Here is a 60,948-nt window from a genome sequence, read left to right as displayed (position 1 = left end):
GACTGAAAAAATTTACAAGGAGCAAATTACCTCACTGTGAACGATTTTGAAACAACATTATCAGTAGAATAGAGTAAACTTACTTTCACAAATTGAATAAAAAACTCCGAGGATTGACCGGCGGTTATTTTTCGCCTTTTTTTGCTGCCTTTAGTATACGCAGATTTTGATAACAAGTACGGAAGAACAATTAATGAGCCGATATTTATTTGTTCTGTGAATATAAAAAATCGTACAAATTATTTATAAAACTGAAGAGCAAATTTTAACAAAATTAAATCATTGTATAAATGCAAATAATTTCATAATAATTACCTTCAGACCAGTCACTAATGTTATGGATAATTCCAATTTCCCGGGGAACGTCCAGTATTGCATTTTTTGCAAACTTCCAAATTTGCTTAGAAATTGACGCCCACTTATGAAGCATAGTTTCACTTACGCCCGGGTGTCGTGCCGAGAAATCTTGGTCAATCTATTAAACAATACATGTAGCAAATAGTTAAATTTTGCATTAAATTGAACTGAACTGATGGAAATTAAAATATCACCATCCCCGGAGTATCAATTAGCCGGGGCCACTGGCTTAGTGTTTCCGACAAGTCAACGGTTTTCAGCAACTCTTCTCACCTCAATCGGAAGGTCTGCGCCATATATTCGGCAACTTGATCAAAGGGAGTAGATGAGTAGCAAAGCCACGACTTTTTTTCCTGTTCATTCTCCCAGGGACCTTTAATTATAAAAAATAGATTTTAGCGTCTTTTTATCACAATTAGTAACAAAAGAAAATACATACTTTCCGACATTAAACTGCTAACAACCTTGGGAATACTTGCCCTCCCACATTGGTGCTTCCTCCTTAAATATTTCAATCGATCTTCAATTAATCCTGACGCAGGAGTTCGTTTATGAAGATCTGATTTATAATTAATTATCCGGGACTCGCGGTAAAAAAGATTCTGTAAAAGAACAAATCAAAATAATTAAAAACGGCTAGGAAATTAGTTAGTTTTTATATTTAAGTACCACAATGTCTCTCTGTTGCTCAAGCCTTAAGTTTTGAAAAAGTTGTGCAGCTACAAATTCTGCCAAGTTTTGCTTTACGTTTTTGGGCGGACTATACAAATGTTCAAAAAAACTTAATCACAATGTAGATTATTAATTCATTAATTATTTTATAAATTTAGCTTACAAATAAGTATATTGCTTCACAAGATAATTAACAATTCGTCGTTTAATCAGACTTTTTACTTCAAATGTGATGGCGTTGGATTCCAAACATTCTTGCAAGATTTTCTCTCCCTTTTTTGTCCCCTTTTCCTGGTCAGAACTTAAGATGATTTGCTTAATATCCTAATTTACAGAAACTTATAATTAAATACCTATTATCACAATTAAAATTGTATTACAATCCTATCTACTTACGAATAGGGGATCGAAAGATAAAAACGAAATTTCAACTTCCGGTCCACTCTCGTTAGGAAGACGGTGTCGACTTCCGGAATCAATATCGCTGGAATTGCCCTGTAAAAAAACATATGTAGATTTAAGACGATTTTACAGAATTGCATAATTCGCAAGAGTTTAACATAAAATTGGTAATAGTTTTACCAAAATAACGTCCGGCATATCTCCTAGTGCTCGCTGGTCAGTTTCAAAAGTCTGCTTATCTAACTAAATATATGCGTAAAAAATCTACTTATTTTAAGATTAAACACTATTTTAGCCTACATACGTACATAGAGTCAAAACTTTGTTCAGATTAACTCAATGGGACAACAAATGAACCCATGACCTTGCGGGTCTTCAATATTATTCACAATTACTAATGGATACTCCAAATCTATGGCGTCCAAGTCCACTAATAACGCATTATCAAAGTCAATTATTTTAAACACGTACGAATAACTAAAATGTTCCTCACATTTTACCGGCCTGACAACTAAATGAACTTTGCTATTGTGAACTAGACACATGATAATTTGACAAAATTGTGAACTAAGTGATGGGACCTTCAAAATGAAATAATTATTGGGTTTGATTTTGGTACCCTTGGCGGTCACCGAGTCAACACAAAGCACCTCGTCCAACTCATTTTTGGAAAGTTTGGAAAAGTCAAAAGATATTTTCATATCCTTAAATGCAATTAGTGAGCCAGATTTGTAAGTTATATCCCCCTCTATTTCGCATCCAACTAAAAATGCCAAGTTAAGTGACATTCTCTTTGAAACTGTTTTTGCAATGTTGCTAAAATTATAACAATTTTTTCCAATTGTTTTAGCAAGACGATGTTTTCCCTCAAATCGCATACACCAGTATTGTTTCAACGGGCCTAACTGCTCTATGGCGTGAGCATAATGTAGTAAATGATGAAACTTTGGCGTTAAATTATTATTTGTCAAACTAATGAAGGCCTGATGATGCTCAGCTATTAAATAACTTAACAAATGCACACCTGACCTACTAATTTGTGGTGCCAATAAAATTCGTAATATTCGACGAAGTTTTAAAACTAAATCCCAGTGCTTATTCGACATGCTGAACTTATCTCCAAATATTGCAGGAAAAATTAGGAAAAAATGGCTTGTCTCTGATGCAGAAAAACAAGATTTTCTCTCCCCATTAATAAAAGCAATATCTATTTCTGGAAACTGATATTGCATGACCATTCTTGTTGAAAGAAGACGATAGCCTGTGGTTAATCTCACTAACTGATAAAATACGATTTTGAGTAACATGTTTCAGAAACAACTTCAATTCAGTGACACAAATTCCTTCCAAAATATCATGCATAATATCAGGGGCAAAATTATTTGTAACATTAAATCCTTTAATATCATTTAAAATTGACCTTTCTCTAATTCCCGTCAAACTAACGTTTCCAACTTCTAAATCCCTTTCATAATTTTCTAAATTTCGCCTTCTATTTACCGACTCCTCAATAGCTGTGAAAGTTTGTTCCCTATCTAGTTTACAAAAACGACATCTGAAATTCGCATTAAAACTTTCAGCAAAGCCAAAAATTGTATGCATCCCTAAATTATCGCCACAGAACTGGAGAACTTGAATATGACTAAAAGGAGTGTTTTCTAAAAAGCTTAGTCTTTGAGAATTTTCATGCAGCGAGTTTAATTCATAAACCAATGGTTGTAAAATTAAATTCATTCCGTATTCTTTTACAAATTTGGATTTAACAACTATAAGTGGAAAAATATTTTCAAGTTTGCGATTTGAATGGTTAGGAAAATTGGCTATAATAAAATAAAACATCGCGAGTTTGTGTATTTTAGCTTTCGATCCCAACGGGTTACAAATTTCAACATCATCGTAATAAATCTGCAAGCAAAGAGGATTGTTTTTGAAATTATTGTAATGTGAACCTGACTTAAAGTTCTCAAAATATTCTGAACTTGAATTTACTTGTATACTATCTGCCACTTTGTAATATTTCGATAGAATTGTCGGTAGAGTTTCAGATAATTGAAAATGGTAAGCGTTGTCAATTTTTTCTTGCATCATTCCTTTAATTTTGTCGAATTTAAAGTGAGACCCTAATTTTATTTCCTTTGCTTCGACTAATAAAGATCGTTCTTTTAAAAGTTTTTCCAGTTTATATTGGGATGAACTATTTTTTGGAAATGGATTTTTTAAACTATTAAGGTGGGTTAAAAGTTGATCCTGACTTGTATTATTGACAGAAAAGTTTGTGGCAACTGCAATTATACTATTTACTAATGAATTAGCAGCCATTAAAATTTCATTTGATTTTGATAATGAAATTCCACCTGACATTTGTAATGATTTTATAAAAGCCAACTTGTAATCCTCATGGATTTCACGAATGACCTCAGGTGAAAATAATTCTTGCTCAATATTTCTTCCCATTTCATTCTCTTCATTAGGGGAAATCTGGGGAAACTTAATTGAAATTTTTTGAAATACTGGACAAACTTTTCTGTTGACATGTTTTTGAAGATTTTCCGAGTCTGTGAAAATCATTGTACACAAAGGACAATTTAATCTAGCTTTTCCTTTCGTTATTTCGTGAAATTCTCTAATGTGATTCCAATATACTTGAAAGGAATTAAAAGTACTTCCGCAAATACTACAGGCAAAGTCTAGTGAGATAACCTGACCTAATTCTAACCTTGACCTGCTTACCTCTCTACCAGCTGAAATTAATTTAAATCGGTGACCAACGGACGGAATTATTTCTGCCAACAAACGTTCTTCCACTGACCCAGCGGCACTATCCAACAACTTGAAGAAGATTGTGTCGTCGACATCGTTCTCTATAAAAAATAATTGCAAAAAAAATATTAAAGGTAGTAATATTTAACTTAGGTAAATAAAATCAATCAATCAAAGTTATCAACAATTAACCAAAGCTACTTTACCTTGGAACTTGTCCTTATATTGGATTAATCCGGTATTTTTTAAAGCTTTTTCCAAATTTTCGGTCATTTTGGTGGAAAATTACAGGAAAAGAGAAAGGATTTAATTTCCTGACAATCCTTTCGTCAACCGTCAGTATATAAGTGGCGCCATCCACGCTGCTTTTGAGACGCGACGTCGCGAGAGTAAACTTTACACAACTATTGTGTAAAAAGTAAACTGAAAGTTGGCTGAATTTTACACTACCTTCAAAAAGCCAATTCTTTTACAAGTGTTGAGTAAAAATTATTCAACTTTTGGGAACTAATTGCCCAATAATGATGAAAATTAGATTTAGTCAACAAAAATATCAAGTTTTGCGCAAGGTTGACCAAAGCAAACATTACACAACGTTGTTGTGTAAATTTCAAGTCTGTGGAGTAAAAATTTTGTCCAACGTTGTAGAAAATTTTATCAACTTTTTTTTAATCAACTAGTGGTGCACAATTTTTTCGAGAGTGTGAGAATTTTTAATAAAATGAGGTTTTAAAATCGACATCCGAGGCAATTCACGCAGTCATTGATAACTTTACAAAATATGTGCGTTTTGTAAAATAATTTTACAAATTTTTTATTGTGGATTGGAATTGGAGTATGTTTATAACCCTTTGGAAGCTAATTTACTCAGTTTTTACTTAGGAAACATGATAGTGGATTTTCAAAATTTTACATATTCACTTTTCCCCAAACAAGTTATACTTACCTAAATTAATTCTAAGGCTAATCCAATATATGTAAAATATTCACTTGTGACGTTTTCCATTGTAAATTTCTGCTAGTTAAAACCTTTTCCGGGTGGAAATTAATAATTTTACGAAGTTACAAAGGGCTGCGTGAATTTCTTTATCTTCTATGTACACAAATTTTACTAAATTTACTCAGTTGTTAGTGAAGAAACATGTGGTTGAATTACCGTCAAAACGCTATCCCGTTGATTTACCTAAATTTAGTCTAAAATACATCCAAAATACGTAACATATTCACTTGCGACTTCTTTCCATTGCACATTTAAAAATTTCTGTTAGTTTAAACGGATGGAAATCAATAATAAATACTTTTACAAAGTTGTCAAGCTCTGCGTAAATTGCATTGCATCATTTTCTATGCACACGAATTGTAAGAAATTTATTCAGATTTTACAGAAACATGCCAACGAATTTCCAAAATTTCAAGTACAAATGAATTCCTAGAGTAAGTACCTAATTTAATTATACAACGAATCCAAAATATGTAAAATATTCACTTTCGACGCTTTCCATCGCACATTTACAAATTTATCCTGGAAATTTCTTATTTCTATGTACAAAAATTGTATGACATTTACTTTTACTTTTATGAATTTTACTCAATTTGTATTGAACCATGCCAGTGAATTTGCAAAATTTGAAATCCATTTAAATCTATTAGTTAGTACAACACCTAAAATCTAAATTCAATCCAAAATATGTAAAATATACACTTTCGACTTCTTTCCATCGCATATTTACAAATTTCCCTTGGTTAAATAAAACGGGTGAAAATCAATAATCAATAACATGACCCAAAAAAACGTGTTGTTTCCGAAAATCTCATTATGTTCGGGGCCAAGGAAGGTGAAAGGCTGGTTGAGAATGCAAATGAGACTGGGAACACGTGTCCCGGTTTGTTCTCCTGTAATTTAATCCGTCTCGGCTTTTTTTTCTCCTCAATTCTTCTTTATTTTCCACGCAACGGAACGAAACAGAGGCCTTTTGTCCTTTACGTAAAATAGGAAACAGACCACTTTTGTCCTCTTTTCTCGAGGGAAGAAGTGTGTCCACTCGGGGAACAAGGAAGGAAAATAATAAGCTTTGTTTTATTCACGTCAAGTTTTGTAAAATTCGTAAAATTATTTTTAACAGAATTTTTGTAGCAAAATTATGAAAAAGCTGTAGTTTTTTAAATGTAAATTTTGTAAATTGTAAAATTCAACAGAATGAAAATCAAGTTCACGTCAAGCTTTATAAGGGTGTAAAGCTCCTAAAATTATTTTCGAGAGTTTAAAAAAATAAAAAAACTGGAATTTTGTATGTAAATTTTGAAATTCGTGATCAATTTATTCAAATTTTATAACCTTAATTTACAAACTTTACAAAATATTCTGTAACAATTTTTGTAATGGTGTAAGTTTGTAAAATTTTAACAAGTGTAGAGAATTTTTGCATCGTGAAATTATTCATTGTTGAAATTTTGTAAATTTACTAACTTTACAAAAACTAATAAGAATTTTGTATAACAAATTTCTTAGAAAAATAAAAATTCATACACATTCCATAAATTTTCGTTCAGAAACATTTGCCAAATTTTATTAACTTTTACAAAACTTGCACAATTACAAAACTCTTCGTTAATCCTGTCATGCAAAGTTTCTCACGAAAAGTCTGAAATGTACTTAAAAGGGTTCAGCTTTTGTTTGTAGACATAATTTTACCCATTTTTCTTGATGATTGAGTCGTCATATTTAACACGTAGAAAGATAAATCTACCCCCTTAACTGAGTGATGGGAGGTCCGGTGCATTATTTGTATTGACATGTGCCCACTCACTCGTCAATTGTTCCCTGACTGACAAATGGGCTCACTTTCCCAGTGTCAGAAAGTCACTCAAAACAAAAAAAATCTGAGACATTTTAATATCCCAAATGTCCAAACAAAATGAGAACATCGTAAAAATTACGGTTTCTTCAAAATCCCAAATTTACAACCAAGTCACTCACGAAACCGTTATTTAAATATTTCCATTAATTAAAAAGTAAAAGTATTTCAAAGCCTGATAAAATAAGTGCCTAAAATTAAAAAAAATTGTATGTCTCATAAATTTCAAAATTTCCAAACCTAAATTTACATGGCAGATTCATTGTAAACCCGAATCCGGACCGGGTTTCAGAAATTAAGGTTCACGTCAATTTTTGACAAACCTTAACAATCAAATGGTTTTGGGTCGGTTTTAGCTTTACAAAGATTTTATTCGGCTTTAGGTTCTAAAACCCGAAATTTTTCCCTCGTGAATTTACCTTTTTCCAATTTACATTCAAATTTTAAAATGTACTTAATTATTTATTTACTAATTAGCTTAATATCATTAATAGAAAAACCTTATTAATTCTAAATCTGAAAATAATATTATAAAATCAGATACAAAAATTCTACAAATTTAAAATGACGCGAAAAGTATCCATTTCTCCAAAAATACAAATTCTTGTCATTCCCAAATCACACCGACTTATTGTGCCTCACTTTACCACCACCATCACAAAGTCACTCACTAAATACAAAACTGTCCCTTAAAAAAATTAAAACTATTTTAAAAACCTCGCCAAAAAACTATTTACAAAAATCCCACAAAATTCCCATCTATCTAAATCAAAATTTCAAAATTAATATCCAACTGTTCAAAATTTCCAAACCCCAAATTCACCCTACCCCCACAATCACTACACCATCCCATAAAAAAAGTGTAAAAATGTTTTAAAACCCCCCCAAAAAACCTACCACCTACCTAAACCGATTATCAATATTCCTTCGAGGTGCTGCTCTTTTAACGCCGCCAACACCACTACAACTCTGGCACATTATTTATCTCACTTTTGATGATAATAATGTGACAGACTTATTGAATTGATTGATAATCAAAGACGAAGCAGCAGCCCGCAGCACCAAATAAGACCAGACCAGACCAGAGCAAAATTTGGACGCTGTATCATCACACCACTATTTGGTTGAGGGGGTCAGTTGGTAATATAGCATGGTACATACTCTGGTACGTTCGTTCATGGTGGTGCTTTCTCCCTGTCACTCTTCTCTCTCTCTCTCTGAGAATATGATTCATGGCTGGTTTGACTGAACGAATAGTATGAAACTCCTCCTGCGCTGCTACACAATCAGCCCAAAGAGAGCCCAGAAGAAAACTCATCCATCATTCTTCGGGCTCCCTTCACCTCGGCCACAGCCAAAAAGTAGGCAAGCACGACGCCACTAAAATCCAAGACCAACGCTTTCTCCGCGTCCCCGTCCTTTAAGGATGAGCTCATTCCTTTCTATGAATCCCAACACGTCGAACCCGCCACACCATCAGCACCACCACCACCACAACAACTTGCCCCCCCAGTACCTCCCACCCGAGCCCAAGTTTCCCCCACCGCTGGGGGACGATTATTTCGTGGGGACCCCGACAAGCGGTGGTCCTGGGACCGGGGCCGACTATTATTACCCAGTCCCACACCACCACCACCACCTAAATCACCACTTAAACCACCCCCAAAGTCAGTACGCACCCTTGAATCATCACCATCATCATTACTATTCGGCGGGGGGAGGGGTTCCACCACCGCCATCGGCACAGTTTTACAATTATAATGGGGGCGGCGGGAGTTACAATAATTCGACGAGTTCGGCGGGGGCGTCGGCGGCAAGTTCGGGAACGACGCCCTACTACGCGGCGGATGACCACCTTTCTAGTCCCCCTCAGTACCACCTGAATAATAATTTACCCCCTTCGACAACCTCCACGATACCGACCAGTACGTCATCTCCGATCAGTTTACAACAGCTCAATTTAGCCAACAAGTCACCTCTTACTCCGGTCGTTTTGGGGGGGCTGTTACCACCCCGGGAAAATAATGGTAGTCCGCATGGGGGCGGGAATTTTGTGACGTTTGTGAGTGATGTGAGTGAGGGGGGGCAGGGGTGTGGGGGAGGGGGGGAAAGTGATCCGTTGGATGGAGGGGACTCGTCGAGCCTGTCGAATCACTGCATTTCCTCGCAGCAGACGGAAGGACTGCATGATTTGGAGGGGGATGAGACGCTGGATGAGGATTCGGAGGAGGAGGACGAGGAGGATGGGGGGGACGATATTGTGGGCGATGAAGATGGGCAACCCGTTATCTTTCCGTGGATGAAGAAGGCACATATCGCGGGTAAAATGCCGAGAGGAGGTGAGCGCATGTGATGAATGGAAATTTTGAGGGGGGTTTTCTGGAAATTTTTGGGAAATAAGGACATTAAAATGAGGAAATATCGATAAAAATTCGAGGCTTTTTTGGAAATTTTGAGCAAAAAATACCATAAACTTAGATGAGACGATTTCGATAAAAATTCGAGACTTTTTTGGAAATTTTGAGCAGAAAATACCATAAACTTAGATAAGACTTGATATCGATAAAAATTCGAGCCTTTTCGGAAATTTTGGGCAAAAATTGACACTAAAGTGACAATGAGACACATGGATAAAAATTTGGGGACTTTTTTTGGAAATTTTGGCAAAAAAACTAAGGTGACAATGTGAGACGAGACATGACGTGATGACATTGATGAGAATGTTGGGAGCTAATTTACACGGTTTTTTCTTTGTTTGGGAAAAAATTTCGACAGAGTTTTTACACTCATTTATCTTTTCGTGGTGAGATTTTATGTAACAGAGCAGACCAAATTCAATTAGAAGGATGTTTTGCAGTTTATGTAAATGGGATTATGTAGTTTGGGAAAAACAATAATTTTGAGGACAGATTTTTATTTTTGACGAGTTTCGGTGGCGTTGTGAGAAAATTTTGAATTTTTATGAGCTGAAACAAAATCTTTCATAGATTTTTAGAAGCCTTTGGGTGAGAGATTTGTTTGTGGAAATTATATTTCAAAGTTTGAAAATCTCAAATTTTGTATGTATGCATGCAAAGGATAATTTCTACTTTGATGGGATAAGATTTCCAAAAAATGGAGGAATTTTGAGGACAGATTTTTGTGCTTTGGGAGAAATTGATGACGTTATGAGAAAATTTTGAATTTTCTCATACTTTGACTAATTTTAAAGATATTGATAAATTTTCTACTTGGATCAACCATATTTAATTGGAATCTTCATAGTATAAATTTTCGAAATTTGTCATTTTCGAACTACGTTAGTTTATTTTTAGGATACATTTTTACCTAGAAATTGGTCACGTTGTGAGAAAATTTTGAATTTTATGCAAGTCAGGTCAACAAATTTTATAGATTTGTTCAAGATTTTTCATAGGTTTTTCCAAGTTTATTTAAATGGGTGTTAAACGAAATGGAGATACTTATGGTTCAAATTTTTGAAAATTGAAATTTTTAGTCCATTCAAGGCACAATTACTTATTTATCTAAATACATAGTTTCAAAAAATGGTGAAATGTAAAACCTTTGCAACATTTTGAGAAAATTGACTTTGTATGTAGCATGTTAAACATAACCATAGGTCTTGTGGAGGTCTTTCAAGTGGTTTAATTTTTGATGGGAACATATGGCAAAAAAAATTTCAAATTAACAAAAAAAATTATTTTTGTTGAGAAAATTATGAGTTTTACGCAATTTAACAAATTTTTATAAATTTTAGATGCCAAAATGTCACTTGTCTTACAATTGAATCTTAATGAGAATTCTACATTTCAAAATTTCCAAATCTCAATTTTCTTCCGTATTTACATATTCACAAAATTTCCAAAAAATTCCTTCACCTCGTGTTCCATTCTCAAACAAAAATCTGAGACAATTTCTCACACGCAATTACAATACCAATTTATTTTCTGATTTGCATAGAAATCTGCTTTTTAAAATCCCCATTTCAAAATCCTGACTTTTAAATGAGGTTGTGGACCGAGTTATATAAAAAATTGTGGAAATAAATATTCATACCTTTCTCGCATAAATTTGTTCGGAGGAGACCATCGTGGACCAGATTGGTCCGGTTGTGGTCCAGTTTTTTTGTATTTTAAACGGTGCAAAATAAGGCTAGTTGTTCGTCTGACCTTACGAATTGTAATTTTCGAAGTGTAATTGCTACTGCAATATCACTCTTAAAAATATGGTAGCAAAATTGGTAACGATTTGGTAGTATTATTTTTCACGAAATTGTAAATATATTTTTTTTTGCATAAGTCGCAATGGTAAGGAATTTGAATTTTTGTAATAATTATTACTACCAAAATTGTTACCAAGATTAATTAATTGTGACCAAATTGGTACACTTTGGTAGTATAATTTACCACGAAATTCAAATTTGATACCAAATTTGGATCGATTTCTAATTGTTTAGATAAGTCGAGATGATAAAGAATTTGAATTTTGGTAATAATTACTGCTACCAAAATTGTTACCAACGTTAATTACGACCAAATTGGTAAATTTGCTTTGGTAGCCTAATTTTCCACCAAATTCAAATTTATTACCAAAACTGAACTCAGTTTCTCACGTCTCACAAGTAATACATAAACTTGAACTTAATTATCTGTATTCCTACCAAATCGTTACCAAACTCGGTCACAATTTTATTACCACATTATTTCCAGTGTAAACAGAACAAGAAGCCCATAAATTACGAGGCTCTGTGTTTCGGTCGTAAATTACACCGACATAAATCTTGTCGCCACCCTTGTGTTTTTTTAAAGTGCAGTTAATCACGTCCCAATTAGCCACCATTAACGACACGATTTTCACACCCCATTCTGCTCATCCGCACTCCTCAACCAGCCAGTTAATCACTAATTTACCCAATTTCCGTACCTCATCATCATGAGATGAAATGCAACCATTTTTTTCTATCATCCATATTAATTACCATCATTTTCGTAGGGTTTGTCAACTTAATTACGTATTCATTTAGCAGACAGGATACAGTTTCAATGAGGAAGATTTAGTGTGAGATGTGTTTGTGAACAGTAAAAAATTCTGGCAGAAAATAAGGTTGATGTGGTTCAAATTTTTGAAATTTTTAATTCGTTCGAGGCATAATTTTTATGTAAATGGCGTTAGTATCCTAAATTAAACGAAAAAAATTAGATTTTCAAGGCAATTTTTATATTCTTTTGTGAAAAGTTAGCGACATTTGGAGAAAATAGAATTTTTATGCACCTTATTAAAATTCAGGTAAATGGTTACTCCAAGTGGGTCTTCGTTTAATTTGGTGAATTTTTAATGGTAACAATATTTCAGAATATTACGGAATTTTTTTCAAATGAAATTTTTAACACATTTTGACTGGTTTATTGTAAACTTGTAAATTTGCATTCTACAAACGTGAATTCCCTTCTAATTTTATAAATTATTGAGAAAGAAATACTTTAATTAGAGCTGATTGTATGATATCAAAACTCGATCAGTGAAGAAAACTTGAAAATGATTTTAGCAAAATGCTTTCAAGAAAATTGAATTGAAAATTTTACAAATTTACAAAGTTTACAATATTGCAATCATTTTATGAAGGCATTTTTATGAAGATAAAAAAATGTGGATGGTGATGAAAGCGTGTAGATGGTGACCAGTTACGCACTTTATATTTCATAAAAAAATTTGTAATAACTAAGAAAATTTTACAATCTTGCCGAAATCACTAATCGACGGAAACACTTGATCTTTTAATTTTAGTGGTCACTCTGTGCTTGTTAATATTTTTGTAAATGGCGTGTAAATGTGATCAATAAATAAAAATACAAAATTGGTATTCTAAAAAATGATAACACGTCAATGTAGAATTTTGCGATTTCTTAAATTTAAAACAGCTCATTCGTTATGATTCGAAAATTACGAGAATTTCATTTAGCTTGTCGCAATTTTGTTTAGTCGTTTGGGCAAAATTTTGCCAATTAACAGAATGAAATACGACTCATTTAGGCAATTCATGCAAAACTGTAAAATCCGAAAATTCTGTAAAGGCATTTCGAAGGAAAATTAGCTCACAAACTTTTGTAAACTTGCTCAGATCAAAGGCGTCTCTTTATTTTGTACAAGTTTGTAAAATTATGCTACAAAACGCACGAATTTTACAAAGTTGCCAAGCTCTCCCTCATTTTCTATATACAAAGATTTTACGGAGTTTAATAGGTTCTTATTGACCAATGCGAGTGAATTTTATTTTCAAATAAATATTACCTCGTGTACGAACCTAAATTAATTACTAGGATAGTCGAAAACATAAAATATTCACTTGCGATGCTTTCGATCAATAATTTTACAAAGTTATCAAGGACTGCGTGAATTGCCGTATTGTCAATGTACAAATATTTTACGAAATTTACCCAGTTTTTACTGACCCATGCGAGTGAATTTTCAAAATTTCAAATCAGTCAACCCAAGCAATTTACCTAAATTAAGTCTAAAGTATGTCCAAAATATGTAAAATATTCATTTAATATATATAAAATTTCTAAAGTTTATGGATTTTATAAAGTTACCAAGGACTGCGTGAATTGCCTCATTATATTTCTTCAAGTCGGATTTAATTCCTAAATTTTTTCGGGCACGATCAATTGAATTAATTTTTTTCAATAAAAATGCATAACCACTTCCCGTCAGTTCGTCATATGTTCGTCATACGCATACTTTCTGTTTCTTGTTATCATCCCGACATTGACGTGGTCACAAAGTAAACAAAAATAGAAACATTATCTCCTCTTTCTCGTGCAGAACAGAAGGAGCGAATAATCAAGAGCCATCACTCTAAATAATTGGATGCTCGGGCTATAAAAAGCAGATTATTTATTTCCATCCAAATTTCAGATATGTTTTTACCACGAAATTAGGAAAACTACTTTTGTTGACCGATTTTTGGAAACAATCTTACTAACTCTGGTTAAACAGTGATTTAAATTTATACCACCCTTGGTAAAAATTGCGTACCATGAATTTCAACCAACTATGTACGACCAAAGTTTGTAGAATTTTTTACACAGTTATTGGCAGCACAAATTTTGTATTCTATGACCTGGTTTTACAAAACTTTATCTCTAATTTCAAATTTTGTTAATATGTAATTAATATATACATACTGATAAATTTGAATGATGCCGATCAGTTAAAAATTTGGAGATTCGTGATTGCATGACAATTTATATAGATGAATTAGACCTCCGTTGGAAAATTTAGTCCACGTGGTTCATCAAAACTCGTTTTACCATCATCTCTTGTAATTTTGTTACCAAACCAAACCTACAGAGTATTTACCAAAAACCATTTTACCACCGTCTCCGGTGAAAATTTGTCCAAACCAGACCTATCTTCTGTCTCTCAGTCAGATAAATTCCATTTCTACTTCTTCAACTACATAAATTTGTATAAATATTTTTTTTTACCAAAAACCATTTTACCACTGGTAAAAAAAATTGTTACCAAACCAAACCCCCCATTTCTTTTAGAGTGTCCTTCCCTTCCTTCCCGTCCCAGTAAAAGAATAGTGATTCATAATGCGATAAAAATAAGACCGTGTAGACAGAGAGCACACGGTGTGTCATGTTTCCGTACTGCGATCATTATTCAAAACCAGCATATACACATTTCTTCCTCTCTCTGCTAAAATAAAAAAATGAAATAAAATAAAATCCATCTCTCTCGCTGAACGACGAGACGAGAAGAAACTTCTCCTTCTCGAGTTTGAAATAATAATAAAATTAAAATAAAAGTCAACTTGTGAATAATTTGGTCACGTAATAACAACAAAAAGAACTCGTTACTTGACCAGTTTAAACTAAACGAGTCGCCTTAACTCAAGGATGGAGAAGAAACATTTTAACATGCTGGACGGACAGGATTTACATTTACACGTCGTTTCATATTATGTTTTCTGCTGTTCTCTGTTCATACATAAATATTTTGAATTTCAATTTTGTATGGGTTAGAACTTGCTTGCATAAAGGTGAAATTATTTTTGTAGTTATTTCTTGTTACGTATGGATGGATTTGGATTTGGTATATGTTGTACTTTTTTAAGTGGATAGATAGGTGAACATTTTTATGGTATAAGTATTAGGAATTGAGTAATGAAATTTTCAAAATTTTGCTCAAAATCGAGAATTATTTACGATACGTAGGGAAATTTCGTTAGGGTGAAATAATTTTTATACGTAGTCTTGTTACATATGGATTTGGCATTTGGCACATGTTTTACTTTTTTAAGAGGAGAGATAGATGAAAAGATTTTTGATACAAGCATTGGAAATCGAGTCATGAAATTTTCAAAATTTCGTTCAAAATCGAGAAATTAAAAGAGAAATTTCTGTGTAACTAGAAACTTGGAAATTTCCAATTCTGTATCAACTAGAAACATTTTAAATATGCTGGACAGACAGGATTTACATTTACATGTCGTTTCGTATTATGTTTTCCTCTGTTCTGTTCATTCATACGTAAATATTTTGAATTTCAATTTTGTATGAGGTACAAGTTAAGGTGAAATTATTTTTATGGTTATTTGTTGTTACGTATGGATTGGATTTTTACACATGGTTTAGTTTTTCGCAAGGAGAGATGAATATGTTTTGAAGTACAAGTATTGGAGATCATGAAGAAATTTTCAAAATAGAGAAATTAAAATGGAAATGTATGTATGCAACCACTAAAAAACTGGAAAGAAAGTTGAAAATTTCCACATCTGTTTCAAGAGGAGAAAATAATGAACGAACCCAAAATAAAATGGCAAATTTTATCCAAAATTTCCAAATTAATCACAATATTTTTAAAGATTAATTTAAAATGGCGTTTATCTACAAGCAAATATTCATTTAAAATAGGAAATTCGTCATATTCTTACATATTACGTAATTTATCCCGTGTAAAAATCTTGCTAATTTCTATGCATATATAATCTCCATGAAATAAGTTTCCTAAATTTTACATTTTTTCTTAAAATTTAAACAGTGCATGATTCTTCCACAATTATTGATGGAATTCCCAAAAATCTATTCCATTTTACCTCTCGCAACTACCCATATTTGTTTTTGCGGCGTCACTTCGACGCAAAATAATGCGTAAACAAATTCGCGGAATGGATGGATGGAAAAATACGACAATTATTATTATTCATATTAATTTTACGACTTATTTACTTGTTGGCAAGTCACTTTATTTCTCCAGGAAGAGATTTACATCGGTAAATAATCCGGTCGCATAAATATTTTTGTCCGACCACGACCAACGACGTAATTAACTTCTTATTCTTCTTCTTCATGGGTAAAGATGAGTTATTGCAGTGCCGCACATAATACGTAATAAATGAATGAAAAGCTAATGGATAACAGTGGCTGGCTCAACAGTTAGTTGTTGTTCGTCGGTAATAAAAAAAGAGCTGGGAGAAGAGAGAAGAAAGTGAGAAGAAGAGTTAGGTTGTTCGTTGGGTGACATGATTTAGGGACTCGACCAGCCACAAATCAACGTCACCTCGAAAACCAAACCACCAACTTTCACCACTTTCTCCAATGTACGAGTCATGATAATAATAACTTGTCGGAGATGTGTTATGGATCGATGCAAACATCATCTGATTAAATATGCAGTAATTGGTTAAATTAAATATTTTCCAATGAGGTGTCAAAAGTATGCAAATTTTTTAAAATGCGTGATTTTTGGGAAAAAGTGCGATTTTTGGGAAAAAGTACAATTTTTGTTTAAAAGTGGTCATAGTAGAGAGTCACAATAACATCTGATTAATTATTTAAGGATTAGCTAAATTCAAAATGTTCAATTTTGGTGCTAAATCGGCACAAATTTTTTAAAACGCATAATTTTAGTTAAAAAATTAAATTTTTCTTAAGTGTCATGATTTGAATCAAAATCACAATTAAATATGAGGTGATTAGTTAAATGAAATATTTTAAATTTAGGTGTTAAAATGTGCACTTTTTTTGGTAAAAGCGTTATTTTCGTAAAAAAGATGTAATATGATTCTGATAACTTGTCGCAATCAGAGATACGTATATTTATGAAAAAATGGCTTTATTTATAATGCCTCGACTATAATTATGATCTGATTAAATATGAAACGATTAGTTGCAATAGTGAAAATTTTGGTGTTGACAATGTTCAATTTTCTTTAAATGTGCGATTTTTTTGCGAAAATAAATAAAATTTTGCTTTAAAAGTGTCATTATGACTGCTGTCCGAAATGAGGATGGAAATACAAATTCCGATTAAATATGCAGACATTTTGTTGAATATTTAAATTGCCAATTCACGACAAATCATATGACAACAGCACATCTTTAAAATTAAATGTTTTCTAATTCTATTTAAATAAATTGGATTTTGGCATCAAAGTTACACCTATAAATACATTTTTTTTATATAAAAATTGTTTCCAAATACAATTTTGATCTCAAAATGCAACTAACTTTCAAAAATGTAAAATTTTCCGTAAAATAAATTGCTATTTTTCTTTAAAAATGCAATTGCAACTTTAGCCAAAAAAATTGAATTTTGCCTTTGCAAAAAATGCAATTTTCACGCAGAAATTAGTTTTCCATAATAATAAGTTTCTCTTAATCAAAATTTCTCTCTAAAAGCGTACATTTCCTTTAAAAATACCACATAAGTTAAAAAATCCAAAAATATGTCCAACCACGTGTCCCATCTAAAATGCCCCCATTTCAAAATTATTTTCCCACAAAACAACTCAAAATTCTAAAAAACTATTTCTTTTCCCCCTCCACGTTTCAGGTCGGGACAGCAATTTCGTCATTTCCGGCTCATCCCTGGACACCAAACGGCAACGCACCGCTTACACGCGCCACCAGATACTCGAGCTGGAAAAGGAATTTCATTACAATCGCTACCTCACGCGCAGGCGCAGGATCGAAATCGCGCACTCGCTCGTCCTCTCGGAGCGCCAGATTAAAATATGGTTTCAAAATAGGCGCATGAAATACAAAAAGGATAACAAGTTACCAAATACGAAAAACGTGAGGAGAAAGAATAAACAAGCGCCAGTTTCAAATCATCCCGCGTCCGAAACCACTCCCCCGCCAAATACGAATACGACGATAAAAGGTCACCAGGTCAAGCAGCAGCAGATCGGCGCCATGTCAAATATCTCAATAAGCTCAAATAATGGATTTCTAGATTTGCAACAAATGCTTAAATCGTCCGGGTCGCCGCCGCCGCCGCCGTCTTCTGGTCCACCCCAAGGTCCGTATGGGCTTACCAATTTGTAGTAAAGAAGTTTCATTTTTCATCCACGGCAGTCTATAATCCGGCTCACTCGGATTTTTGTAACTTTTCAAAGGTTTTTAGGAAGCAAAATTGCTTAAGTTTCGAGCCAAAACCAGGTTTTTTTACTTATGATATTATTTGAAAGTTGTAAAGATCAAACAGAAACTGGAACTTTTTATGAAAATTGCGAAAACTTCCTACCGAAATAACCATCTCTTTCTTGCATATTTATCGCAAATTACAAAAATTTGAGCCTAAATCAGGTTTTTTATCATATTTTTGCGAAAATAAGTTCCTCTTATGAATTTTGCAAAAATTTCAGAGCAAAATCAGATTACAAATCTTGCTCGTGTTCCGAATTTTGTGAAAATTGCAAAACTGCAAAGCAAAATAAACATCTCTTGCACATTTACTGAAAATTTAGAGACAAAATCAGAATACTGTAGAAATTTTGCACCATACTTTCCATCCCTCAAGTTTTTTCTTTTGTTTTTACCGAATTTACAAATATCCGAGTGAATCGCATTTTTTTAGACTTGGCACAAATTTCAGAAACGTGTATACGATCAAAAATACGTATTTCAAAATAAGTACATGCGTGTAGTAGTCTTCTAGTGAGTGATATTCTGTATACGATTTATCCACCTAAGTAATAAAATAGGTAATTAATTAATAATTAATTAATTATTCTACACCACAAATTAGTTACTTAAGTAAATAAATGGACAGTAAATAAATAATTAATTAATTAAACAAATAAACAAACGAGCAACAAAACAATAATAAAAACGTGGCGAGAAAAGAAATATGTAAAAGTTCCAGGAAAAAAACGAATCTCCAAATTCCAGTCCAGATTTTGAAAAATATCCAATAAATATTTTATTGCGACGACAAAATGTACGTAATTTTAGTTACGAGTCGATTTTAAAATCTCCATGAAAAAATAAAAGTCATATAAACTTAAGTAAGAATTTCTTATTTAATTAAAATAAATATTTAATAAAAATCCTGGGGAGAAAATGTCATTAAATATTTACAATTATTTAAAATATTTACTTAATGTCAGTTCAGTATGGTAAATAAAAAAGGTTTAAAGTTCCTTATTTTCAGTATGAATAAGATAACGGTTTGAATAAAGGAAAATGATTCTCAGTTAAAACATACAAACAAAATCGGGTGGATAATTCTTGTAGAAAATTCTTGTAGAAAGTTCATTCTAGAACATTGGTACACCTAATTTGTGGAGAAAATGCATGCAAAAATGCACGTAGAAATTCATACATGCATAAAATTTGTGCATGATTCATACAGAAAATTCATTTAGAAGTTCATACAAAAAAATGCATATAGAAAATTCATTTGTAAAAACCATGTAGAAAATTCGTACAGGAAATTTGTGGAGAAAAATATGCATAAATAAAATTCGTGCAAAAATTCGCGTAGAAATTCGTACATAAAATTCGTGCAAAAAATTCATCTATAAAATTCATACAGAAAATGCATACAAAAATTCATCTATAAAATTCATACAGAAAATGCATACAAAAATTCATCTATAAAATTCATACAGAAAATGCTAACAAAAATTCATGCCGAAAATTCACATAGAATAAAATCAACGTAGAAAATTCATAAAAATCTCAATTTGCCTCTTAACAAACAAAGTACCCACATGTCCACATACCTATTCACGTTTCTGTGTAACAGATGCATTATGTACGAGTACGTGCTATGTCATTTTTCCACTCCTCTCATTTACTACTAATTTATCAGTTTCATGATGATACCTGGCAAAAAACGGGCAAAAATAACATAGCACATAATGCATTTGCCTAATAAACAACTGCATAAGCTCCTCTGAACGGAAGACCATCATTACAAATTTATTAAGTGAATCGCATTTAGCGCAAATAATTAATATTAAATATATATGAATGAAGGAGTACTTTTTCAAAAATAATTACAAATTCTGTGCGCAGTCAGGAGTGCGAGTGCATCCAATTTTTGTCAGATTATAAATTACATCCGACGTTACAACAAGCTTGATTCTTATTTCACTTCACATTTATGTATTTACTGGACTGCATGTACGTACAAATTTACTAAAAATATTGATATCATTCTCACAAATCTCTACTCTTTTCCGCAACGTCTAGTCAGTTTTTTTATGTGAATTGATTTACCAAGCAGGCAAAATTTCATGTTTATCCGGACGTCGGTCGGGTATTATAAGGTGGACCGTGCAGAAAGGAAGTCATTATTTGAGGGGAAATTTTGCCTGGGTTATGTTCAAAATTATTGATCTATGACCTGGATTTTGTGTTACCCTTGATGATTGACCAATCAGCGTTCTTAGCCTTAATTTCCATCTAATAACCGCAAAATGGGCCAATTTCTACGTAAAAATATGTAAAACTGGGGATGAAAACTACCCGCAAATCCACCCATCACACCATCCTTTTCGCGTATTATTGACCTACGACCGGAACATGATTCACTTATCAGGGTAATTTTTAAGCCTTAATTTCCATCTAATAGCCACAAAATGAGTCAATTTCTACCTAAAAAATACGTAAAACTGGGGACGAAAACTACCCAAAATCCACCCATCACGCCATCCTTTCAGTATATCATTGACCTTTGACCGGAACGTGTTACCCTTGATGATTCATCCATTACGGGCATTTCATACCCTTGATGACCTCTTAAATTTCATCTATAATCACCAGAAAATGCGTAAATTTCCTAAAAATACGCCAAAAATGGTATGAAATCCACCCAAAAATCCCCCATCCATTCCGCATATCCCTCTCTCTCTCTCTCTCTCCCAGCTAAAAACCGTGCCTCGAGAGAAAACAATATTCTTTCTTATTCCTTCGTGTTTGTGGTTTCTCTTGCCATGTATTTTCGAAACAACAGTCACATCACAACCTGCTTTTTCCTCCGCAGTAGCCTCGCCGCCTCGGATAGATTACTTGGTTTTGTTTAGTTATTATAACGCAGAGAAAAAAAATTGATCCACTCCACTCGCTCGTTTCCCATCAAACAAAAGAAGAAGGTACTTCTTTTATTGAAAATGTATAATATGCAAGCACGTAGGAACAACGGAGTAACTTTTGTTTCTCTCAACAACACCGTGATAAGAATCATCTCCTCCTCCTACGTAGGTGAATTGGATGGATGGATCGCTCACCCAACCAAGGAACGAAGGAACAAACCGAGATTATAATTATTTTCTTTATCCGACAACATGAACAACTTTTCCTGTGTGAAGTGAGTGCAGAAATTGTGCAGGAAATCTACTCTAAGGACGCTGCAGAAATTTTGGCGAAAATTTTTACCCTCATAACACGACCCGATGATGAAATGTATGCACATTCTGCAGGAAATTTATTTTAAGGACGCTCAAGTTGGAAATTTTCAACTGGTTCGGGAATTTTCGGTTAATTTTGACCCCGATAACATGACCCCTTATTAACTGTATGCAAATTCTGTAGGAAATCTACTTACTTTGAGGAGCGTGGGTTCAAAATTTCAGAACAATCTCAAAATATTCAGCTAATTTTGATACCTTAAATTGACCACGTGCTGTTTGCATGCTCTTTTCAAATGTAGGTAGGTGCGTGGGTGGCTCAGCGTATTATTAGCGTCTCACCTTGCGCATAACTAAATACAGTAATTATGCCGGATCGAATTGCACTTATGCGCAATAAATCTGCCGATAATACTTGTTGATTGGGGCGATTATCCACTTAATTCTTCCCGTAAATAATTGCATCGACGAGCTCCATTTAAGTGTAGCGAGACAGTAGGATTATTAATAAAATGTGTAATAAATAGAATAATCTGGCTTCTTAATAGCGATTTACTTACTACTTTACGTTACTTGTGGCGGGACATTAGTTCCGCTTACGTAACGATGTATTGTACTGTTGTGTTAAGTGGTGGTTGGTTTTATTTTACGGTGGTGATGCTGCTGATGATGATCCATCAATCAATCAGTGAATCTAATCGAGAGACAAGGTTAAATATAAATATAAATTGAGTCGAGTTTATGTAGTCATTGGATTTCATTCTGTTTAAGATTTGAGTTTTCATTCAGGTTGGATTTTATGTATGTAGGAGAATTTATGGATGATGGTTTTCTGCCCTTTGGGGACTTATTAAGGCACGTTTTTCTATTCACTCAAGTGAAGATAGTGAGACTCTGGAGGATTTCGTGTGAAGGGAAAAATGGTCAAAATATTTGGGCAAGTTTTTCCCAGGACGAGGATGGATGCATATTTACGAACGGGATTTGTAAATATGTCCCTGCTGTATTTTTACGTGATGGATTAAGACGAAGTATTAATGTATGTATTTTAGCTGGTATGGGGCAGTGTTAGAAATTTATGAAATTTTGAAATAAATTATGAAATGAGAGATTACCAATTTGGTAAGGTTTTGTCACATATTTTATTTGGTATGGGGCACTGTTAGAAATTTATATATAAATTTGTGATGTGATTATGAGAGAGATTACCGATTTGGTAATGTTTTTCTCCTGGTTTAAATGATGCCCAAACAGAAATGTGTGTATTTTTTTACCAATTCGGCCAATTTTGCAATATTTTGTTCCCGTTTAAATGGTAAAGTTTTACCAATTCGGTATTGTCCTATTACCGGTTTTGGATTGTTGCTTCTTATCCATTTTAATTAAGAGAAGGATCAATCTTCCTTAATCATCTTAACAAAATTGAATTCCCCTAGGATTTAAGAATTTTCTAATATTTGTCGCATTTTGATGCCGATTAGAAAATAATTTTTACCTTCACATCATAATAGCCCAATCGTCAGGTCTTTTTTTCCCTGCTTTCTGGAGTCGATGTTTTAAACAATCTTTACCAATATTTAATATGAGACTGGTTATAAATACCTACATTTTAAGTGGGTGGAGTCCTCCTCCCCTTCACTGGACAGATTGCCATCTCATACATATAGTAAAACACCCACTCAAAAACTTGAATTCCCAAATTTTTCAGAATTTTACAATTTCCTAAAATTTGTCACATTTTGACGCCGATTAAAAAATAATGTTCAGTTTTATATAAACAATTTCCTAAAATTTGTCACATTTTGACGCCGATTAAAAAATAATGTTCAGTTTTATATAAACAATTTCCTAAAATTTGTCACATTTTGACGCCGATTAAAAAATAATGTTCAGTTTAATATAAATTCGTAATCATTAGGTAAGTGGTGAGTAATTTAATCGTAAAGCGACTAGCAAACAATTTAATTCTCAGATTTTTCAGAATTGAACAATTTTATAAAAATTTCCCAAAATCTGACGCATATAAAAATAATTTGTGCATATATCTATCTACCTCTTAAACATGTATTCTTTGCGACGTATAAAAAAATTCATGTAAATATGCACGTAAAAATTCGTACCTAAAATTTATGTAGAAAATTCACGAAGGAAAATTGTTTAAAAAATCGCACAGGAAATTTGTTTGTATTTACATACATACATACAATTGCATCCTAATAAAATTCATAAAAACATGCACGTGGAAATTTAAATCCAATTAGAAATTCAATTATATAATTTGTGCAGAAAATTCTTGTAGAAAATTCATTGAAAAAAATTCGTACAGGAAATTTGTTTGCATTTAAATACATACAAAAACATCCAAACCTGCCTTAGTTCCCGTAATAATAACAATTTAGAGACTATTTATACCCACATTTTCAAATAGTTGGTGGGTGTGGTCCTTCTACTTCTCTCTTTTATTACGGGTATTTAATCACTGCTGAGAAAAAGACAACCCCATGCCGACCATGAAGAAGAAGACACGCTACGTATTGTGCACTATCCTCCCTCCTAAATACCAATATCTTCCATCTATTTATTATCAATGTCTGATCATGTCCATCTCTCCAAAATTAAGCGAGCCGACCACCCACCCATCATCCCGACCGATGGAAAATATCTCCTCTCAAAATGCAATCAGATCCCTTAAACGCTTGACCAGCCCAACGTATCACGAGTACAAATTATTATTTACAACCCTTCAACTCGAAGAAAATTGAGGGATTAGTAAATAAATAAAGGGATGGATGGATATCACTTTACAAATACCGGACTAAGAAAAGAAAAGAAAAATGGTACTAATTCTGGTAATAGGTGGGACGTGGGAATCGGGTTAAGTGTCAAAATTATACAAAAGTGACAAGGGTTGGACACAGAGGTGGAGGTGGACCGGATTTGTGTCACCAAGCACGAGACAATTTTTCACACTTTTTGGGAACCGTTTTTGACAAGAAAAATTAGAAATGTATACTTTTTTATTAACACGAAAAAATTACAGATTTATGAATACACACATTTAGCCAATTCACGCAGGCCTTGGAAACATTGGAAAATCTGTAAACTTATATACAAACTTTTACAAAATTCTACAATAATTTAGGAGGAAAATTAGATCACAAATTTTTGTAAACTTACTCTGAGCAAGGGCGTCTGCCCTTTACTTATTTTGTAAATGTTTGCAAAGCTAATTTACAAACTGCACAGACTTTACAAAGTTACAAAAGATTGCGTGAATTGTCTCAGTGTTAAATCCATACAATGCAATTTTACAATTTTTTACAAGATTTACAAACATTTTAGCGCAGTATTTGAGAAAGTTGGATGTCTATTTGTGTTTTTGTGAGTTGTATAAACTTATTAAAACAATTATTAGATCAATTATTGCATGATTACCAGGTTACAGGAAGAGTATCTTCCAAATTTTTGTAACCTTGCTCCGATCAAGGGCATCTTTTTAGATTGTAAAAGTTTGTAAAATTATTCTCCTAAACGCACGGATTTCACAAAGTTTTTCCTCATTATATAAAATTCCTCTCAAAATTTTGAATTTTTAAGCCAAACTTATCCTAATGCCAGATTTAAAGCCACACTTAATTTGCACATTTATATACAGACGAGAAAAAAAACAAGGCAAAAGTTAACACAGTTAGTCTCCACGTCCACGAAAAGGTAAACAAACAAGGTGGACAAGGTCGAAATTGTCACATTTCGAAAATAGAGACTCACATAATTATTTATGTAAAGTTAACAGCAGATTTTAAACGTGATAAATTTAAAGAAATGAAAAATTAAATAGATTTTCCGTATTGGAAAAGTACATGATAACAGAACATGAAAATAAATCTCTTGGGAATTTACATAATTTACATAGCATTGGTCTTATAGAGGCATATATTTAAATCGTTAAGGCCTTCCTTGTAAAATCCATAAACTTAAAAAAATAATATAAAATTCCAGCAATCAAGTCAGGTATCTACTTATTAAACTGCATCGATATATGTTTAACAATTTATAATGACGTACAAATCTAACAAAATTATTTAAAAGATTGAAAATTAAAAAATCTGCTTTCAAACTATGAGGGTATTCACGCACCCTTGGTAACTACGTAAACAGCGTAAAATCCGTAAACTTACAAACGTTTACAAACAGCTTCCCGTGAATTCACTTTCGTAATTATTTTTGTAAAAATTTATCTGATAATTGAAACAAAATGAAGATCATTTTCAGAAAAAGGAAATTAATGGAAGAAATTTGTGGAGCTGCATTTATTGATATAATAAATACCACGAACAGTGGAGGCTGTTAACCCTCCTAAATTCTAATCCTAAGTTATTTTTCGACTCCACACTAAATCTTAGCTGAATATATAAATTCTTTTAAATCGGTATGGGTACCCCTTCCTTATTGCCCATCTGGTTATTTTGTGTTCATCTTTGACTTCATATTCTTTCATGAGAAGCTATTAAGTATCACCGTTCCGAATTTCAGCTTTTTGAGACAAGTTATGAAAATCGGTATGGGTGACCCCCTCGGGTCCCGGATGCGAAAATTTTACCAATTTCACGTCATACAAAAGGCGAATTATGACGCTTTAAACGAATTCGCGCTTGAATATCTCTGGTGCAAATTCTAATTTTGAGCTGATTTTCGTAGGCAAGCAAGATAATATCATCAAAAAGATATATCCAAAATTTTAGGGTGATAGCTTCAGAAATGTCCCCTCCAGGGCCCTCAGAGTTGGAGGGTGCCGTAAAAACACTTTCTAAACTTAATTATTCATGTGGCATGATTACCAAGGAGGTCAGAGGTGAAAAATTGTTTTTATTATAACCCCAGATAATTATTGTATCTAATAATGAAAGAATCCGTAATGAATCAAATAATGTGGGCTCTCCAATATCGATGATATTTTGCCCCAAAATGCGATCAATCCGAGCCTGCACGGGAAAATTGACCTGCTGACCTTGAAAGTGGACCCACTGGGTCAAATGACGATTGAGGGTAAAGCTGGAAGTGTGCTAAGTAATATTAAACCAAACAGTCAGGATTTTGGGTAAACTGTTTTGGAGAAGGACCCGAGCTAATCAGCTGACGCCGAATCTTAAAAAACTCGTGAACTAATTTGGATGATTACAGCTCGATTGGATGATTTTGAAAAATCGGTATGGGTCACCCCCTCGGGTACCTCCGGTTGATAAATTTTCCAATTTCACTTCATATTCTTTGATTAGGAGTCACTAGCAACATATATTGCCAAATTTCTGTATCGAGCAATTTTTTTCCTTCCCCAAATTGAGTTTACAAAATACTTTACAAAATTAAAAGACGCCTGTGAGCTGCGTAAGTTTACAAAAGTTTGTAAACTGGTTTTCCTTGGCAATTTTTGTAAAAGTTTGTAAACGTTTGTAAGTTTACGGATTTTACGCTGTTTACGTAGTTACGAAGGAGGGCGTGAATTGCCTCTATTATATCTTTTTATTTCGAAAAATAACTTTCAAAATTGTTTTATAATGAAGAAAGATAAGTGTAAAAGCTTTTGATCTACTTAATTAATGATAACAAAATTGGAAATAAAAAAATATACTTACAAACTTTGTCTTTTTCTTTCGAAAAATAATTTTTAAATTTGTTTTCAAGCCTAAGAAAGCGAAAAGGACCTATTTGCTAATAACTTTGACGATATTTTCAACATTTTATGATGGCGTATAAATCCAACAAAATTTTTTTAAATCCCGTTAAGAAAAGTATATATACTAAATACAACATTTTTTTACATCTCTTCAAATCTTAAATTTTGCTTTCCACCATATTTTTATTTATTTATTTATTAAGAAATCTCTTCATTTCATTCCAAGATTGGTGACTCCCATTCTCTCCATTTTGATATTCATCCCAATTTATTTCCTGAAATTCACGGTAAATAAAGCAGAAATAAAAGTTACAACCACCGCGGTAACAATAATAATTTTATAATTTTATACTGAGCAACATTTTTTTATTAGTAAACTTATGTCTCTCTTCTCCATATTTTTAAATGTATTTATTAAGAAATCTCTTCATTTCATTCCAAGATTGGTGTCTCTCATTCTCTCCATTTTGATATTCATTTCTTCAAATTCACTCCCTTCTCAGTTACAACTTCTTTTTTTTCGTGGCGTCGTCCTCGTCGTCTCTTCTTTCTTGAAGAATGGCGTAATAATTGCTCCTAATTAAGGATGAGTGTGCAAAATCATAAAGGCGACGAATGAGCGGCGTGGTTTGGTGATGACATCTTTATACGGATTCCTAGTCCCATAATTATCCCCTCATTTTCATTCCCCTCTCTTCTCTTCGCTAGTCCAAAATAAACCGCGGCAAGCGAAACGTAGCAATGGGGTGAAACCCCAAATAATTCCATAGAGACAAAGACAGACGAACAGACGGACAAAGTATTTGCTTCTCTCTTCTTTAGTCCAAAATAAACCGTCGCAAACGCGCATACGGAAGTTGTTTCAGTCTAACTTCACCACGCCTACGATAGCGCAAGAACACTTAATTTCAATATATTCCACTTCAATTTTTGTAAAAATCTCATTTTTCCCCGACCACACCCCCTGGCACCAAGGGGAGTGGTACAATTGGCGCCAAAAGTTGATAAGATCCTCCCCCTGGGGCCATATGTATGATGTCCCAAATATATTTCGATTATCTCGATCCGTTCTCCCGTTATCCTGCTGACGGACAGACAGACGGACGGACAACTTCAACGCATAAAGTAGCTGAAGCTACGTAATAAATACTCTGCCCGTCACATTTTTAGTCGTTGTGAAGAAATACCTAATTCAACATCACACCACCAAATATAACGTTTTAATTTGTACTTTTGTATAAAAAAACAGTAAAGAAATTGATACTTGTAAAAGATTTTGAAATGAATGAATAAGAGACAAATTTTGAGACGTTTGTATGTAATTCTTTTCATTTTTTGTCAAGTGGTAAATTTAATTTGGGGAGAACAGAAAATAACAAATTTGTGGAATTTTACGGTCACTTCTTTTATTTGGAGGGGTTTCATAAGTGAACAAGATTTTAGATTGTTTGTTTGTCCGAGAGCTTATTAGGCACAGTAATTAATGTGGCAACAAAATTTGGTTTGTCACTAATTCTAAGTATTACTACTGAAATGGTAATAATAATTTTTTGCAAAATTTTGGAAATGGGTAGATCATAATATGTAACAAATGTAGGATTTCAAGTGCATAGCAAATTGTGATGATTAAAAAACTACATCTAATCGGTCGAATGTTGCGTCCAATTTTCCAACAAATTTTACATATTTGCAAGAAAAAAGAGGGAATCTGTTACAAATTGTAAAATTGCAAATTTTCTCACAAATTTTAATTATCTGCAAGAAAAGAGGAGAAACCTGTTACATATTGTGCGAATGCTATTTTCTCAAAGTTTTTATTTACGGCGTAAGCAAATTCAAAATTTGTTAAAAATTCTGTAAAATGCGATCGGATCTGAATTTATCATCCATGTTTGAACAATTTCAAAAAATTTAAGTATGAATATAATTTTAAAAAATTCGAGCCCTCAAATCCTTATTTATTTAAACAGATTCAAAATTGCATGTTTCAGTTTAATTAATAAATTTTAGAAGTAAAACCAAAATTTCAAATAAATTTGGAATGAAAAAGTAACTGTGGGTTATAAGCTCCAATAACAAAAAATGGCAAATGTTGTCAAATATTACATCGGTATAGATCAATAAATTTTTTTTTTACTTTTTATTTTATTTTCGATCATAAGTTAGAAATTAGATAAAGCATAATAACAAATTTATCATAAACTTATTTTTCATGAAATTCGTAATCAAATAAATCAAATTTTGTAGCACGCTATAAATTTTGTTATGTTATGAACTTTGCAAAAAAAATATCACAATTATTATCATCGTTGGGTAACAAATCGTGGTAATACTTTATTCTACAAGCGGGGGCAAATGTCATCAAGCATTGGTAACAAATTTTCAGTCCATTTTTCAGAAAAAAATTTATTATCACATTATTTAGTGTGTCTATATGATTTTTTTCAAAATGAGACAAAATCCTTGCACCAGAAATTTGAAATGGCATAATTCTAATTTTCGTAATTTTGTCAGCAAAATCCTTTCACCAGAAATTTGAAATAGAATCTCCGTATTTATTTAGTAATTTATATGTATGTGTTTTTTTTACTTATGTATTTTGTTTGTTCGATGTGTTTTTTTTTAAGTTTGAAATTCTTTGCATTTTTTGCATCCTAAGAACCTCTTTTACATCGAAATTATGGGTGCAATCTCAATCTTTGTGGAATTAGCTTTTCTGAAAATTTTCTGAAAATATCTGTGATCGGTCACAACATCTTTCCAATTGGCTGAGTTTAGTATTTTTTTTCAAAGTATAAAATTGGAGTCAAACTTGTACATTTCGTGTAACAAACTATTTCTAAATTTTTCAGTTTTTCAGTGTATAAAAATTCTACGCGAACTCCAAATTACTTGGTGACCAAATTTTATTACCATATTATTTAACGTGTCTACATGTTCCCAAATTTCTTAATTTTGTCACAAAATGAGGCAAAGGCTCCTTTCACCAGAAGTTTAGAATAGAATCCATATTTATTTTGTAGTTTGTATGTATTTCTTTACTTATTTTGTTTGTTGGAGGTGTTTTTCCTTAAGAAATTTGAAATTCTTTCTTCCTTTTTTGCATCCCAAGAATCTCCTTTACATCGAAATTATACGTACAATCTCAATCTTTGTGAAATTACTATTAATTATTACCATACTCGAGGTAACAGTATTGTAACGATTTTTCAGTGAAATATTGCCCATCAATTCAAATTTTTCGGTAATAATTTTATTACCACATTATTTAGCGTGTTTACATGTTTTTTTTAATTTCATAATTTTGTCTATCACAAAATTAGACAAAAATCTTTCACCAGAAATTTGAAAGAGAATGATGTTATTTTTCTGTCGCAAAATCTTTTCACAAGAAATTTGAAATAGAATCTCCGTATTTATTTAGTAATTTATATGTATGTATGTATTTCTTTACTTATTTTGTTTGTTGGAGGTGCATTTTTTCTTAAGAAATTTGAAATTCTTTCTTCCTTTTTTTGCATCCTAAGAATCTCTTTTACATCGAAATTATACGTGCAATCTCAATCTTTGTGGGATTATTATTACCATGCTGGCCGTATTGTTGGTGGTGGACTTGGTTTGGTGGGTGTCGGAGGGAGGCAAGGTTTCAAAGAGACGCCGCACTGTTTGCTTTAGCAAAAGAGAGGCGCCAATAAACAATAGCATTAATTATCTTTTGATATCAAACCATCTCTCTCGCACTCAACAGAATGCTGCATTTATTGGCTCCCATCGAAGGAGGGGCGGTGCAGGAGGGATGTCAGGAAATTTTTGGAATTTTTGATACACTCAAAATAAGGTAGTAATGAATCATTACCATGCGGAATCACTATGTGACTCTACCACGTCGGTAACGATTTGTCGTAGAAATGGTAATAATAAGTTCAAGGAATTCAAATTAAATACATAATGGTCACTTCCTTAATATTTGGTAATGAATTTGAATTTCCCTGAATTTATTATCACCATTTTTACGACAAATCGTTACCGACGTGGTAGAGACACATAGTGATTCCGCATGGTAATGATTCATTGCTACCTTATCTTGAGTGTAGAAAAAGGAAACTAAAAATTTAATTTATCCGGTAAAAAACGCAGCTATTCTTTTTCGGTGAAAGCAGTTTATTGTTTCATGGTAAAATTCGAGCTTTCAAGATAAAATTTTGATAAGTTGCACAAATTGTGAAAATTTTACTGGAAACTTATGAATTTTTAATTATGGCGTAACCTACCGCAAGATCTATTAAATTGGTATATTAATATTTTTATAAAAAAATCTATACAATTGGATTCAAACTTTTACAGTTCAAGTAAAATAAATTATTTCTGAATTTCCAAAACTCAGTTTCTTCCAATTCCAAATTATTCGTGTGTGATTTACGGAAATATGTAACTGTCGATTTGGGAACCATTTTATTACCGAACGGTAACAATTAATTCAAATAGGTGAAATTAATCACTCTACAAAAAATTGATTCTAACAAAATTTTGAATCTCGTGAACAATTATTTCGGTAAAACTGATTTGGTAACAATTTTATTACCGAATGGTACCAATCAATTCATAAAAGTTCAAATTGATCATCCTAAATATACCCTGGAAAGAAAATGATTTCAAATTTTTAGAATCTTATAGACATTTAAATATTTTGGTAAAAAAATGTTACCAGTGCGTAGTTACCAGTTTTACCACATCCTTTCTGGGGGACCCCGCGACCACGAAAAGACGAACCAGAAGACCAAAACCAAACCAATTTTGATCTCATTTCTCGTATCACATCACATCTCATCAGCTCCTCAGTGCAAACGGACCGATACTAAATCCCACGAACCACACCTTCACTCATTCCGCTTTGTATTTACGATTTCTTTAATCAATGTCGACATTGCGACTAAACTCTGATATTTAGCCACCTCCAATGAAAATGGACAGGGTTGCGATTAAGGCTGCGATTTCTCAGTCGAATGAATATATATAATTTCGCCGTAGAAAGTGCAATTGGGGAAGAAGGGAAAATCGTCAAGGGCATTTTTCGGGAGAAATTTGCAAACCGAATTTTTAAAAAATTTCGAAAATTAAAAATTTTGGACTCATTTTTCTACTCATTTTGTTACCGACACGATTTTCACTTGTACCCTTAATATTCGAGATTCGACTTATAGCCATTTTCCGCTTTTAATAGCGATTATTATGACTTAAAATCGGGAATAAATCGAGAGAAACTTTGTAAAACTAATTTTCAAATTGTTTTTTAAAATACAAATTTTGGGTTATTATTTTTTCTGTTTTTCTACCCATTTTGATACTGGCACGATTTTCATTGACATTAAAATTTTTCAATCAATTTTCGGTGATGACAAGAATTCATAGGCTTCATCATCACCATACAACATCATTGGGTTCATCCCATCTATTCAAGTTCCGTAATTGTTTGTCACCCTTAAATTTTTAATATTGACGTATATAATCCCCAATTTTTTAAATTGTTTAAATATACGTGGATTAGAAACCAAAATTTACACAACTTTACAAAATTTTTAAGACTTATTTGTTAGTTTTTACGACAAAAATAAAATTTTACGAAAATTACCCAGCTTATTTTTATAAATAGATCTATCTTCGTCGTAAATATTTTACTTATTTTCCAGTGTTCATTTAACTTTGTGAGAAAACTATCTATTCAAATATTTTGTTATTTGTGGACTTGAAATTTTTATTATTAATGTAAATAACCTCCTATTTTTAAAATTGTTTAGACTTTAAATACAAATTCAAATTGACACGCATTTTACACAGATTTGCCTGTTTATAAAGCTTGACAGTATAAAGTTTTCAAGTTTGTAAAGTTTTCACGACATAAATAACATTTTACGAAAAATTACGGATCATAATTTAATTACAGATTTTAATTTCCATCAAGGCAATTTATTCAAACTTTTCGTTACTTGTGGAGCTGAAATTTTAATTATTGACGCAAATAAATTGTTTATAAACATTACTCGCATTTGATCCAATTTTAAACAGAGTTACTGAATTTCTAAGCCACAACTAAAATCTTACGAAAAATTGCCGATCCTATTTTAATAAATAGATCACTGGATGTTATGTACATATCTAGGTTTTGCCCAAATTTTATTCTAGACTCATATTTTTTTCTAAGTCATGATTCACCCATTTTTTGCACATTTTTTTTATACAACTCTGGTTTCCAATTCATTCCATAACATACATAAATTGGTTTGGATAAAATATTTGCAATTGATTCCTTCCCACGAATCAATTTTACTAGCCCGGCAGGAAAGGCCGGCAGGAAATTGCTGAATCCTTTCCACAATTTTTAACAGATTTTTGTCCAGTTTTCACGGCAAAATAATTTTTACAAAAAAATTCTTGTAAAATTTTAATAAATAGATCAATTATTGCCTGTTTTCTTTATATTTTATTTTACCTCATACATTCTTTCCATATTGTGAGCTACCCATTTTTTGCACAACCCTGGCTTCCAATTCATTCGATTGCATACATAAATTCGTTCTAAATAAAATATTTGCAATTGATTCCTTCCCACGAATCAATTTTATAAGCCCAGCAGGAAATTATTTAGTCCCTCCTCCTCCTCCCATAGCAAAAATTCTTCGTCGTATTATCTCCCACAATAACGAGCTAGTAAAAGGAATCATGGTAAAAAGTGCACCAACCAGTCAAACTCGACCACTTCTCTCTTTTCACTCCTTTTATCAGATGCCGACCAATAATACAATTTCAATTATGATCACAAATCGCAGATCGCAAGGGAGATTGATCTTGTCTCAGGATCAGTGACGTGAAACTATAAACCCACCAAAGTCGTCGAAGAGAAGAAGGAGGAACGCAGTTTTTTTGATGTTTTGACAATTTCGCCGGGAGGAGAGGATGGGCAAATTTGGTAAATTTAAACTTTGGACTGCAAGAAATTGGATGGGAGAAAGTGAGATTTTTGATAAATCTATCATATTTTTTTCATGTCGTTTAAATTTACAATAAAATTTTGACGAGAGCTACACTACATCTAATTTTAGTGTTTTTTATATTTTATGAAATTAATTTTTATGATCAACATTTAAATATGACATTTAAAAAATATATAAATTATAAATTATTACAGTCACTGCTTTGAACTCGGCATTTATAAAACCACCCCCACCCCCACCCTCATCCACCCCCACCAATCCAATTATCTAGCCTAGCTACCTAGGTTCTATCTAGCCTAGCTATCTAGGTTCTAGCTACCCTAGCTACCTAGGTTCTATCTAGCCTAGCTAGCTAGGTTTGCTAGCTCAGCCTTCCAGGCTTTCCGCGTACCTAGTTGATCTAACCTAACCTGCTCGCTTCGCTCGCTAATTACGAACGATACCCCAATATGAAATAGAATCTGACTTTGCCCCAAGGTATCTCACGTTGCCCCATAAAAATTGTGGTGGTGGATGGGGGTGGGGGTGGGGGTGGACGAGGGTGGGGGTGGATGGGGGTGGGGGTGGGGGTGGATTTGATGGGGGTGGGGGTGGATTTGATGGGGGTGGGGGTGGATTTGGGTGGGGGTGGGGGTGGTTTTATAAATGCCGTTTGAACTTCAGTTACAAAAGGGTTGTATTTTTGTGACTATAAACTCACGTAAGGCGTCGTCAAGAAAGAAGGGGGTCCTCAAATTTTTTGCTGTTTTGACAATCTCTAAAATTTCGCTGGGAGGAGAGGACGAGCAAATTTGGTAAATTAGGACTGCAAGAAATTGGATGGCGAAAGTGGGAGTTTTGTCATGTTTTTCAATTTTTAATGGGGTTCAAAAATTACGGTTAAATATTTTCGCCAGCTGTACCTCATCTAATTTTAGTGTGTTTACCTATATTTTATGAGGTGTCATCTTTGGTTATGTTTTATCTAATTTTTTTAACGGGATCTAAGATTACGATCAAATTTGAGGAAAGTTCTTCATCTAATTTTAACGTTTTTATCTTTTATAACATTACTAAATTTTCATGATCGACATTCAAGCATAGCATTTTGTTTAAAATATATTACAAAATTTTACTGTCCATAGCTTGAACTTCAGTTACAAAACGGTTGAATTTTTATGTGCGTATAAACCCAGAAAGGTCGTCGCTGGGAAAAGAAGATGGGCAAATTTGGTCAGTTTAAAATTGGGCTGTAATAAATTCAATGGGAGAAAGTGGGAGTTTTGATGAATCCATCGTGTCCGGGTTTAAGAATTTTTCGAGAAGAACTGTCCGGTATCTAATTTTAGTGTTTTTATTATCAATTTCTTCAATTTTTATAATCGACATTTAAGTATGACATGAAAAAAATATAAATTTAAACAATTACGGCCACTAGTTTCAACTTCAATTTAGTACAAAGGTGTTGCACTTTTATGTGTGTATAAACCTACTAAAATCGTCAGGAAAAAGATTTTTTGCTGTTTGACAATCTCGTCGGGAGGTGAGGATGAGCAAATTTAGTAAATTTAAACTGCAAGAAATTGGATGGGAGAAAGTGGGGGTTTTGATGAATCCATCGTATTTTTTAGCAAATTTTTTATTAATGCGGTCTCAAAATACGAAGGCCTTGGAAGGATTATCTAATTTTACTGATTTGTTTTATAAATTCCAAAATTGATCGACATTCAAGCATAGCATTTCTTAAATATATTACAAAATTGTTGTGTCCATGGCTTGAATTTCAGTAACAAAACGGCTGCATTTTTATGTGCGTAAGTCATAGTTGAGGAAGAGGGACGCATTTTTTTGCTGGTTTGACAATTCTCCGAGGATGGGCAAATTTGGTAAATTTAAACTTGCACTGCAAGAAATTGGATTTGAGGAAGTGGAAGTTTTTGAAAAAAGATGGGATATGATCTATCGTGTCGGGTTATTTTTTATCTATTTTTCAATGGGGTTGAAAACTACGATAAAATTTGTTAGAGAACGTTATCGAATCTAATTTCACTTTTAAGTTTTATGAATCCCTGACTTTTTATGATCGACATTCAAGTGTGACATTTATAAAAATATTAATTATAAAATACCGTCACACTGCTTTGATTGAACATCAGTTACAAAACGGTTGCATTTTTGAAACTATAAACTCACCAAAGTCGTCGTCGAGAAAAAGGGGGGAGGTACGCATTTTTTGTTTTTTTGATAATCTCTAAATTTCGCCGGGAAAAGAGGATGGGCAAACCTGGTAAATTTAAACTTGGACTGCATGAAATTTAATGGGAGAAAGTGGGAGTTTTGATTGTTTTTTAAGGTAATATTTTTAATGGGGTTTAAAATCACGTATAATTTTAGTGAACCGGTCTTCATTAAATGTTACTGTATTTTGTGGTTTCATGAAATTCCAAAATTTAGTAAATTTGGTAAACTTTAATTCGAACTACGAGAAAATTAATGAGAGAAAAAGGGAGTTTTGGAGAAATAATGAGGTGGCATCTATTATGGTGTCGAGTTATGTTTTATCTAATTTTTTTAACGGGATCTAAAAATACGATAAAATTTGAACAAGGTACGTCGTCATCTAAATTTAGTATTTTTATCTTTTATAAAATTCCTTAATTTTTATGATTGCCATTTAAGTATGACATTTTTTTTAATTTAAATTACCTTCACTGGCTTAAAGTTCAGTTGTAAAAGTGTTGCATTTTTATGTGCGTATAAATGAACCCACCAAAGTCGTCATTGAGAAAGTAGGGGGTATGCAGATTTCTTTGCTGTTTTCACAATTTCGCCGGGAGGAGAGGATATGCAAATTCGGTAAATTTAAATTTGGACTGAAAGAAATTGGTTGTAGAAAGTGGGAGTTTTGATGAATCCATCGTATTTTTTAACTATTTTTTAAATTACGGTTTAAAATTACGGTCGAATTTTAGTCTTCATTAAATTAAAGTTTTTTGCTGTTTTATGAAATTTACCAAAATTTGGTAAATTTAAATTTGCACGGCATGAAATTGAATGGGAGAAAGTGGGAGTTTTGGCGAAATGATAAGGGTGTCATCCATCGTGTCGGGTTAATTTTTAGCTAATTTTTTGGAGGGAGCTTAAATTTACAATAAAACTTCACCAACGAGGCACCGGATCTAATTTCATTGTTTTTAATTATATGAAATTTCCAATTTTTTATCATCGACATTTAAGTATGACATGTTTTTTAAAATGTAAATTATAAAATATTACCCTCACTAGTTTGAATTAAGATACAAAAGAGTTGCATTTTTATGTGCGTAGAAACCCACCATCGCCTTCGAGAAAGTTGAAAGTAGGAGGTCCGCATTTTTTGCTGTTTTGACAATCCCTAAATTTCACCGGGAGGGGAGGATGGGCAAATTTGGTAAATTTAAATTTGCACTGCAAGAAACTGAATGGGAGAAAGTGGGAATTTTGGTGAAATGAATAAAGGTGTCATCCATCGTGTCGGGTTATTTCTTAGATATTTTTTTCAATGGAGTTTAAAATTGTGTTGAAATTTTGCAAACAATTGTACTACATCTAATTTTAGCATTTTTATATTTTGTAAATTCCTAAATTTTTATGATCGACATTTATATATGACATATTTTTTTATCCCAAAAATTTGAAAATCGTCAAATTTAATGCTACTGCTAAGAGTATTCGGTCATAGCAAAATTTTTTGTACACCGTTTTCATGACATATTTACTGAATATTTTAAAAATTTATTTCCCAAAACGTCATTCTGAAACGGCGATAATAAAAATTTAGGTTTTAAGGGTTTTGGACCCTTCAAAAAGGGTCCAAATCTGGAGTGTATAAGTATTTCTAAAAACTTGACAACTCGCTGCTCTACAGTCGGGCATAATTTTAAAATAAATTCCCAGACCGGAAAAATGATTTAAAATGTAAGACTTCGAAGTCGAAATAAATTTCGGGAAGAAATTTATTACTTAACAATTGTGTACATAGGTCCACTTTTCTTGTCGTCCTAAAGCACAATTAATTGCTTAATTGAGAATAATACTAAAATAAAACAAGAAGGAAAAATTTTAAAAACTTAAAACGCAATACAGTTGATAACATAATATAATTGTATAAAATTCCCAAATAAAAATCGCCAAAGTTGATGGAACTCCTACGAGTATCAAAAATTCATGAGATTCACATCAAAATTTTGTTTCCTTCGTTTTCAGGGAATATTTACTAAATATTTTCAAAATTTATTGAACAAAATGTCATTCTTAAATGGCATTAATAAAAATTGGGAATTATTAAAATACAATATATGTATTTTAGATAGAATTGATGACAACATAATTGTACAAAATTCCCAAATAAAAATCGCTAAAGTTGATGGAACTCCTACGAGTATCCAAAATTCATGAGATTCATATCAAAATTTTGTTTCCGTCGTTTTCAGGAAATAATTACTAAATATTTTCAAAATTTATTTAACAAAATGCCATTCTTAAATCGCGTTAATAAAAATTAGGAATTATTAAAATACGATTTACATATTTAAGATTTTTTTCAGTTTCTTAACAAAGTAAAACAAATGTACAAAATTTCCAAATAATCCCGCCTTGCTTTCTCTTTCTTTTTTTAAAAAAATTAATCAGTTAGGTAAACATCTGAAGGAAGAAAGTCAACTTTCTTCCTCCAAGAAAGCCGACAATCTCAATAATTCTCATGCATACGGGACCCTCTAAAAATGCAAATGAGAGGCTTCCTCCGTGGCTAAGATGACGGGGGGAGGATCACTCGTCGTGGGGTAATTATAATGGAAATAAATGAGGCAACAGTTCGTGGAGGAGGTGCAAAAATGATGTGGTCCCTCTTTTTTAAGGGATTATCTATTCGAATCGTACCGTAGTTTGTTAAAAATTTCGTTAAAATTCCTGTTTTTCTTTTTAAAATCCTGACCTTTTGTGTGGAAATTTCTCGAGATAACATTTAATCCCCTAAGAAAACATTCGTCTAGAGTATAAAATTCCAGTTTTTATTTTGTAAATATTCAGTGTATTAGAAAATATCTTAAAAAAATTAATACTTAAAAAAATATTTATCTAGAGTTCCACAAAATTCAATTTTTTTCTTCTAAAATCTTTACTTTTTTTGTGGGAAATTTTCTAAAAACAATCTATCGAATGAGTCGCTCCTAGTTTCACAAAATTCTAGTTTCTCTTTTAATATCCATACTTTTTTGTGCAAAATTTCCCCCAAAAAATGCAATACGCCCAAAAATTCGACAAAACTCTCTTCTCCTTTTTTCAATTTTCTGACCCAATTTAAACCCACTCCTAAAAACCATCTCGTCTTTTTTTGCTGATTTTCCAAAAAAAATCCACCCCATCCTTCCCGCACGTACACCCATCCCTCCTCTCCATCCCTGCTAAATATTAACTAAGCGATACATCCATTCTCGCCTTGGACGTAACGAGGGTGTCGTACTTTGAAGGAGGAGTGGTTTTGTTTGTCGAGGAAGAAATTGAAATCGTGATGGTGAATACGTAATCCTACGACAAAAGGAGGGGGGAATAATTACAAGGAAACTGTGATGTTTCGAGCCAGTCTAGTTTTCGGGCTGCCTGTGCGTCGTCTGCTTCTTCTGGGAGGCAGATGGGCACGGGGAAAGTTATCACATTAATCTTTGGGCCATCTTGACAGACAGCGACTGACAGCCATCTCCTTCCTCAACTCCAATTAATCCCTCCTTGAACACTCAAACTCGGCTGGACAGGCCGAGAACAGAACACCGGGTAACGGAGAAGAGAAGAAGAACGGAGAAGTTTGTTCGGAGCCCGGCACGCTAAGAGAGAGAAACAGCATGGTTATTGGTGGGAAGAAAAATATGTACTAAAGTTATGAGACTATAGCTGGAGAAACAAGAATGAGGGAAAAAAGTTACGCAGATTTTTGTAACCCAGTAAATTTACGAATATTACGATATCGTATTTAATTTATTGGCGTGTCTTTATTTTAGCCATTAATTTTTCTAGCCAGCTTTTTACACAGGTTATGAAAACGTATGTAATTCAATCAGATTTCGGCTGGACAGGCCGAGAACAGAACACCGGGTAACAGAGAAGAACAGAAAGTTTCTTCCTAGTCCGATGCACGCTAAGGGACAAACAGAGGGACGCCTGGTTATTGGTGGGAAGATAAATATTTATGTACTAAAGGAACGAGACTATAGCTGGAGGACAAAGAAAAAAGTTACGCAGATTTTTGTAACCCAGTAAAGTAAATTTACGAAGGTTACAATATAGTGTTTATTGGCGTCTCTTTATTTTAGGCAGGAATTATTTCTACCTAACTTTTGCACATGTTAGAAGACGTATGTAAATATGTAATTCACTCAGATTGTTGTACCCTTACCAATTTAGGTGCATTGATAATCTTATTTTCTCTACCCAACTTTTCCACAATGTACAAACATCGCAAAAATGCACGCAGATTTTTGTAACCTACGTATTAAACAAAATTTACAAAAAAATATCAAAACCCCACTCCCCACCATAATTTTGTCCAATCTATCCAATCCAACCCCAACTTTTCCCCACTTTACGAAAAACACCCACAACAAAAAAAATCTATTTAAAACCTCATTCATGTCAAAACTTGCCCCCTGGTCGGACATCAGACGTCATCCTCGTCCTCGTCCCATCTCTCCCTGCAAATTCTTCTTCTTCGCCCATTATCAATTCAATTTTAAAGCCGTAGGACAACACGCATTACATGACGTGATCCTCCTCCTCCTCCTCCCTTCCTCCACCACCCAAAACTCATACACACCAAAAATAACTCCATAATTTCACCTACTATCCAATCCATCCAACCAAATCGGCCAGCTAAATCCTGAATCTACTTTACATCCTGGCGACTAGCTACATAGATTCGAGATGAGACCTTCTCTCTCCAAAAAAAGGGTTAAGCAATAATCCTTCTTGCCTTTATCCCTGCGTTGACATTGATTTCCTCTCCTCTCCTGAATCTATTTTCGACCCTGGTTCTAGTTTAGCTCACAGTAAACAATGCGGCTCAATGATGAGGGATAATGGCTGTGTGGCGTGGCGTGGCGTGGTGGTCACTAGCACGACCAAGAAAAAGGGTTGCTTTTCCTGTGTACATCTTCTCCTCTGCAAAAAGGATTTTCACAAGCAGCAGGGGGACCTCGGAGGAGGGAGGGAGGGTGCTGCACTGCATTTGTGTCTGTGTCACTGGATTATTCCACCGACTGATTAATGGATTCTCTTGCCTAGGCCTGTACTATTCAGACCCCGAGAAGACTGAGCAGCAGCAAAAGTCAAATGCACATTCAAAGTGTCAATCTATTCACCCAAATGTACCAAATATTAATCATCTTTCCTTTCCTTCTTCCCTTTCGTTCGAGAGAGGTTCGGCCGGCGCTTTTTATTCAATATTAAATAACTAACCGTGCCTTCCGCGTCCGCCTCGGTGGTCTGGCAAAGGACACGAATTTCGCGACACGACTTCGTTTTCTTCTTGACCAAAAGGAGAGAGAAACCAAAACCAATCGGTTTTTCGAATTGGACGGGAAAGTGTACACAGTTTTTTTTTAGGAGAGAGAGGGTAAAAAAATGGGTGGGTATGTATAGTTTTCTTTGAGGATGGATGTATGTATGTGTTTATTTTATGCATGTGTAGGTACGGATGAAGAATGACTTTTTTGTGGATTTTGTGTATGTATCGTAGCGTATTGAATGTTTCAATCCAATCTAATCAAAGGTTTGAAAAAGTTGGGAGAATTGGTTTGGTCGTTCGTGGGATGTCAGGTTTCATAATTCTATTCAAATCAGAGTTGACACTGGTTTGGTTGGAGACTGAGATGACTCCAGCGAGCAGAGCAGAGAGGAGTGAATAAAAGGAACAATATGTATAATTCAGTCGAACAGTGGATGACATGCAAAAGCGGGGATGTGCGGGAGGGATGGGGGACATTTTTGAAAATTTTTAGACATTTGGAAATAATGTGGCAGGGATGGTAACAAAATTGCGACGTTTGGTAATGATTTGCTCGTCTGGAAACTAGTGGAAACTCATGGTAACAAAATTGCGATCGAGGCGCTTATTTGGTAACGATTTGCTACTGAAGAACCTGAATTTGTCTGGAAACTCTGAATTTCAAATTAAAATTTGAGAGGGGACAATTTCGGGCAAAATTATTACCACGAATTACTGTTACCAAAATATAGTGACTCTACTCTGTGACAATTTTTGGTAATAAAGTATTACCGTGCAAATTTACATAATATTAATCTCTGGTAACGAATAGGGTGACATCCTTTACGCACAAACTCCTTCCAATTTAACATTCATGATTTCTCCTTGTGTAATCTTTGCTGTCCGAATGAACCCAAGTTTTCATTTTGGAATCAAATTTGAAACAGTTAATGATACTTTATGTAAATATCATTAAGTTTTTACAATATTTTACATGCAATTCAAATGATCGAAATTTTAAATTTTGCAATTTCAAAATTTAAGTTTTCTTTGATATCTTGACAAAATTTAATTTCTTACAAACCTAAATACAACTAAACTATATAAATTTCTTATGTACCTTGCCAAAATTTTGGCATTTTAAATTTATCAAATCCTGACATAATTTATGAAAAGGCTTAACACCACTAAAATATATTAGGTAAGTTTTAATACTTAAAAACATCATAGGTTTACTTGTGCTATGCAATAAATATTTTTTTTTGTTTCGGAAATTTATATTTTCTTTCTGGAAAAATGTCATCATTGAAAACTTACATACTTTTTAATTTACTTTATGCCGCAAAGAAATTTTCTGAGTAATCTTTACCGTACAAATAAATAAATTTTAGATTTAGCTGTGGCTTTCGAACTTGTAAATTATTTCACTTGAAATTATTCACTCCTCTGTGCTCAAAAAGCAAAATATTTTTTAGTCGTCGTCCCCACCTTAGGAGATGAAATGAATTAAATAACGTATTGACTTAATTTTTTTTAATCCTGATAAAATTTCATCATTGATTCACACTTTTCACACTTTTTAATTTAGCACAAACTTTACGCCAGAAAGAATTTTATGAGCAATTCGCAAATAAAATACATGAAATACAATTTTTTTAGTCTTCGTCGTGGCCTTCGGAAATGAAATGAATTAAATAATGTGTAGATTTCATTTTTTCGAAATCTTTCAAAATTCAATTTTTATCATAAATTTATATACTTATTAATTTAGAAACGCCGAAAAGGAATGTAAATATGTTGGTTGGCACTCCGAAGTCTCTTTGGAATGGAATGCAATATTTTTTGTCGTCGTCACTGCCTTCGGAAATGAAATGAATTAAAGCGTATTGACAGAATGGTCAAAATCTTGCAAAAATTTCAGAATTTCGTCATTATTAGCAATTTGCATAGCTGTTATTTTAATACACGCTTTAAGCCAGAAAGAAATTTTATGAGTAATCTTCGAAGTACATTTTCACAAGTTCAAAATTTCCTTGCTGGTTTTTGCCTGTATAAACTATTTCATTTCAAAATTTTGTTTGGAATGGAATGCAAATATTTTTTGTCATCGTCACTCCTTTCGGAAATGGAATGAATTAAAGCGTATTGACAGAATGGATTGGAGTGTAAGGAAGGAGCCGATCCGATGAGTCATCATTCCATCGTACGGATGACTTGCAAGGTCTGCTGACAACAAACAAACTCTGCAAAACCAACTGTTTTCCCATCGCATGATTCCCATCCAATGATCTCGTGTCCTTCCAAACCAAACATGATAACTATATAACTTGGTAGAAAGAAATAGAAAGAAATAAGTAAATAAACTAGTGTAACAAAGTAGCGGGAGTGTAATTAAGTTAGAATTTTTATAAATTTTGAAATTTTCACAATTTCATTGAATGAAGTAGTTCACGCAGGCCTTGGTAACTTTGTAAAATCCGTAAATTTACAAACTTGTACAAACTTGTACAAATATTTCGAAAGGAAAGTTAGTTGGGTTACAAGTTTTTGTAAGTTTACTCAAATCAAAGGCGTCTTTTTATTTTGTAAAAGTTAGTAAAATTGTTTTACGAAGTTTTCAAATTTTACAAAGTTACCAAAGATTGCGTGAATTATCTCAACCTGTAATATTTGTTATTCATCCACGTACACATCCGTTCATCTATCTGTTTTTTTACATCGGTTAAACCCACATTACATGAAAATCGTCAAGGCCGTCAAAATTAGTCATGCCTAAAAAAAATTAAAAGTTTACGGATTTTACAAAGTTACCAAGCGCGACTGCGATAAATGCATCAATATTTTAAAATATATATTCAGTATTCGACCAGTGGTCACATGGTCACACTTGCAATGCGTTAATTTTAATTTTATTCAGAGACCTTTTCATGGAGGAATTGCTATTGAAAAATTTGGTGTAATCTTTGACCTTAAAGGTCGTGACCTATAAGGTTAAATTTTCTTAACTATACAATACTAAATACTTCCTATGCCATCCTTGTCAGAAGGCCTAACTCCAAAACATAGTATTATTCAGATGGAATAGTTTCACACAGACAGACAGACAGACGGACAGACACCATTCTCATAAAGTATCTCTTTCTCTCACCCCCGAAAAATACGGCATGTCGCTGCGGTTAGAAAAAGAGTTTTTGGTGCGAAATTGGTTTCATTATTTTCCAGGATTTTCGTTATTATTTTTTTGGTGAGGCGTTTTCTCGAGTGATGTGTTATTGATGAGGGAAAAATGGAAATGTTCGGGAGACGAGGGTGAAGGTTTCCTTGTTCGTGCGGGTATGATTGGCAGGCAGGAGACCCTTATTGGCTCCACGGAAGAAACGACCATCTTGCCAACGAGAAAATCTCAAAACCACTCCATTTTTTCGGGACAAATAGGAAACCAAGAAAATATGTAGCAAAGTCTCAGTGGAAATCATGAATATGCACTTTCTTCCCGTACTGTTTGCATTTTATTCAATTGTTTATTTATTTAGAATGGTCGGTGGATGGGAGGAGATTGTCTTGTTTTATGGATTTTGATTAGTGATCTCAACGGTTCTCGGTTCTCATAGAACCGAACCGGAACCGATGGCTCGGTTCGGTTCCGGTTTATACGGAGAACCGAACCGAACCGAAACTTTTATTACCGGTTCGGTTCCGGTTCCAAGTCTTTGAGAACCGAACCGAACCGGCCGGTTCGGGTTGAACCGAACTACATACATAAATACATTAGCGAAGTTGATCATATTTCCGAAAAAGTTTTACGAATTTCCCGAAATACACCTAGTTTCCAAAATGAAATTTTGACATGGCCACACCCCCCAAGTTACCCAAAACGAAATTTTGACCTGGTTACAGTTACATCCACAATGTTTGCAAAACCAAATTTGGACTTGATGACACCTCCAAAGTTTCCAAAATGAAATTTTCACCCCCAAAGTTTCCTAAACGAAATTTTTACTCCCAAAAGTTTCCGAAATGAAATTTTGACGTGACTGCACCCCAAACTTTCCAAAATGAAATTTTGACTTGGTTACACCCCCCATGTTTCCAAAATGAAATCTTTACTTGGTCACACCCCAAAGTTTCAAAAATGAAATTTTGACTTGGTTACACCCCCAATGTTTCCAAAATGAAATCTTTACTTGGTCACACCCCAAAGTTTCAAAAATGAAATTTTGACTTGGTTACACCCCCAATGTTTCCAAAATGAAATTTTTACTTGGTCACACCCCAAAGTTTCCAAAATGGAATTTTGACTTGGTTGCACCCCAAACTTGGAATTGTTTTCTAACTTCAATAATACATACATAAGTGGTTTTGCTGTTGACATGTGTTAGAATTTGCTTGTTTAAATACAGATAAGTTATTGGCTTGCATGTGAAATTTCATCAGAAACACGTGAATTAAAGAACGTCCGGGAATGAATGGGAATGGTCTGAAAATGTGGTCATAAAATCACAATGAGTTATCGGAATTTTAAACTTTTTGCATATGTATAATACCAAATACGTACCTACATAATTTAATTAATAGCTAAGGCCGCCACACCCCCGTTGGCGACTAGTTCGATTTTCTTGCGAAGATTTTTCATTAAATTTTTTCCCGAAGTTTTTGCCACTTCCGAGGTGATTTTCTTCCATCGTCCTTTGAATTTTCGAAAGGTGTCAGGCACATCTTGAAGCCGGGAGTATACTGACTTAGAACGTGCCCAGAATTTTTCGATTGGGCGGAGTTGGGGTACATTAGGTGGGTTGATATCTTTTGGTACGAAATCAATATTTTTCTTTCTGAGGTACTCGGTCACTTTCTTTGCATAGTGACAAGTGGCGAGGTCAGGCCAAAACAAAACTTTATCATTTTTGTGAAACCTATTAATAAATGCTTCCAATCCAGCCTTGACGCAATTTTTCAGATAAATATCTTGATTGATATTCCCTTCGAGAACTACCGGGTCTGATACATGTCCGTGACTGGAGATGCATTGCCAAATGCAATATTTCTTTGGAAATTTGTCTTTTTTTCGTACTTTTTCTTCATAAGCCACTTCAGAGGGATCCGAGCTATGAAAAAAATGACGCCCTGGAAGATTTGAAGGGTCAACCGGAACATACGTTTCGTCATCCAGGATCACTACTTTTCCACGCATTTTCTTCAACAATTTTTGACAGCAATCCTTGATCCGACTTTCTTGTACGGGCTTGTAATTTGGTGCAGGTTTTTTGGTCCTTGCTTTGATTCCTAATTTATGGACCTTAATTTCCCCCAGGTAGCTTTTGGAAATTTTGACTTTCCTGGCAGCTACAGCTACTGACGTTGATGGCTTGGTTTTGAAAATTTTTTCAATTCTATTTTTCACTCGAGTGGTCGCTAGCTTCGCCGGCCGTCGCTGGCTTCTTGAATTGCACATTTTCGGAATCCTTGAACTTTTTTATGTAGGAATACACATTTGAACTTGGAATTCCTTCCTGCTTAAAAAAGTTCCAGGTCACCTTGGAGTCTCGGTTGGCTGTCGTGTTGTAGAACTCCATCACTCGTTTTGCTAACAGCTCCCTTTCAAACAAGCTTCTTCTACCCTTATCCATTTTTGAAATTTAAGAGTGATATACCAAATTGACCCTAATGAAGTGGGCTTTCAGAAATTTAAATTATTATAGTTCGCGGGTTTATTGATTTGTCAATATACTCGCTAGAGCGCGCATTCCCATTCATTCCCGGACGTTCTTTAGCATTGTTTGTTGTTTATTGCATATTAATAACACTACCGGTTTGACCCGAACCGCCGGTTCGGTCACGGTTTGGTCCGGTTCCGGTTCGGTTCCAGCTAAAAAAAGTTCGGTTCTGTTTCGGTTCTTCAATTCTGGTTCTCGGTTCCAAACCGGTTCTTCCAAGAACCGAACCGAACCGCACCGTTGAGACCACTAATTTTGATAAAGAATTACAAATTTAACACACAATTTTTTTGGTTGAAAAGTCGTGAAAATTTTGAGGGATAGTGGACATGCAATCATTGGTAACTCGTAAAATCTGTAAACGTTGCAAAATTATTTTACAAACTATTACAAAATAAAAATACACCATTTGATCTGAGCAAAGTTACAAAAATTTGAAAGCTAATTTTCCTTAGAAATATTTCTAAAAGTTTGTAAGTTTACAGAACTTACGGATTTTCGAAAGTTACCAAGGACTGCGTGAATTGGCTCAGTGAGAATTTTTCTAAACTTGGACGTTACGCGTTTTTTACATAATATGTGTACGTAAATATAAACAGTACAAGTCCACTTTTTAAAATTGGATAACTTGACGCCATTAAAAATATTTCGAATATTTTTAATTTTAATTTAGACATTTGTAGGTCGATTTAATCCATATTCTGTACAGCAGCTTCTGCTCATCTAAAAAATGTGGCCTTCGCCGAGCAAAATTTCCTTAAAAGGTTACCTGGGAGCACTCTGTAATATCTTGGCAACTTCAAATTCTTCTTGGCACCAGAATAAATTTATGTAATTCTGCTAAAATAAACAAATTCCGCTAGTTGGACTTTCTAGGGCCACATTAATGCCAAAGGGTCTCCATTACCCCCAGGTTTCTTATGTGTCCATAACCATTGATGATCATTTACTTACAAACGTATTTTTTTTCTATCCTTCGTTAACTGCATAATTAAACAATTAAATTGATCTTCGTAAGTTTATGTGGTTTACGTAGTTCTGATAAGTTTACGTGGTTACGGAATTACAAAGGGTGACGTGAAATGCCTCAATATTTGGTTAAAACTTTCAATTTCTATAAAGTCCTAGAAAAATTTGTTTCTTGTCACGAACAAATTCCAGCCCTTGTTTTGAAAATCATTTCATCTCTCATTTCCTCCCTCTCGTCCTTCATCTTTCTTTGTGCCCGACTTTGTTGGAAACCAATCAGCGAGAAAAACTGGTAGTAGGCTTTCCAAAAATAAAAATGTGTTCAAAACCGTGTTTGTTTCGTAATAAGATCCACATGTGCGACTCGTCCCCGCCTCTGAAGGAACACATACGTAACACACACTCTAAATAATAAGAAGGGATGTTTTTCTCCGAGTGGTGGTATTTACTCAGGCAATTCTTTGTAACTTTGTAAAATCCGTAAACTTACCAACTTTTCCAAATTTTGAAAATTGTTTTCAACAAAAATCAAGCTTGATGACCTTGACGATTTTTATGTAGTATATTAAGAAGTGATGTGAAAAACGGTAGATAAAGTCTTCTTCTCGTGAATGATTCATGTCAAATATTACACGTTGAGGCAATTCATGCAGTACTTGGTAAGTTTGTAAAATCTGAAAATTATGAAAAATAATTTGACAAACTTTTACGAAATAAAGAGGCGCCCTTGATCGGATAATAAAGTTAAAAAAATTGTAAGCTAATTTTCCTCAGAAATATTTGAAAAATTTTGTAAAAGTTTGCAAGTTTCTGGATTTTACAAAGTTATCAAAGCCTGCGTGAATTCCCTTTTTGTGTCGAAATATATGTCTTATAGTATCAAAAAAATGTATCATGCTCATAGTTTATTTTGGTATGAAATTTAGTGACCATTTTTTTCAAAATGCGATTAATTTTGAGATTGAAATTTGGAAATAAATTATGACCCTGGTTTTGGAAAACTGTGCATTTCTTGACGTCGTTAACGCGTTTTTGGCAATACAATTTGTCTCCGTAAACAATAGATCTATTGAAAATAATTGACATATTTTAATTCAGCCTACTAGAAAAAATTCAAATTTCATCTCCTCCTGTGTTTTTACTACCGCTCTGGTCACAATTTTACCACCGCTCTGGCACACTTTTACCACGGCTCTGGTCACACTTTTACCACGGCTCTTGTCACAATTTTACCACCGCATTATTTACTGTGCACCTACTTACGTAACCTTCTGACATTTTGTACCCCTCTTTTAAGCAACACTTCCTCCTTCTTTTTCTCTCAGAGACAGACACCCTTCTTCTCCTCGGCACCTTTTAGTACATATTCGAATTCTCCTCATTTTCACATTTTTTCAAGTTACATATACACTTTTTCTCCCAGATTTTCTAGCCAAACCAAACCATGCAGCGCATTTCTTGCTTGTTCCTCCTCTCGAAAAAGATCAATCCATCACTTTGAAAAAACAGTTGGCTGGCTTGGCTTTCTGGGAAAATCGACATGTCTGTCTTGTCCATTTTTGACATGAGAGAGGAAAACATTTCCACGAGTGGAGAAGAAGACAAAAAAATCGGAACATCTCCATTATTCCGGAGACCAGAGCAGAGATGACCAGTCGACAGTGGCCGTGGAAGGAAGCCGTGGGGACATCGGGGGACAGTAACATGGGTGGATTTGCATAATGGTGTTTTGCATAAGGGTCATATGGTATAATCTTTATTGACTAAATACCTTTTTACATAAAGGAACTTTTTACATAATCGGGGGACAGTAACATGGATTTGCATAATGGTCTTTTGCATAAAGGTCATATTGCATAATCTTGATTGACTAAATACATGAAGGAACTTTTTACATGATTGGATATCGCATAATTTTACACTGTTCGGAATCTACTAATAGTCAAACAGGTAGTGATTACTCCGTACTAAACTTGCTACTGCTCGGTATTAAAATAATACTGGACCGTAAAAACTTACTACCCCTATGGTAAAACTTTAGTACCAAATGTGCGAAACGTATAAAAACCAATACAAATTATGCCAAATTGTTTTTTTTGCATAATTTGAAATTAGACAAGTTTCCTTTATGTAAAATAAATTATGCAAATCAACCCGAGGCCCATTGGGGACATGGAATAACCGTGGGGACATTGTCCCTCTACCGCGGCCACTGGCGGTCGCAATTCTTTCACCACTTTACTTTCTCCTCGGCTTTCTCTCTCCCCACTTCCTGCCCAACAGTCCCTTCGTATTAACTTCTACTTAAGTGAACAGCAGACGCCTGGGAAAAATGGGGAAGAAGATCCAGCCGCGCCGCGGACGAACGACGACATCGTTTCATTATTAGTTACGTCTTCTTCTTCTAAATTCCAATTCCCACAAATTTTCCAGAGATTACTGTCCGATGTGGAGGAGGAATATGACACACTCTTAAAAATTGAGGATGGATTTTTTTACGAGGAAGCTATGTTAAAGTAGAGCAACTCTTGAAACACCTTCATGCCCAAAATTATTTACCAATAATGGTTCATCAAATTTTGAATCAGTTAGATATTTGTCAAATTTTGAATCAGATAGATATTTATCAAATTTTGAATCAGTTAGGTGTTTATCAAATTTCAGACCAAATTTTCACCAAATTTTTTAAATGTGTAATAAATGCCCCAACTGGACTACACTCACGACTAATTGTTCACAATTTACGAGTACTTACTTATTTATTTATTTGTTTATCTTATTTATTTAGTACTTACCAAATTTTGCACCCAATTGTTTACCAAATAAAGCGAAAGTTACCGAAAAGTTACCGAAAAGTGTCCCTACTAAATATATAGCGCCACAATAATCAGACGACTAATTATTATGGAAATATTTCATGGAAATAAATTTGTCGTGTAACATTTGATATTGACCGCAGAAACTTTTAGCATACCTGAACGTATAAGGGATCTATCTTTTTTACAGAATAAAAAATCAATTGCATTAAAATTGTCAAGGTCGTCACAATTGGTCATTATTTAAAAAAAATCATAATTGTCAAAATAATAGACCCAATTTATTCCCAAATCTCAAAATTAACCTTTTAAAACGTATGGAGGCTTTTTGGCCTCCTTGGAAACATTGCGTTGCTGCGGGAGGAAGTCTTTTAGCCTCCTAAAATTGTCGGGCTTACTGCGGGAGGAGGTCAATAAACCTCCACGAATTTGTTGCTATGGTGCGGGAGGGGGTCTTTTAGCCTCCACCCAAATTTTTTCTCTACTGCGGGAGGAGGTCAATAGACCTCGTTAAAAAATATTTTTTTCACTCTTCATAACAAATAATAATATTTTATATCATAAAATAATTGTTAGTTATTTGATCAAATTTGCACAAAAAAACACTCGAATGCAAAATTGTGAACGTATTGAAATTTCTACCATCGCATTGAAAAGAATTTAAATGAGCAAAAATTTATTATAAAATACTCAAAAAACCCTTCCCACAGTAACCGTCTATTTAGCGTCCCTCCTTTCACGAAACTAGATTTTCTCTTTGGAAAATGACTCCCGAATCATAACCCAATAATCACAGTTAATCTCCCGCGGTAACGCCTTGGTCATGTCATTATACACACGTTTTAAAAGGTTAATCGTAGTTTACAAAAAAGTAGTGAGTAGTCACTAAATCTCATACCAAAAGATACTATCAAAAATGGCTCTGATACATTTTTTTGTTGCTACAAAAATGCGTAGTACGCCACAAAGAGGCAATTCACTCACACATTATTTGGTAACTTTGAAAAATCCGTAAACATTTCCAAAAAAAATACCTCGCAAATTTTTGTTTACTCAGATCAAGGGCGTCTCTTGTTTAGTAAAAGTTTGTAAAACTGTTTTTGCAAAACTTTGGGATTTTATAAAGTTATTAAAGACTGCGTGAATTGCTTAAACATTTTTGTACAATATTTTTTTAAACAAAAAAAATTCTTCACAAATGTCTGTCAAAAGTATGTAACTTTACAAAATTACCAAATCCTACATAAATTTCGTTAAAATTCATTTCAAAATTTTCTACCCACGCTTTACCCCACACATACTTTCCTTCCTTCCACCTATTAAAAAGACATTACTCCACCGCGCAGTACATACAAAATATCCCAACAAACGGGTCAAGTTCGTCGTAATACAACAATAGATCCCGAGTGGAATTCTCACCGTGCTGCTGGGCTTGCACATTTCATGGGAAATCGGATCCAATCCAACAAAAGAGCGAGCTGGGAGGAAGGGAAAGCTTATTCGAGAGTAGTTTTGGACGGAGTGAAGAGTGGATTAGCGAAAATAGAGGCAGTGAGTGGCTCGAGGACATCCACAACCATTAATCTTTGTCCAGTTGGATATATATGCGAGCCGAATAGGCGAACGAACAGGAAGGCGAGTTAGTTTTGATCCAGTTATTTCTTCAAAAAGAAAGCCAATCGCACTCCCGCACAATAATAACGCATCATCCTACACAAAATCCGGCACGGAGCGAATGTATATTACCAGAGGGCGGATATATATTCAGGAAAAATTGATATGCGTCAAAAATTTGTAACATAATTTTACAAATTTTTCCCAACAATCGCGTTCCCGCACAATAATAAGTAATGTATCGTCCTACACAAAATCCTGCACTAGGAAGGAACCAGAGGGCATATACTGCAGGAAAAATTGATATCCGAAAATTTAGTAAAATAGTTTTACTAACAATGGAGGTCTCCCAACGTATGCTCACAGATTTGAACCAAACTAGCGTCAATCGATCACAAATATAATTAGTATGAAATTTGCAAATAGAACTATCTGCCAATGCTCAAGTTTAGCGGAGATATTTGCATAAAAAGAGAAGAAAACGCACCGCCAAGGCTGGAAAATTTTTCACTTTCCTAATTTGCTGCGCATTTTTCCCGCTTTGGATGCAAATATCTTCGCCAAACCTGCGCATTGGCAGATAGTTCCATTTGCAAATTTCATACTAATTATATTTGTGATCGATTGAGTTTGGTCCAAATCTGTGAGCATACGTTGGGAGACCTCCATTGTAAGTGTTCCTCATTTTTCGAAAAAAAGACGTCTACAATTTTTGAGAAATGATAATGAGCCAATTCACGCAGTTATTGATAACTTTGTAAAATCTATATAATTTTGTAGCATAATTTTACACACTTTTACAAAACAAAGAGACGCCCTTAATCTGAGGTCGAGGATGAGTTGATCACAAAAGTTTGTGAGCTAAATTTCCTTCGAAATATTTGTAAAAATCTTGTAAAAGTTTGTAAGAATTTACGAAGTCACCAAGGCCTGCGTGAATTGCCTCAATGTTTTCTTTTGAATTTAAAAGTATTTGCCAATTATTTTTAATTTGTAAGAACTTTGTTTTGCTGCGAACAATTTGATCGGAATGACAGATGCATCTCTAAACCCAATTAATACCATTAATACCAGTTAACTTCAATTTTTACAAATGGCGTTAATACTTCTGAGTTATTTTAAATCATAATTCACGTAATTTTTCTACGTTTCATGGCACAAATTTAACTTTTACTTCTGCCAAAGAAGGACACAGTTTGTAAGGCAATTCACGCAGTCCTTGGTAACTTTGTAAAATCCACATTGGCCGCGGAAGCGTGAGGACAGAGGGACAATGTCCCCACGGTTATTTGATGTCCTACTATCATCTGCCCATCTTATACAAACCCCTCCCTCCCCTGTCCTACAAGGTTAATGTCATCACAGCATCCGCGGCAACTGAAAATCCTTAAATTTTGTAAAATAATTTCATAAACTTTTACAAAATAAAGAAACTCCTTTGATCTGAACAAGTTTACAATATTTGTAAGCTAATTTTGCTCATAAATATTTGTAAGATTTTGAACAAGTTTGTAAGTTTTCGGACTTTACAATGGATTTTACATTAGAAAGACTTCAATATTTATGAAAAGCGCCAAATATTAACGAAATAAGTATGTGCGAAAAAACATAGATAAGCAAGAATTTGTGCAAAAATATTTATCGTCGAATTTAATGCTTGTCTTATCCAATTCATTGTACTAAAATATTGCATTTCAAATAGTTGAAATATTACAAAAAGTTGAAATATTACAAAATATGCAATGAAATAAATCAAAAAACACATATAAATATATACTTATTTTTAAAACTATTTCCGAAATTTTTGTATTTATGTCTGATAGCCTAAAAGTGTGGGAAATATTTAGAATGTTTTAGGGAATAGAGATATGTACACTCACAAAATTGGCATTCGGCCGTTATCATTTGCAAAAATCGAAAATACACATCCGTCCTCTTTAACAAAGGTGTTTAAAGTATAAAAACCATGAAAAAAGTACATTTTAAAATTTCCATTAACAAATTGCAATCCTTAAATGACGTTCGTAAATAATTTTGGAATTGTTATGTCCGTAAAGTACATTAGATTATTAACTTTCCCAGGAATTAGTGTTACCTATCGGTTGAAAATCCTTACCAGGGTGTAGTAGAGCCTCATAGTGACTACTTACATTCGGTGGCGAATTTGTTACCGACTTATTTTGAAGGTATGGAAAGAAACTACATAAAACAGAAACAAATTGCGAATCTAAAATGTTTTAAGGTTTGAACAATTCATATTTTTTTTTACCAACGCCGTACAAGGATAACAATTTTTGCATGTAAATTAAGAAATTTATAATTCTTTCAATGTTTCCATATTTTGGGGAATCTTGTTTTTTTTATTTCCAACATCTATAATTGTAAAAATATACAAGTTGTGTAAGAGTTATGCAGAATGGACACCGGTATGAATTAAGATTTTTTTACCATTTTTTGTACATTAAACGAAAACGCGTCTTGAATCTGATAAACTTTATAGGATACTTAAGAATCCTTAAATTTTTACGAACGTCGTTCAACGACAGCTTGTTACAAATTTACAACTTTTTTCATGATTCACATATTTTAGGAAACGCTCGATGTCTTCAAAAATTGAAATTATCGTAAAATCGGATTTTGATATATACAAAGGGTGTGGTCGTAGGTTTAAATCGATTTTTGAAAACTCGCCCAAAATCAGGTAAAATCAGAACTTACCATATGCAAATCAAAATTCAATATTTTAAACAGGAAATGTAAAATGTTGAAAAAATCTAAAAAGGTAAGGTAGTAGATATTCTGGTAGTAGTTTTTTTTAACGGGTGGTGGTAATAATGTGCATGCATAATATACGTATTTACCGGTTTGGTAATAAAAACTTGTTACTTCTAATTTACCACAATTGTAATACTTACTCGCCATAAAGCCAAAATTTTATATAAATCGATTATAATTTAAAATGAAGATTCCTGAATTTGCATATTTATCTGACGGTTATTTCAGCATCATCATCATCATCATTTCCATACGCCCCCTTAAATCCCTAATTCTTATAGTAGCTTATATTACCAGGCGGTAACTACATACTTATTTTCCCATTCAGTGCGACTAGAAACTTAGTATTACTAATTTAGCATAATTGTAAAACTTACCCACCATAAAATTAAAAAATTATTACCAATCGGTGACAAATTAAGAGGAATATTAATCATTTTACTCGTCTTGACAGGTTTTGTATTTCCTCGACATCATTTCTGTACGTCCCTTTAAATAGAAAGCTCTTTTTCTTATAGTAACTTTTTTTACCGGGCAGTAACCATCAACACAACAGGTAGATTATTTACCGATTGGTAATAATAACTACATGAAAACTTTTTAATCATAATTTACCAAAATTGTAATACTGACCCGCCATAAAATTAAAATCTATTATCAATCGGTTTCAAATTAAAAGTAAGGTACCTCACCTTCTTCGGAGTAACAAGTTATTTCCGCATCTCATTTCAGTACGTCCTCTTAAATATATTGAAAAACCCTTATTTTGTCTGAACTAGCTTTTTTTACCGGGCGGTAACCATCTACATAATACATATACTTATTTACCGGTTTGGTAACACTAACAACTTGCAATTTACTAGAATTGCAATACTTCCCCGCCATAAAGTTAAAATGTATTATCAATCGGTTATAAATTTAAACGAAGATGTTTCCATTGCCTTTGACCAAATTATTTCCGAATCATCATTTCCTCCATACGTCCGTTTGAATAGAAAGCTCTTCCTTCCTAAAAGAAAGCACGGCACAATGATTTTTGTTTAGGCGTGGGTGCGAGTCATAAGTTATAAAGTGTAATGTGAGTAAATTTAGAGCACGCATTTTTCAATTATGTATGTATTTGTCCCATCCTGGGCTGGGTGACAAGGTGGGAATGGGGACACGTCACAAGCCGTATAAAGATGGCATGATGACCATAAAACCCCCGTCGTCACAGGATCTAGTGGCGAGTGGATTTTGAGAGAGAAGAGAATCTTAAGGGGTGAATCATACCTGATGTCATGAAGGTTAGCTGTTCTGTATTTGCGCCACGTGTTAAAAGTTTAGAGGTTTGTGCCACGGGTTAAAAGTGTAGAGGTTTGCGCAACGTGTTTTGCGCCACGTATTAAAAGTGTGGAGGTTTGCGCCACGTGTTAAAAGTGTAGAGGTTTGCACTACGTGTTAAAATTGTGGAGGTTTGCGCCACGTGTTAAAATCGTGAAGGTTTGCGCCACGTGTTAAAAGCGTGGAAATTTGCGCCACATGTTAAAAATGTGCGATAAATAAATTAAAAAACCGGATTTTTCAGTTTGTGACCGCATAATTTATGTATCATCTCGTCACAATCTTGACCACTGAAAAAGAGTGGTGACTCTTTTTTTCTGTCTTTATTATTACTTTGTGTGTCGTGGTTGGTGTTTTTAGAGGTTTAATCTGTTATCATCTCAAATACAGAACATAAGCTTGTCAACTACGAGGAGACGATACTTTTATTTACAGAATGATTTTGGACACTCTTAGAAATTTGGGGAAAACTTACAATGCGATGGTGTGAAGTGTAACCCTCCGATTTGGCTGAAATTTTGAAATTAGGTGGTCCAAGTCAATACAACCAACCTTTCTTCAGCCAGTTTGTGCGATGGTTGGAGTTACTCAAAATATTTGAGGTCAAAGTTGAAAAAACGACTTTTTTCAGGCGGAGTGAGAAAACTCCACTTCCATTCTCTTCCACTCGTATTGATTTTCACTCCGAAAAATAATTCACTTCATCAATTTTAAATTTAATTTATTATAGAAAAACATTAATTATTCATTGCACCTGAGTCTTGGTCTTTGTTTTCAAATGAATTGAAAATGAGAATAACCAAGGGTTTCGAAATGCAAAGTAAGTTAAGTTTTTCCATGTTTATTTGCCGTTAATGAATTTATAATCGCATTGATTTTATTCAGGTTTCTCAAACATACACCTTCATACACAAGCATAAGCAGTGATGCAAAATAACCAAAATAAAACATTATTAAATAGGAATTAACACGCCTCGTACTCGTTTAATTTAATTCATAATTGAATAAGTGAGATTTTTACTTCTTTGCATTAAAAATTCATACCAATATTAATTTATAAATTCATTAAAGGCAAATAAACATGGAAAAACTTAACTTACTTTCCATTTCGAAACCGTTGGTTATTCTCATTTCCAATTCATTTGAAAACAAAGACCAAGACTCAGGTGCAATGAATAATTACTGTTTTTCTATAATAAATTAAATTTAAAATTGATGAAATGAATTATTTTTCGGAGTGAAAATCAATGCGAGGAGAAGAGAATGGAAGTGGAGTTTTCTCACTCCGCCTGAAAAAAGTCGGCCGTTTTTTCAACTTTGACCTCAAATATTTTGAGTAACTCCAACCATCGCACAAACTGGCTGAAGAAACGTTGGTTGTATTGACTTGGACCACCTAATTTCAAAATTTCAGCCAAATCGGAGGGTTACACTTCACACCATCGCATTGTTAGTACGAGCGAATTAATGACATCCTGTTTTTACCAGTTCTTAAATTAAATGTTTTTACCAGTTTTGGGGACATTTTGGTCTGAAACTTGCTTACCTATTCTTTACAGTTTTGTCTTATTGTTTGTTGGTCGTGTCCTGTTACCAGATTGATCATGCACTTCTAGAAAATTGGGGCAAATTGACCACAAAATAATGGCATCGTGTTTTTTTACCGGTTGTTATATCTCGCTACCAATGTTTTTACCTATTTTGTCACATCTTTGGTCTTTCTTTTCATGAAACTTGGTTTGGTTACCTCTTCTTCCCAATTGTGTCTCATTTGTTACCAATTCGGTCGTGTCCTGTTACCAGTTTGGCCATATTTTTTGCACGCATTTTTTACCAATTTGGTCACACAAGTTTGTAATATTTTTTTCCCCAATTTTGCAAAAGTTATAAATTTAGATTTTCAATTTTTATCTCATGCCCCCAATTTTTTAAGGTGAACATTACACAAACATCTTTTTTACCATTTTACGCAACAGCCTACAACGACTCCGACGCTATATGGCTCCCATAATCTGACTCGTCACCACAACCAAAAACCACCACCACCATTTTCCATGTCCAGCATGACGAAGTGTTTCTCTTTATGATTTTATTTTGTGTGTCAGCATTCTACTTAAGCCGACGCTTCCTTTTCGTTTCGACCAACAAATCCCAAGACTTGCTGTCATTTCTCAATTACAAATAAATAACAGAGTTGTTACTCCTTGTATTGCATTCCCCTTCGCTCTTTGTCCACCATTCAGCAATTATTAGCCGTATTGTCCCGATTGTGGGGCGACGGACGCAGTGGAGGGGATATTATTAAGAAGAATGGCGGATTAATAATAAATTGGTGTGATGTATGTGAGTGAGGAAATTTAGGCATTTTTTAATAAGTTGAGCACAATTTTTTTTAGATCGAGCCAGGCCTTATGTACGCGTCGTGTATGTACGTCCGTCTGTTCAATAAGGAAATTCACGAAGGGCTTGGTAACATTGTAAAATCCGTAAATTCTATAAAATAATTTTATATGCACATTTTAGCAAAATAAAAAGGCGCCCTCGATCTGAGATCGTGACCTGATCGACCAAGATATAGGAATTTGAGATCAGCGTGCGTAAAAATTTGCCAAAATTTGCCAAAATTACGAATAAAAATAACCACCTCGTAATAAATCTGCATAATAAAGTGTGTCCTCACCAATTATGAAAACGGGGGGTCGAAATTGTAAGATAATTTTCCTTTAAAATGTTTGCAAAATGTAAAAATTGGTTAGTTTACAGATTTTGCAAAGTTACCAATGACTCCGTGAGTTGCCTCGCTATCTTTCAATTTGTATATATTTTGACAAGGAATGATACACAATCGGATAAATTTAAAAGAAGAAGATGCAAATGCACTATTTTATTGTTTACATAATTTTAATTGAAACGTCCGTTTCCTACAATTATCTATTTGCACAAGAACTTATCTGATTAGCAAATTTATAATGAGATCAGTAATAAAATTTTATAAACGGCGTAACTAACTGTGATTCAACTTTTTTTTCTTAAAATTCGTTATTTTTAATTTCGCAATTTTGCTTCTTATTAACTTGGTCAACAAGTAATGTGTAAATTGCGAAATATGCGTGAATTAGATGAGTTGCATGAATTGCGTGAATAAATTGAGTAAAACAAAACATATCTTGTCGACTGGAAATTTTCTATATGCTTAAAACCCATTAAATTATAAGGTAATAAGGTTGAAGATGGACGAAATTGGTCCAGTGGTTGACCGGTGGGGGTCATCTGAGTGGGCGGGGTATTATGTGCCAAAATTTCAAAATTGCCGTATAAATAGTGACAGCTCTATGAAGATTGAGTTATTGGAAAGTGTCACCTGGCTCAGGCTCTGCGTAGTTACGTAGGTTTTTGAAAGTATGATCTCATATGTAGCAATCGGGGTTAAAATTTGATCAAATATGTGTTAGGATTAATTTCTATGTTTGAAATCAGAAATCAGACCACAAATCTACCGGAAACTTTAAAATATAAGGCGTCCATAAATTCTTGTTACAAAATTTACCAAGTTTTACGTGAGCATCGTTCTCAATAATTGTGACACTTCAGAAATAAAAAATTTACACACTCTTAGAAAACTGGTGTTAAATCATTACCGACCAGAGGAAATCTGTATATGACTCTACCGTCACGGTAATAACGAACATTACCGTTGGTAAATGTTTTGCAAAATTTATCACTCAGAAACAAACTACTACCAAACGGTAGGAAGTTACTACCAAGGATGGATGACTTTACCAGATTGTCAAGAGTGCATCATTAAAACACCCTATTTTATATTTTTACAGATTTAGATATTAAGCCGATAAAAAATTATAGATTTATCTGACATGCTTAGCTTTTCAAT

At 33.6% G+C, this 60,948-nt stretch overlaps 2 protein-coding genes and 1 long non-coding RNA gene across 5 annotated transcripts; 2 read left to right on the top strand and 1 right to left on the bottom strand.

Annotated features, from left to right (window-relative positions):
• Positions 1–315: 315 nt before the first annotated feature.
• Positions 316–6,452, bottom strand: LOC118435427. 3 transcript variants are annotated; one of them, XR_004834745.1, is made up of 9 exons: positions 4,398–6,435; positions 4,162–4,292; positions 1,612–1,674; positions 1,426–1,524; positions 1,193–1,353; positions 1,027–1,117; positions 797–959; positions 552–730; positions 316–475 (listed from the first exon to the last, which is right to left on the bottom strand). XR_004834745.1 is itself a non-coding variant. In XM_035851469.1 (9 exons), the coding sequence occupies exons 1-9, from the start codon at positions 4,462–4,464 to the stop codon at positions 439–441; spliced, it is 912 nt and encodes a 303-aa protein (XP_035707362.1). In that variant the 5' UTR covers positions 4,465–6,438; the 3' UTR covers positions 316–438. The 3 variants fall into 3 exon arrangements, 2 of the variants coding, with proteins under 2 accessions (XP_035707362.1, XP_035707361.1); XM_035851469.1 differs by having other exon boundaries at positions 631–730; positions 4,398–6,438; XM_035851468.1 differs by lacking the exons at positions 316–475; positions 552–730; positions 797–959; ... (1 more) ...; positions 1,193–1,353; positions 1,426–1,524 and having other exon boundaries at positions 1,629–4,292; positions 4,398–6,452.
• Positions 6,453–9,170: 2,718 nt separating this feature from the next.
• On the top strand, positions 9,171–19,539 carry LOC110848227 (homeotic protein deformed). Its single transcript, XM_022095390.2, has 2 exons — positions 9,171–9,385; positions 17,889–19,539. The coding sequence occupies exons 1-2, from the start codon at positions 9,346–9,348 to the stop codon at positions 18,380–18,382; spliced, it is 534 nt and encodes a 177-aa protein (XP_021951082.1). The 5' UTR covers positions 9,171–9,345; the 3' UTR covers positions 18,383–19,539.
• Positions 19,540–22,150: 2,611 nt separating this feature from the next.
• LOC118435334 lies at positions 22,151–22,802 on the top strand. Its single transcript, XR_004834716.1, has 2 exons — positions 22,151–22,403; positions 22,503–22,802. It is a non-coding gene; the product is annotated as an uncharacterized LOC118435334 (long non-coding RNA).
• Positions 22,803–60,948: the final 38,146 nt, after the last annotated feature.

This window comes from Folsomia candida, unplaced genomic scaffold (assembly GCF_002217175.1).
Source record: "Folsomia candida strain VU population unplaced genomic scaffold, ASM221717v1 Fcan01_Sc004, whole genome shotgun sequence".
NCBI lineage: Eukaryota > Metazoa > Arthropoda > Collembola > Entomobryomorpha > Isotomidae > Folsomia > Folsomia candida.
The sequence above is the reverse complement of the archived record's forward strand: the minus strand, read 5'-3'. Positions and strand labels throughout refer to the sequence as shown.

What these genes read in the sequence shown, in the direction of transcription:
- LOC118435427 (XM_035851468.1), bottom strand. Translation starts at nt 4,464, where the DNA reads ATGACCGAAAATTTGGAAAAAGCTTTAAAAAATACCGGATTAATCCAA. An exon ending in ATATAAGGACAAGTTCCAAG is followed by an intron (nt 4,293 to 4,397) that starts GTAAAGTAGCTT and finishes TATTTTTTATAG; the next exon opens with AGAACGATGTCGACGACACA.
- LOC110848227 (XM_022095390.2), top strand. Translation starts at nt 9,346, where the DNA reads ATGAAGAAGGCACATATCGCGGGTAAAATGCCGAGAGGAG. An exon ending in GGGTAAAATGCCGAGAGGAG is followed by an intron (nt 9,386 to 17,888) that starts GTGAGCGCATGT and finishes TCCACGTTTCAG; the next exon opens with GTCGGGACAGCAATTTCGTC.